We start from the raw sequence: 72,089 nt of genomic DNA, 5'->3' as shown, positions 1-72,089 counted from the left end.
TACCTATAATTGTCGGTGCAAGCTATTTTTAGAACGGCGGAGCAGAGCTGCGAGCTCTGTCTCGTAATGTTATGAAAACATTACACAACCAAGAAATTCCAAGAGCCTCCGTAGCATAGCTCTGAGCAGCTCGCGGCTCTGCTCTGCTGTTCTAAAAATAGCTTGCACCGACAATTAAAGGTAACGAACCTACTGCTATGACTATAGGGATTATGGCAATGGGCCAATTAGCCAAAACGTTGAACTGTCCCATTAAGCACATCATTTTTATTTATACACATCTTTGGTGTTTTGTATGGTATAAAATGAAAAAATCAGCCAGGCCTTTTGCCTTACGGAAAACCCCGGCTCCCCAAACTTTCGTACAGTACATGGTGATTGGCCGTTTACTCTGGACGAGGCGTTCCCTTAACCCAGTGCAGGGACTCACAGACTGAGAAATATAATACATTAGGAAACTATTAGAATTCAGTTGCAGGCTGGATTCGCCCCCCCCCCCGGTCTGCCAGTTCATGATCACTGGTCTACTGTCTCAGTTGCAGGAGATACCACATCTCCATCTTCACTTCCTGGTGATCCAAACCTACTAGGTCCCTTCCACGGTGATGTGTGTCCTCCAGGCCACTATTGTCCTAGAGGGAGTGCAACGCCGAGGCTCTGTCCTTCAGGTAGAGAACCAACATACTATCCAGACTAAACTCTGAAAGAAGTAGAAATGATTCCTCATAATAGCCTGTATCATGAAAGTATTGTTCAACAGAAATATATGTATAACTCCCCCGTCATTTCCCTGGATGAGGTATGTGTCTGACCTCTCGCTTTTCACAACACTTTCCAGCAGTAGTGCACAGTGCCATAGAGCCCCCAGAGGTACAGTATAATAGCTTAATGTATCCAGAACTTCGGAGGAGGTTGTAAAACCTAATGGTAGTCTAATAAAACTGCCATAATGGTCAGCTATAGCTACTCAGCCGAGTGAATTATGCCATCTTACAACCTTTCCTCTTTCTCTAGCTCTCTAGTTCTGTGTGTGGTTATGTGTGAGTGTTTGAAGGAGATGAAGAAATGAAGTTATTTTTTTACCCGCATTATAATTTTGTCTCCTCTATACAGGCACTTTCTTGGGGAAGTCTGGGGCTGAGTCTGAGGCTGACTGTGAATCCTGCTACCCGGGTTTTTACTGCCCCTCGTGGGCTCAGATCTCCGCCGACCTCCTCTGCCCTGCAGGGTGGTTCTGTCCACCAGGATCAACGTCTGGACATCAGCCAGGTACAGTGCACAACATCATCAGGGGTCGGCTCAGGGTCAACCGTGGCAGTCTTTGCACTCCATCATTTTCTTTTATTACACAACATCCGAGCCACATACTGTATACTAAGTCTGCTTTCGAGTACTCACGAGACCAATCTTTACTTTTCTGGCCTACTGTACAAAGGCTGTACATTTCACTGAATGCTATTGCAGATTTTCACTTGGAGGGAATGGACAAAATACCAAAAAAAAATGGCCGTCCTTTGAAAACCAAAATAAACAGCCAATTTTCTTATTGTTCCTATTTTTCTTTCTCATTTTCAGAATTATTACTGTTATTATCGTTATTATGAGTTATGTTATGTTTGCTGTCTAGCTAATGCTACTGTATCACAACTGTTATCTTTAATACCATTTATACTGGTATTATTATTATTATTATGACCAATGTTACTATCATTATTCTTTAATTTCCTTCTTTATTACTGCACTATTACGATCACCATCCATATACTACACCTGAATTACACACATACACGCACACCTTGTTCACACTTTGTGTATGCATTGATGTATGTCCGCTATGTTGTTTGTCTTGTATCTCACAATAAAGTATGAAAAAAAAAACCATAAAAGAACCCCCTAACCCTAACCCAAGTGGAGTAAGACATCTAGGCTTACTGAGCCCGGACGGAGGTTTTGCTGCATCGTCTCTTGATATGAATTCATCATTCACTACATGTCAAACCTTGACTCTTTCCACCCATTTCCTGTCTCTTTTCACTCAAGACAATCAAAAAGGCATAAAATAACCTAAAAATAAAAAAGAGCATCTTATTCTTAGAAAAAAAACATTGTCATATTAATATATTATTCCAATGGAAGGCCACATCCTGTTTCATCATAACTAGTTTTGCAGTTGAGCTCCTGCCATCTACATGTAAGCCAGATTGATACTTTAAAGTCTTTTCCATGAGGCGTTTTTGTCCTCCCTCTCAATGTGGTTGTTCTGTAACCAGGGTAGTGACTGCTGCTGTAACATGTGGTAGCTAGCGTGAAGCAAAACTCATCCATTACTTCCCTACCCTAACTCTGCGTGTACCGTGGAGGTGATTTTTTATGCTTGGGGGCGATCTTTCCCCCTCCCACCTGTAATAAAGATGCACACCTTGAGATTCTTTGAAAGGTGTCCTCATCCCTTCGACTTTTATCGAGAAGACATTTTGCTAATCTGAGCATGAAATGACCCAGAACCTATAAATAGTCTTCAGCTCACTGCTGTCAGAGTCAGGGCACCTGCTGCTGAGCCTGCTTCTCTTCTCCTGGCCTCCCTCAGGATTTTCACACAGGAGCTCTGAGTCTTCTTTATTGCTTTGTTTCCATGGTGCCGCACTAGACGTGATGAAACAAACCAGCTATCCCTTATCTCTGTGAATAATGGTGGCCACCTTTGTGTACTTAGGATAAATCATGCTACGACTTTATTTTATAAGTACATTACTGTTGTTTTCATTGTGGAAGCAGATGAAAGTCTGAACTTTTCTTATCCAACTGTGTCACAGGATGTCAGTGCCCACCTGGCCACGCGTGCCCACCTGGTACTGCTCAGCCAGCCATCTGCAGATCTGGCACTTATCAGTATTCATCTGGACAGTCAACTTGTAACACCTGCCCACCAGGTAATGAAAACGACAACAACAACACTTGTATCCACACACATTTGTAGACAATACATTCTACACAAAGCAACAAAAGTGTGGCACTGATCAAGTGTGACTGATATAAAAATGAGACAATTTCAACCCTTTGCCTAGGTTTCTACTGCACCGAGGGTTCATCTGTACCGTCTCCGTGTCCGACGGGCCATGTCAGTCCATCATCTGGCAGGACGTCCCTCAGTGACTGCTCCCCCTGCCCTCCTGGCACCTTCTGCAACAGCAGCGCTCTGACGGAGCCATCTGGACTCTGTGTCCCAGGTTTTGACAGTCTAGTAATTCACCCTGTCAGAGTTGAGCTACAGTATACGAGTGTTGTATGAATGAATGGATGAATTTATATTTATTTACGTGTCATGCACCAATTAAGGCGCCCAGCCTATAAGGGCTTACAAGACACATTATCATCATATTTAGACACCAAACTAAATCATCAGAGCACAGACAAAACCAAACAAAAACAAAAACCACATGGAATTCACATAGATAATTCACTTTTTCTTTTTGACCAGGCACTTTTTTATGAAAGTAGCTATAGTAAAGACTTCTTTTCTGAAGAACCATTCCAACTTGACCATATCATCATCAACCCAAAAGAACTCAGGTTTCACATTTTGCATTTTCTGAAACAAAAACTGCCTGTTCTTGCTTCGTCATATAACGGACAATGAAACACAAAATGCAGTTCATCCTCAATTACATTTAAGTTACATAATGTGCTTAGTCTTCCCTCCTCAGGTACTGAGTTAAACCGACCTACTTCTACTGCCAGAGGGAGAATCCAGCCCTCAACTGGGCACATAAAGATCTCTTGGATCTATCCAATGGCAAAGTCACATAGGGTTCTGAACAATACACATTTTTCAATTGTTGTATGTCTTCTTCTTTACACAGTTCCTCCTGAATCACACAGCTCGTTTGCCCTACATTGTGAATACCCAAGTGTTTCTCTGTGAGATGTCTAACTGTATTGTCTACCACAGGACATTTCTGTTCCCCGGGGTCCACCGAGCCCTCTCCTGTCTCCCGGCCTTATGGAGATGTTTGTCCCTCAGGACACTATTGTCCTCAGGGCAGTGGGTCACCAAAGCCCTGTCCAGTCGGCAGCTTCCTCCCAGAGCCCGGGGCTTCTTCCCCCTCTCGCTGTTACCCCTGCCCTCCGGGGAAATACTGCCTCAGTCCTGGAGCTTCACAGCCGACAGGTGGGAGATTTCACCAGATTTCCATTAGTCGATAACAGTCGCACTCATTAAGGTGGTCAGCTGTGTAAAATCCACGACATTTTATGTTCTAACTGCAAGACGGAGTCAGATCCAATCAGAGCAGATCACACCTTTGAATCAATGCTCAAATTTGTGATTTTCTCTGTTCGCAGGATTCAAATATAAGACGATGTAGTGAAACTGAATGACAATTGAGTCTGGTTATCAGGCTAAGCTCACACATAATGAAGTATTGATCCATGCATGCCTTTTCTATGGCAGGTCCATGCTCTGCAGGTTTCTTCTGCTCTGGAGGTGCAGAGACCCCCACGCCTCGCGCCAACTCCTCTTTGTTTCGCTGTCTTGCTGACATACTGGAGGTTTATACGGGGAAGAAAGACACGGCCCTCTGGAAGCACAATCTGTCCTGCTTCAGTAACTCCACTAATTCTGGTAAAGCGTGGCTTTCTCCAGTTTGCACTCACGCAGTATAAATACTTTTCAATGGAACCAACAGTACATCAATTTCCCCAGAGTGCTCAACTAGAATACAGAGCCTTATGTGTCGGGATGAATTTCCTTCAAAGCAGCGGCTTTTCAGTTAGCCCTTCCCCTGAAGCATTCTGCAATTAATCATTGCCATACAGTGTTACATCGTACAAAGATGTTTATCCTTTGACAGTCAAAACTGTTAAATCGGCATGCTGAGAGAGAAGAGTGGCTCCTCCTCGGTTTCCTGTCTGCCAGACAAAGATATTAACTCAGACATCCTTCATGCTTTTATCTGCCATGTTCTATTACAGGGAAGGACGCCGGGAGGATCGAAGTGGCAACGGCGCCACGGGCAGATCAAGACCACACTGTGACTCACTCACTGCCATGTCTCAAGAGTCCACATTATGCATGTTCCACCTACAGAGGAGATATATGCCCTAGGGGTGGGTACTGTACCTCCTCACAGCCAACTTGCACACTCGATGTGATACTTTGTTCCTCCCCCGCCCCCGCGGGCATACACGTTATCTTTCTTGCTCATGACATGGTAGTCCCACTTACTGTAATTGCCGTGACGTATGGCTGATTATATCTGAGGCGTGTGTCTCCTGTGTGTGTGACATATTGCAGCTTTGATACCACTTCATCTCGGTTTTATTGGAACACTCTTTTGGTTCGGCGCCGAGTTTCATTTCTTTCATGGTTATAAACAAATCAAGCACCAGAGACAAGGCTTTGTCAATTACACTCCGTCAAAGGAAATGATCTTAATGGTTCGGTAACTCGGTGGAGGCAGCGCAGCATAGATGCTAATGGTTATGCAAATGGCCTTCCTCCTTGCTGCGGATAGACCTCGCTCTTGAAGGTTCATATTCCACTGTAAACTGAAAGCCTGAATGCTGGAGGTAGAGATAGTCGTGTGGTGAAGCGCATAAAACGGCAACAGTGAAATAAAAAAAGCCGATGTCAGACCACCAGGGCACGGTTTAAAATTCTCTCAAGAAAGTAATTACTGCCCCCTGGAAGAAAGAAAAAAAAATCTGTTAAATGAAGTGTAAATAGAAGCAGAATATAAGCTTGTGGGAATAAAAAAGTTCAGGCTGTGAGAAAATCCTCTATCTCTAGAGAGAGTGTGGGAATAAGAAGCTATTGGAATATTGGTCTCGCTGAAGTTGATTTATTTGTGATGTTTTGGGGTTTTTTTGTGGCCGTTTTACAGGTTTCTATTGTCCCTTGGGCTCTGCCTACCCGCAGCCCTGCGAGGCTGGCTCTTACTGTAACCAGACAGGCCTCGACGTCCCAGGAGGAGCGTGTGCAGCAGGGTATTACTGCCCAAAAGGCTCTGTAGACCCCCATGCCACATCTTGCCCCACAGGACACTACTGCCCCCTTGGAACTCCTCTGCCTCTTCCCTGCCCTCATGGAACCATTAAAAGTAAGATATTTGTCTTTTTTCATTGTTAGATTGATCTTAAAATCAAATGTGTTGTTGGGTTTTTAATTAATCTTAAGAAGAACCCATCTGTTACTATATTCTTTAAAAGACAGGCATGCCATTCCCTAACTCTTTTCACTCCTGAATTAAGGATGAATGAGTAATCAGACACAAACGCTAAACTGAGAAATACCACGCTTACTGTAATCTCCCTTGTCGCACACACTGTCAGTTTTTCCTGCTAATATCCTGACGTGAACTGGTGTCTGTCTTTGGAGTTTAGTGATGTGTGGAAACGTGAAATTCCATTGAAGCCATTTTTCTTTCCCTTTGGGTGCGCATGAATAATTTCAGTCACAAAGTGGTTTAATCGTGTAATTGTATTCTTGTCTCGCGGCAGACAACTAGAATCCTATTAGAATGAGCAGTAGCGCCTTTGTGTGGTTTTGAATTAGAAACTGATGAGGGAGTAGGTATGTACTTTGCAACAAATGAATATTGTTATCTGTTTTAATCCTTTCATTAACTCATCTTACTGTTAGTTTTTTTAATCGTATTTGTATGTCCTCAAATGCTATGTTTCTGCTGATTAAACCACACACAGTCCATTCATTTTTATGAATTGAATTAGTCTCTAGTTGAGATGTTAGTTCATTCATTCACCTTCAGGGAGGGCCAATTGAGAGCAAGCTCTCTTTTCGATACATATAAAATATACATGCAAAGCGTAAACCATAAAACAATGATACAAAAACTAATTTCTAAAAGTACATGCACATTCAGAGCGCATGAAGTCAGTGAGAATATGTTTGAAATAATTGAAAGGAGTCAAGTCATCCAACTGAAGCTGAAGATTATTCCATTTAAACGGAGCAAAGTACTCAAAAGCAATTTCCCACCTCAGTCGTAACAGTTGGGATATTAAGAGCCAATGAATTATGAGCACGAGTGGAAGAGCTGAATAATCTAAAAGTCAGCAAATTGTTAAGTAAACCGTATAAATATACAGTAAACAGTAAACAGTGTTGCTCTCTGCAGACTCCAGGAAGTCCAGCCTATATTCTGGTAAAGTTGATGGTCATGAACCCATCACTAATAATAAATCTAATTGCAGAGAGATTAACTGTATCAAGTGGTTTTAGTATAGATGGAGAAGCATGCGTAGGAATGACATCTCCATATATCTAAAAACTGATAAAAATGTAGCTGTGTGCTGCCCATCAGGTTCCCTCGGCGGATCTACAGTCGAGACTTGCCAGCTGTGTCCTCCAGGTCACTACTGCCACCAGAGAGGCCGAGCTGAGCCAAGTGGCCGATGTGCAGAAGGCTATTACTGTCCTGGGGGACAGAGCTCAGAGAGACCACAACAACATGTCTGCTCGGTGGGACATTACTGTGAGAAGGTCAGCCATCCAGCATTAGTCTTCAAGCTACTGTCAGTCATCGTCCGTGAATATCAAATGTGATGTCCCTGCATGAGCACCCCCCCCCCCCCCCCCCTCCACTCAGATGTAGATGTTATTGAATCAGGACAAGTGCATCACTGCAGGAACACTGGATGAATCAACATTTTCTTTCTATTTTTCTTGACTGTGGCAGTCTTAATGCTCACTCTATCTATCTATCTATCTATCTATCTATCTATCTATCTATCTATCTATCTATCTATCTATCTATCTATCTATCTATCTATCTATCTATCTATCTATCTATCTATCTATCTATCTATCTATCTATCTATCTATCTATCTATCTATCTATCTATCTATCTATCTATCTATCTATCTATCTATCTATCTATCTATCCATCCTTTCTGCCTGAGGCCATCAGACTTTATAACACATAGTCTCCAGACCTGGGCAGTCTAGCTGACCATATTTTTAATGAATGATTGTTGTGTGTGTGCTGGGAGTATTTATCTGTCTATTTTTATATTGTGTATTTTGTTTTTATTGTTGTGTGCTGCTGGGACAAACAAATTTCCCTCATTCGGGATTACAGTTTTTCTCAGTCGCTTTGGTGCTTTTCTCACATCACTCTTAACATTTGCACAACAGTTAGTGCATTTCACAGACCAATTATTACAAACTGCAAAACCTAGTGGATGACCTGCAAAAGTGCGTCACTTGCTCAAAATGGATTGTCCATCCCTCAAAAGCAAGTACTCATGTCAATGAAACTGTCAGTGTCGTCAAAATGAGAAGTCCTGACACCATCGTTTATGAACAAGATGGTCAAATGGCTTTGTCATGTTTTCATTAGGACACTTTATTCTCTAAGTGTTTTCCAATGCAAAAAAGTGATGATACTACCTGAAAATGCTCAAGACAGCACTATACACTACTTGTACAGCCATGTGAAAACTACAGTAAAGTTGCACATTACTGTATTTAGTGGAGATACTGAATATGTATGTTTCACATTTCTACTGCATATGCTCTTTGCAATTCTGATTTGTTCACAGCATTGTGCAAAGGAAAAATACACTACAGTCATCTACAACAAACATAAGAAACGCTCTTTGGGTACAACTTTACGTAAACAATGTTGCAGTACATATAGTAACTGAACCTACAGAGTACTGTAAATCATTCCTGCACATCCAGACGTTCCAGTCACATTTTCATCTACATCACTCTGTCAACTGTAGCGATTGAAACAGATTCAATATTCCCAAAGATACAGTAATGTCATCCTTACATTGTATCTCTTTCAACCTTATGCCATTGTTTGTAATCACCATCGCACAAATGTCTTGTTCTTGTAGCAGAGTAAAAATGGCTCAGTCTCTTCCAGCTCTGTGAGCTTGTCTTGTAATCCTATGTGATGCAGAGTAAAATTACAGTAATGTACAGTACATGTACTGCATCAACCATTATTACTGTAGTGTACAATACTGTCAAAGTGCTTCCTACTTGTAAAATGCTGTAGTACAGTACCGTACTGTAAAGATGGGAAATCTTTACTGTGGTTGCTGTAATACATTACAATACAGTAAATCTGTTCTCTAGTGAAGCTGTAAGTCTAAATGTAAATGTAAAAAGTTCTTGTCCCACTGTATCTTACAGTAATGCCTGACACAATGACAGCAGTGCAGATTGTTTAGTGCTGAATTACTGTCCAATACCATACATACCTGTTGTTCCTTACTGTAAATGTTTGAATAATTGAATTCACAGTGCTTCTCCCAACATTTAAAACTAGTTTGACAGATTTTGAAAACTAGTTCAAGAATTTTGTATGTAATGACTCAAGCAATGAAATGAGGACTATTAGTTTTATAGGGAAAGACTATTCAGCGTTCAAAAGTATAGTTCATTTTGACTGACATGACATAAACAAATGATAATGTTGTAAAACAGCAGAGAATTGTATGAGAGCAACTGATACATGTCCAAAAGCATTTGCAATTTGTTCAGAGGAAGGAGAAACTGCTACTATGATGTGGACAAATGACTACATGTTGTGGAGGTTGAACTAATAGTTATGAGAACTTTCATTCTGATCTGAGAATAGCACCAAAGCGACTGAGAAAAACTGTAATAAAGTTAATTCAATTCAATTCAATTAATCTATCTATCTATCTATCTATCTATCTATCTATCTATCTATCTATCTATCTATCTATCTATCTATCTATCTATCTATCTATCTATCTATCTATCTATCTATCTATCTATCTATCTATCTATCTATCTATCTATCTATCTATCTATCTATCTATCTATCTATCTATCTATCGTTCTATCTATCGTTCTATCTATCGTTCTATCTATCTATCTATCTATCTATCTATCGTTCTATCTATCTATCGTTCTCTCTATCGTTCTCTCTATCGTTCTATCTATCTATCTATCTATCTATCTATCTATCTATCTATCTATCTATCTATCTATCTATCTATCTATCTATCTATCTATCTATCTATCTATCTATCTATCTATCTATCTATCTATCTATCTATCTATCTATCCATCCATCCATCCATCCATCTATCCATCTCTAAAATCTAATGAAAGAAATGTATGAAATGTTTCCTCCAGGGAAGCATCAGACAGGAAGCCTGCCCTCCAGGCAGCCACCAGCTCAAACAAGGCCGGGGCAGCTGTGAGCCGTGCCCTGCTGGTTACTATTGTCAAGATCAAGGTAAAGACTAATGGGTGGTCACATTGTTGGATGACTTCAGCAGTGTTGAACTTTGCAGCTGGAGACATAAACATCTATCAACCTTTAAATCATGGTCAGTTTTCAAAGACATTGATATTTCTTTTTGAATTCTTACATCTGCACATCAGGTATGACCCATCCACTTCTCTGTGAGAGAGGATTTTATTGTCCCAGTGGATCAGCAAATCACTATCCGTGTCCACCGGGGACCTATGGAAACACGTCAGGGCTGGTTGAGAAGCAGCAGTGTTCACCGTGTGACCCTGGGATGTACTGTAAAGGAACAGGTATGATGTATAAACTTTATCGGTTGTGCATTACTGCTCACAGACTTCTTCTCTCTTGCACAGCTGCAGTTTATTCCAGAAAAACCTTTAAAAACCTTGCTTGATGAATGTTTAAAGGGAGGACTTCTCCCAGCGGACCGTGTGCCGCAGGGTTCGTTTGTGTTGGAGGAGCCTCTGAACCTTCTCCATCAGATACTCTGACTGGATTCCCGTGCCCGTCTGGATTCTACTGCGCTGTGGGGACTTCTGTACCAACACCGTGCCCGAAAGGATCATTCAGGTTCACACTCTGCAATGTCTACATATTCTTCTACTGTATATAAACTCACAGAGCACTTTATCAGGAACACTACAGTATATATCACTCCTGCTTTCAAAACATCCCCCAGTGCTTCTGGTTGTGGATTCAAGCAGATTCTTGAACCCATGATGACATGACTGCATCACATCATTTCATCACATCTGTCAGCTTGCACATCCAATGCAGTCGACCTCTGGTTTCTGTCACGTCCCAAAGGGTTTCTGTTGGATTCAGACCTGATAACCTGCGAGGCTGCTGAGGTTCACTCGGCTCATGATGATGAAACTTTGAGTTGCCTTGTGATTTGATGCGCTGGATGTTCACCATGCGCTCAGGCAACATACCACTTTTTGGCCTGTCACATCTCCACAATTCATCCCATTTAATGCTGTAATACTTTAAAAAAGAGAGGAGACCTTAGAGAATAACAATGCTTTAATTTATCACATGACTTTCAAGAAGTCATACTGTGTTGTTTCAAAAGTGTTGGAGCTTCTTAAAAACTGACGATCACTGCCGTTTCTCATTCAAGCCGATCATATTTACTGATTTAAACACGGAAACACAGTTACAAGCGAGGAAAACAAACAACGGCGACATAAAAGTACGAGGAGGAAATTGCAGATTCGTTACTTAGCAACAGTAACATTCTTAACTAACGTCTAAACGCTACACTGGCGGAAGACAACATAACACATTCTTATTTCAAAATAAAAGCATTTGTTATTGTAACCTATTATCCTAATGTCATAGAAAATATTTACAACATACTGAAACCCTTTTTGCAGAATTTTTCAAAGGAAACAGGTTTGCCATTTTGCTCCACTAAAACGATCTGAAAACATAACTTCCTGGCCCTTTTTCATCTGGAAAAAATATATTTACACTAATAGATTAATAAAGTTTAATTTTTAATAGTTCCATGCAATTTATTTACTTATTAAATAATGGAAACTTGTTAAAATGCACCTGTTGCCAGAAAGCAACAACGTACCATTATAGAAAATTGCAACGTTGCCTTGAGGCAACAGTGGACCATTATGGAATCAAAATTGCATTAGGAGGCTATGGTAGTGTGTGTTTAGGTGTAAATATAATGTTCAAAAACATATACATAATTCATCATAATTTTGTTTTTTATCCTTAATAAATTTGATTTTGGATGCAGTAAAGTAAACATCAGGCTATTATGATGATGATGAGGAAGATGAGAATGAGAATTTGGATGAGGATGAGGCCAGTGAAGGTGAAAGTCTACAGAGACTGGTGTTTCTAATACAGTATATGATGAACCGTAATGGTACAATGTTGCCTACAGTCAACAAATCCCAAAAACTTCCAAAAATAAATAATTTTTAAAAATGTCCTTAGATTATGTTTATTTAGTCTATTTTGAGACATAAAAACACTCCAAACATTTTTTTCCCCCACTGGCATCATAATGCGTACCATAGAGGGTACGAAAACTCCTGACCTGTGTAGGCAGGATTGTGTGAATTGCACCGCTGCCTAATAAGGATTAGTTGCATGGACTGTTTGAATTACAGTTTTTCTCAGTCGCTTTGGTGCTTTTCTCACATCACTCTTAACATTTGCACAACAGTTAGTGCATTTCTCAGAACAATTATCACAAACTGCAAAACCTAGTGGATGACCTGCAAAAGCGCGTCACTTGCTCAAAATGGATTGTCCATCCCTCAAAAGCAAGTACTCACGTCAATGAAACTGTCAGTGTCGTCAAAATGAGAAGTCCTGACACCATCGTTTATGAACTAGATGGTCAAATGGCTTTGTCATGTTTTCATTAGGACACTTTATTCTCTAAGTGTTTTCCAATGCAAAAAGTGATGATACCTGAAAATGCTCCAGACAGCACTATACACTACTAGTACAGCCATGTGAAAACTACAGTAAAGTTACACATTACTGTATTTAGTGGAGATACTGAATATGTATGTTTCACATTTCTACTGCATATGCTCTTTGCAATTCTGATTTGTTCACAGCATTGTGCAAAGGAAAAATACACTACAGTCATCTACAACAAACATAAGAAACACTCTTTAGGTACAACTTTACGTAAACAATGCTACAGTACATATAGTAACTGAACCTACAGAGTACTGTAAATCATTCCTGCACATCCAGACGTTCCAGTCACATTTTCATCTACATCACTCTGAAACAGATTCAATATTCCCAAAGATACAGTAATGTCATCCTTACATTGTATCTCTTTCAACCTTATGCCATTGTTTGTAATCACCATTGCACAAATGTCTTGTTGTTGTAGCAGAGTAAAAAGGGCTCAGTCTCTTCCAGCTCTGTGAGCTTGTCTTGTAATCCTATGTGATGCAGAGTAAAATTACAGTAATGTATAGTACATGTACTGCATCAACCATTATTACTGTAGTGTACAATACTGTCAAAGTGCTTCCTACTTGTAAAATGCTGTAGTACAGTACCGTACTGTAAAGATGGGAAATCTGTAATACATTACAATACAGTAAATCTGTTCTCTAGTGAAGCTGTAAGTCTAAATGTAAATGTCCCACTGTATCTTACAGTAATGCCTGACACAATGACAGCAGTGCAGATTGTTTAGTGCTGAATTACTGTCCAATACCACACATACCTGTTGTTCCTTACTGTAAATGTTTGAATCATTGAATTCACAGCTTCTCCCAACATTTAAAATTAGTTTGACAGATTTTGAAAACTAGTTCAACAATTTTGTATGTAATGACTCAAGCAATGAAATGAGGACTATTAGTTTTATAGGGAAAGACTATTCAGCGTTCAAAAGTATAGTTCATTTTGACTGACATGACATAAACAAATGATAATGTTGTAAAACAGCAGAGAATTGTATGAAAGCAACTGATACATGTCCAAAAGCATTTGCAATTTGTTCAGAGGAAGGAGAAACTGCTACTATGATGTGCACAAATGACTGCATGTTGTGGAGGTTGAACTAATAGTTATGAGAACTTTCATTCTGATCTGAGAATAGCACCAAAGCGACTGAGAAAAACTGTAAAAGCTGTTCCTTGTAAAGTGCTCAGTGACTATTTAAGATGTATTATTTAGTCAATAAACTCCACATTAACATTGGGCTCTCTGTAGCTAAAGGTAAAATAGATCATTTAAGATGTAAATGTATGCAAGTAAAGATCCATTTTACTTAAATGCTTTATTTATATAAAACAGCAGTGCAATGATATACTGTAGTACAGGGGGTAATGTACTTTGAATTGATTCAAGGAAGCGACGTGGAAATCTCTCTGTGATGTAATACTCAGCAATTATTATCCAAATGATGTGAAATTACTTGACTTCTGCTGTGCTGTGTGTTGCAGTTAGTAAAATGAATATGCTCACATGTTTTGACAGCCAGCAGAGCGGCCTCACACATGAGTCCCAGTGTCGGAGCTGCAGCCCAGGCTCCTACTGTTCAGAGACGGGCCTCGCTGCGGTCTCTGGACCCTGCCTGCCAGGTAACAGATAAAAGCAATTCAGTTTTTGTGGTGAGTTATGCTGCTTGTGGATAATACTGACAGTTAGTCTGTCTACCAGGTTTCTACTGTCTAGAAGGATCCCAGACTGCTACCCCAATGTCAAGCGTATCTGGAAGCGTTTGTCCGACGGGCCATTTCTGTGCAGAAGGCAGCAGCGTGCCCTCACCCTGCTCAGCTGGCTCCTACCGAAACCAGACCGGAGGAAAAGGCAAAGACGACTGCAAACCATGCCCTCTAGGTAAACGGGAAATTATACAGATGTGACTTTTGTTTGTGCAAAAAAATCCCTCTGTCTCTCTGAAGATATGCGCACTGTTTGAATGTCTTTGCCAGGCTGGTTCCAGGATTTATCAGGCCAGACGGAGTGTAATCCCTGTCCTCCGGGCTTCCAATGCCAGATCCACGGTCCCAGTCCCACCAGGGGGAGCTCCATCGGAGTCTCCAGCCCTCTGCCTTGCCCAGCTGGCTATGTCTGTCCTGGGGAGGATCCAGACAGTCAACCTCTCCCTTGCCCTAAAGGCGCCTACAGCCACAGCCACGGTCTCACCACCATAGGTAGAAACCAAGAGCCTTTGAGGAAAAAGAAACAAATCAAATCATTTGAAATATCGGCTGGATAAGTTCTTAATAAAATATAGGTATCAAGGCAGTAGATTTGACTTGTAAAGGGATAGCTCAACATTTTGGCAAAGTGGCCCATTGCCATAATCTCTAAAGTTTTAGGAGTAGGTTTGTTACCTTTAATTGTCGGTGCAAGCTATTTTTAGAACGGCAGTGCAGAGCCGCGAGCTGCTCAGAGCTACTCTACGGAGGCTAATGGAATTTCTTGGTTTCCCTCATCAAACTCATCAAATACACAATCCAACAACTCCAAAACGCTCTGGTGGACAAGTTGTGACCTGCACATTCACCACGCTATGAGATAATAACACAACGTTACGAGACAGAGTTGTTTTCTAGGTAAATTCATGCAAAACCGCTGATGTGTGTTCCCATGGGGGGCATTTTTTTGGCAAGCAGTCTCTGCATTTGCCTCAAAAATATTATCTTCTCATAGCGTGATGAATGTGCAGGTCACAACTTGTCCACCAGAGCGTTGTGGAGTTGTTGAATTGTGTATTTGTTGATGAGTTTGATGAGGGAAACCAAGAAATCCCATTAGCCTCCGTAGCATAGCTCTGAGCAGCTCACGGCTCTGCTCCACCGTTCTAAAAACAGCTTGCACCGACAAATAAAGGTAACAAACCTACTCCTAAAACTATAGGGATTATGGCAATGGGCCAAAATGTTGAACCATCCCTTTAAGGCATCTTCTTTGAGTTGTGAATCTTGAGGGTTCCTGTCAACTATAGGTTATTCAGACCTGAATCATTCTTGTGAAATATTTTTATTGAAATGTTGTTAAATTTTTTAGTTTGCTCCGGGACACTGACGCATAGCGATGTGCAGCCTTCTCAGTCCTGCTGATTGATGTCACCTGGCAGGAAGCTTCTTTTCCTCTCAGCGCCGGAGTCAAAGCTGTCAATGTGTGTTTGCAGGAGAGTGCCTGGCGTGTCCGGCCGCTCATTTCTGTGGGTCTGAGGGTTTGGTTGAGCCCTCTGGACCATGTGCTGCCGGGTTTCTTTGTCTGACGGGCGCCGCCGTGCCGAACCCGACTGACAACAGAACCGGATCTCTCTGTCCACCGGGGAGTTTCTGTCAGCAGGGGCAACAAGCAGGTAGATGTAATAAAAACACAACAAAAGCCCTTGGATTGTGAAAGTAATATTTGCGTCCTGCCAATATGATGAATTTTATTTGCAGGTGACTGCTGGGCAGGGTTTTACTGCAGCTGGGGCTCTAGCAGAGCAGATCAGACTCTGTGTCCAACTGGTTTCTTCTGCCCCAGAGGAACACCAGCGCCCATGCCTTGTCCTGCAGGCACATTTAGCTCTGCAACAGGGAACACACACCAGGAGAACTGCACCACGTGCACTGCTGGGTCCTACTGTCCAGGTGGGAAGCATGCATTGTCCTGGAGTGATCTTCAGCAATGAGTTGCAACAGCGACTATAGGGATAAATGAGGGGGTAGACAAGTACAATCCATTAGCAGAGGTGACAATAGATTAGCATGACGTATTGCCACCAGTCATGTTTGTAATGAGTTCATTTTTAATGAGAGACACAGTGATCACAGGCCTGTTGTTGGCCAGCTACTGAATATTTACAAGCCGTCTCTGTTTAATGAAAGTAACAGATTCACATCTATTCCATGGAGACTGTCCAAAGTCATTTTGGGAAGGTTTTTACTAATTGAGCTGATACATCTTGAGACAAAATGGGGTTGTTGATGTCGCACTTCTTTATCTCTGCCAATACGTCTGGCCACTGATGTTGCAGTGTTGGAGAGTTATTGTTTTTAATCATGTTGCGTAAGTTCATTTTTAGCATTTGATCAGATATCACTTGTTCTTATTAAATCCTTCTTGGCTCAGTTGAAGGTACTGTAAGGCCTGCGCTGTGTCCCTTTGGATACTACTGTCCTCAGGGGCTGACACTGGGGCTGGAGTTCCCGTGTCCCCCCGGCACTGTCCAGAGCCGACTCGGAGCCTCCGGTCCTGAAGCCTGTCTGCCTTGCCCTGCTGGTAAGGAAATAAACTGTCTTTTTGTTCTACATCATCACAACCTAACCCCCCAAAAAACCCAATCATTTATCACAATGTCTTTATTCTGTCTGTGTTTCCTGCAGGGATGTTCTGCTCCCAGTCTGGTCTTTCCCAGCCCACTGGACTCTGTGAAGCAGGCTACTACTGTCCTGCTGGATCAACCAGCCCCAACTCCTCTGAGTATCAGGTGTTGTTCTCCGTTGGCTCTTTTGTAAATTACATGTATATCTAATTTATATTTAGGAGCCCTCAACCTTTCATCAAACTTCACCATTGTGTCAAAACCTCTGCATTAAATGTCAAAAACTGATTGGTAGATACATTTTACTCCACAAATGTCTGCTCCACACTATTGTCACACCATAAGGTTTTCTCAATATTCCCCTTAGGGCGTAATGTCAGTGCTATACTGCTGAGAACATTCATGCTCTAATGAGAATATAATGTTTCGATGTAATGACTACATGACCCTTCCACATCACAATTTTTCTAAACCTCCTAAGTGATAAGAAAATCACTGTTTTGCCCTCATGCAGGTGCATTTGTGTTGTAGATTGAAATAAACATCTCAGTCTCTGGAGATCTCAAAGCTTTGAACATTAACAATAATGTTCCCTGATTCTGAATGCCTCAGCTTTATGTCTTCGCCTTTTTCCTTTTTTTTTTTTTTCCAGAGTAATTCTAGTGGAAGCCACCTCTGCCCATCTGGCCACTACTGCCCCTCCGGTGCTGGCCACCCACTCCCCTGCCCCCCAGGCTCTCTGTCAGCCTCCCTAGGGCTGAGGGGAGTCGGTGAATGCTCACTCTGCCCTCCTGGACTGGTTTGTGACAAGCCAGCAATAGCTGAGCTCTCAGATGCTCTGCCATGTCATGCTGGGTAAACACCTCTGTTCTTCTGCCTTTTCACTCGACTGTTTTCATTTTGCTTGAAGCGAGAGTGTTCGAGAAATTAAACCAGTCACTCTCTCTCCCTCTCTGCGGTATTTCTGTATGGAGAATCAATATGTGTAATGCAAAGTATGCTCATTCTGTTCCCCGAGAGTATTTTTGGATGTACGTGTAGGATTTATGCTTGAGTTTAAAGGACCATAACAATACGTCCAATACTTCAAAATCAGACAGATGCTTTTTATACAGTATGTGTTTGAGTTTCAACATGAGAGGGAGCAGGTGTTTCTTCAATAGCACAAAATCAACACTCTGCTAAGTGTTGCGTTTGGCTGCAAATATTCTCTGCCTTAAAACCCACTTGAAAGCACCTGTGACACTTCAGGTTTCTCGCCAAACATTTTTTTTTCTTTTCCAATTATAGGCTGTGAGATCTGAGAAAAAAATTCACTTCAGGGGGAATTAGAACCAAAATTCAGTGCAATTGAAAGACGTTTACCCAACAACCATTAGTTCTGCTCTCTGTCTGTCATGAATTACTGATTGTGATTAATTTTGAATGAGTAGAAATGATTATGTATGATGGGAACTGCATTATCACTGAAAGTGAGTGCTGAGTGTTAGACCTCTACTACCACTACTGCATGACAGTGTAGGTTGTTTACATGCAGTCAAATGAACCTCTAACCCCATACTTCAATGCTAATTCTAAAAATCTTCCTTATATAAGTATTTGATGTTCCATTTATGGAGACTGATTCCTTATTGCCTTTACCGACAGCTATTTTCAAAAGTTTCACATCAGACTTTTTCCAAAATTCAGAAATTAAATTCCCTCAATGAGAGTTTGTTGCATCTCGCTAATGAGAGCTTATGGCAATATTTGTGATATGAAGTCTGTTTTCCCTGTTTATGCCTACAGGTATGTCTGCCTGGGTGGTAGCTCCAGTCCCACCCCATCAGATGGTTCCCATGGCTACCTCTGCCCCGCTGGCCATAGCTGTCCTGTTGGCTCAGCGAGTGAGGTGCCCTGTAAGCCTGGCACTTACAGCCCTGCCCCTGGAGCAGCCCACTGCCTAATATGTCCCAAAGGGACAATGTGTTCCTCCTCAGCCACTCCAGAGCCCTCCATCTGCCCCACTGGTGAGGATGGTGAAAATAAGCCTTCACCGTTCAGTATCAATCATATCATTAGTCTTTTTAGCCACACAACAGTGACACAGTCTGTTGATGGAATTTGCTTTTTGTAGGTCATTTTTGTCCAGCTGGGACAGATCTGCCTCAACCCTGTCCTTTGGGGACTTTCAATAACCAAACAGGAGCCCACTCTCTTTCTGCCTGCACACCCTGTCCCTCTGGAGTGTACTGTGACTCCTCTGGAGCCTCAATGCCACAAGGTGACCAGACACAAAAACATAACGGTTGCATTAATTTAACCTTTTGGCTAAGTGATGAGTAAGCGAGCTGATGGTGTTGCTGTTTTATTTTTGTCTAGGGTCTTGTTTGCAGGGTTATTTTTGCCAGGGTGGGGCCATGGGTCCAACACCACAGAGCTCTGACAGCTTCCCCAGGAATGGCCCTTGCCCTGTGGGTCACTACTGCCCGGCGGGGTGCCTCTCTCCGCTGCCATGCCCTTCCGGCAGTACACGCAACACCACCGGTACACCGACTGTTTATCCTAATCACGGAATGGCAGTCTCCTGCGTTAGAGTTGCGCCATTGTCTGACAAATTGAATAATTTGTCATCCATTTCATATCTTCAGTTAGAAGCTCATATTTGCATTTGAAAGAAATCCCCCTAATGGGATCTCTGCTTGTCTGATCTGCAGCGCTGGTATCTGTATCTGTTGTTACTCCTGTTGTAGGAGGTGCGTCCATGGAGAGCTGCTCTGCTTGTCCTGCAGGGCACTTCTGTTCCACTGAGGGTCTGGCTGACCCCAGTGGCCCCTGCGCTGCTGGTTTTTACTGCCCTTTCGACTTTTCTTCAACCACTCCATATGCTTTCCTCTGTCCCAAGGTAAAGGTTATTCATACACATAGCCTCTTTCTCTCTTTGCTGTCTCTACCACTAAACTCCCTTCGCTGTCCTTCCCTGAGTCATTGTTCTCATTGTTTTACCCTCACCATCCCTCAGAGAAAAAGCTTGTACCACATTGCTTAATATTAATATACTGCTGCGTTGAATGCCAACCCTTTAGATACACCTTTGTCATTTTAATTCTTTTTCAGGGCCACTACTGTCCAGAAGGCTCTGCCCTGGCTTTGCCTTGTCCCACAGGAGCGTACCAGCCAAACCCAGGCTCAGAGAAGTGCATCCCCTGTCGACCTGGATTCTACTGTGAGGAGGCCATAGTGGGGGAACCGTGGCCCTGCCCGCCACACTCATTCTGTCCTGCAGGTATTACACTTAGAAGATACATTTGATCAAGGAGGATGGCAGCTTTCATTTATATCTCACACATACTACTGTATCTCATTTGTTTAATCCACACAAAATGATGAACTCTTCCTTGCACTGCTGTTAAACATTCGATCCATCCTGGAGAGAAGAAATTTATTTTTTGTTTGTTTGTTTTAGAATTAGAAATATTAGATTTTTAGTTCACAGTGTTACTTGACATGTGCAATGTATCCAGTTAAAGAGATAGTTCACCCAAAATTGAAATTTCACTCATTATCTACTCACCCTCATGTCGACTAAGGGCTGGGAGAAGTTTCAGAGTCCTCCGTGGCTTCTCTGAGTTACAGGGGGTCTCGGCGTAGCAGTGCATGTCCATATAACGGTTGCAAATGGATACCAACTGTCTTCGTGACACACCAAAAAACATCCAAATACCTCCATGCTGCTCGTATGTAATGTCCGTCTTGTATTGAAGCCCCGAAATGAGAAATTGTTCCGAAAAAAATGCAGAGACCCCCTGTAACTCAGAGAAGCCACGGAGGACTCTGAAACTTCTCCCAGCCCTTAGTCCACATGAGGGTGAGTAGATAATGAGTGAAATTTAAATTTTGGGTGAACTATCCCTTTAAAGGTTGAAAATGGAGAATAGTTATAAAAAGCTTTATTTTTTCAAAAATAATACATCCACAGGGTGTTTAGAAGGGTGCAGAATACAACTATTGCTTTTCATAAAAAAATATATTTAGTCTGAATTAAATTATTTAAGAAATTTTGACAGGTTTGACAATGACTTCCTGTTTGCCTCGTACCAACCAGTAGCTGGCATTGGGGGTCACTTCTCCACTGTTTCGCTAAGCCTCCTCCTGGTCGTGTGCATTTGTTTTCAACAAAGCCGTTTTATAATCAATCGGTGCATCGATGGATTATCATATACATGGTACGATGTGTGTATTTGTGTGGTTTTATCTGTCATAAACGAAATTACGGTTTACGGGGCAGGTTTGTGTTTGCTTGTGTGGTTTGGTTTTCAGCCACGATGTGGAATGCGAGCCTCCACTCTCCCTGTAACAACAAGTAACAAGTCATGTATCTACCATCACAATTAGTCCGAAGCTGTTTGATGAGGGTAAAAATTAAACATTAAGTTAAATATCCTGCAGCAATGGTGTGTTATACTTAGCAATGGTCTGGCTCTGGATCCTAGCTCTGATCAATAGATGGTGGCATTCTGGTAATTCTACAGATTCAACCTTTAATCTTACTGACAGGTAGTTGTGTTTGTCTTACACAGTGTGTGTTGAAAATGACTACAACCGCAACATAAGCCAGAACAGCTTCTAAGAACAACTGTAGGCTAGAACCATAATTACCCATCATCCCTTCCCACCCACTCTTAAGAGAAAAAGAAAAAGAAATCAAGAAGAAATGTTTTTAAAGTTTCCAAATAAAGCAAAGCAAAACAATACCAGATCTTGTCTCTTGTCTCATCTTGTGTTTTTTTTCTTCTTCAGGTACCATGGTGCCTCAGCCCTGCCCCAACGGGACACACACTCTTCCAAACCAGGGAGGTTTGCAGGAGGAGAGCGAGTGTTTACCCTGTCCGTCAGGGAGGTTCTGCAGGTACACTGGATGCATCAAACCCTCAGAGCGTGCATGCATACAGGAGGAGCGCTCAAACACGGCCTTGCCTCACACTCGCACAACATGTGTACAATGAAGCACATGTACTGTAGGTGCTGTGCTCATGCATAAACATCTAGACACACACACACTCGCCTCCACTTTGATTATCCTCACAATTATCAGAATGCGGTATACCATGTTCAGGAGTCACGGTTCACCGAACAGCCAAATTAACACCTTAATATGCATGAATATAATGAATAGAGATATGAGTAACAGAGGTCACAATGTCAGAAATGATGTAATTACGTTTGCGTTAATCTAATGAAGTAGATGTTTTAGTGCCATGTAAATGTTCTTGTGTTTAGGCCTGTGCTGTATCTGCTTTTTTTGAGTCTGCAGTGATTCGTGTAGTTTTGTGCCTGAACTAACCTCTGTGTGTGTTTATCTTCAGGGCTGGAAGGATCCAGGGTGTGTGTTCTGCAGGATACCTTTGTGTGTCTGGCAGTGCAGACTTTGCCCCTCAAGGACCTATATCTAACCTGACACAGTGTCAGTGGGGCATGCACTGCGCTGGACTGTGTCCACCAGGTATTACACATACAAAAAACAATTGAAAATCAAAATACAAGCATGAATTGTCATGTTTTATTCTCTGATTCTTTGACTTCTGAGGTGAACTTTTTTTTTACCATCTTACTCACAAACAGTTTAGCCATATCAAATAAATTGACTGACCACATTCTTTCCTCTAGGTTTCTATTGTCCAGAGGGCACAGAGGAGGCTCTGATGTGTCCTGCAAATACTGTTAGACGCTTCCCCGGAGGTACGAGGCTACAGGACTGCTTACCCTGCCCACCACAGCACTGGTGTAAACCTGGTATGAGCCGATAACAGCTTAAACAGAAGTGTTTTTGCTGCTACTGTAATAAAGTTTTCAGGGTAGAGAGTTTAAATTATGTTACGGTCTTTTGGTTTGACAAGTTACAGTAAGAAAAGAAAAAGCTGAGTTTGAGTCTGACAGTAGAAGCAGGCAGGAGTTTCTGTTCTCTGCTCTGACCGTAATAAATTAGATTAGTTTTTCTTCTGTCTAGTTTTCTGTCCTGATACTTGACATCCTCAACATCTGGACTCATTTTTCCTCCCCTGCAATTTTTTTACTATTATGTATGCTTTCAGGAGATCCAGTCCTTCATCTGTGTCCCACTGGTCATTACTGTGATGGACTGTCTGGCCTGGACTTCAGTCGACCCAGGCCCTGTCCTCTGTACACCTATCGTTCTTCCCCCGGAGCAGGCAGCAAGGGTGACTGCTTACCGTGCCCTCCTGGTTCACACTGCAACAGCACAGGTCTGACACTTTGCATCTCAAACAGCAGACAACAACTAATTTACAAATAGAGGCACCAACTCATACTATTATAAGATCTAAAAAAACAGACTCAGTATCTCAGTAACGTCCTGATAGAAATGCAAATTTGGCACAAACATTCACTAGGACTCAGGATTGAACTGATTAGATTTTAGTTTTCAAATGTCAAAGGTTTATTTCACACAAATTGTTCATATTTTGCATGATTCTGGATAAAAGGGGATGTGATCTGAGTGGCCGAGGGAACCAACTGTGAGGTGGTAATTCTAGTCTTTGCTTTTTCATCCTGCTGCATCCTGTGCCAGCTGAATAATGAAGTGTATACGGCTTCTCTCTGGTGGCTTCGAATTTACATTTGCAATAATAGTTCAAAACAAAATTGCCTTTCTAGGTTGTATTAATTTCAGAATGCACGCATGGTGTTATACCTTTGCCAGAGATAAGAGGGGACGTGGTGAAATGTGACTGAATTAAAGTTGTTACCCTGCCGGCTATAGTTATGATTCAGAGGCACGTGTACAAAAAAGTAAACTTCTTCCCAGTCTCCATCATCAAGTTCTTACTGTTTAAAAAACACAACATAACTTTTATATAGTAAACAAGCCTACCTCTGGTTCTTTATATGCATAAATTAAGTTTTATTCTTCACTGGTGTATATACAGTAGCATTTTGATAATGTTAATTTAATTTGATGTCCTGGATGGTGATGCTGCATGAATGAATGATGAATAGCTTCCTCAGCGTATTGTTATTTTCCAGGCCTTACAGACGTCTCCAACAGCCCCTGCCCACCTGGTTACTGGTGCAGTGGGTCTGGAGCCCCCAGTTTCTGCCCCGCAGGCACCAGGAGGCCCCTTCCAGGAGCAGCCACACCCACACAGTGTGAGCCCTGTGCAGGGGGAACCTTTTGCCCGGACCCTCACACCACAGGGAAGCCCAATGTGGAGGGAATACCTTGCAGGGCCTCTTATGAATGTCCCATGGGTAGGTTTACCAACACTGCTTATAATGTTAGCATACAGTACAGTAGCATACAGAAGTTTGGGCACCCCTGGTCCAAATGTCTGTTAATGTGAACAGTCAAGCATGTTAAGCAGTTAAGCAAGCATAAACATGCACTCTTCTAAATGTAACTGCTTCAAATAATAATCCTGAAATTGTTGAAAATGTATGATTGTGCTCTATGTGACTACTGTTTTGATTTGATGTGCTCTTGACATAATTGGAAACAAGGGAAACAATGGCCCTCGAGATCTAAATAAAGGTTAAAGAAAGAAAGAAAGAAAGAAAGAAAGAAAGAAAGAAAGAAAGAAAGAAAGAAAGAAAGAAAGAATCTCCAAAAGGCATAAAGTTAACCATGAAAAACTCTTTTGCAATATTTTAAGCAATATCAGTGTACTACTTTAGTTTTCTACAGTTTTAGAGTGAAAAGGGGAAGCAAAGCAGCAGCCTGCAAAATAATGGGAAACCCAGGAGACTGGAGCTCTCACATAACTTTGACCAAGGTATCAGACAAGATATCTACTATTTACACACTGTGATAGTTTCCAAAGGGGGGGCTACTAGCTACTAACTATGCAGGGTGGCCAAACCTTTGCTGCAGGCCCTTTTCCCTTTCTGTCATTGTGAAAATGTAAAAGATGAAAATGAAGAAAGAAAAAAAAGTAAATGTTAAGGGAATGTATCATCTGTAACTTTATGCCTTTTGGAGATCAGTTCATCTTCCACTTGCTGAACTGTTCACATTAACAGAAAGTTTAACCAGGGGTGCCCAAACCTTTGCATGACACTGCGTATTAGCTTCTGTATGTCAGTTTCCTTCTCCCCAAAGAAAGTAATGAGGCTCTGCAGTAACGGGTCTTTGGTCGTAACCCAGGTTCGGTCTCAGAGAGGCCGTGCAGAGCCGGCTCATACTGTGGAGCACGGACCGGCCACCCTCGAGTCTGTCCTGAAGGTTATTTCTGTCCTGAGGGATCCCAGTCCTACAACAGCCCCAAACAGCTGTGAGTGCATGAAATGGCTAAAATCCTCAAACACAATTGTGAGCTTAACGTGGAAATGAGGGTCTTTAACTGTTGATGAATGATGAAAGCTTAATGTTTGGGACTGGTTCTAACAGGGTGTGTTGTTGTGTGTGTGTGGTTATAAAGCTTTATAAATAACCACAGTTGCCATGCTCCACAGCTGTCCGTTTCCCTACTACTGCCCGGCCAACAGCTCTGCCATGAAGTTGTGCGAAGGCGGTTCCATGCCTGTCAACACCAGCGGGCTCAGGGGATCCAAAAGCAGCTGCTGTAGTGTGTGTGATGGGGGCACCTATCGTCCCTTTCTCTCCCCCACACCGCAGTGCCTCCCATGTCCACCGGGACACTTCTGTCCCCCAGGTACAGTACAGTACTTTACTCTCCACCGCAAATCGCTCCACATCTCAGTTCAGCGTTTATTTTATTTATTGATTAATTCACAACAGGTACTGACAACTACAAGAGGAGCCCCTGCCCTCTCGGGTATGTCTGTCCCACGGCGTCCAACCAAGCGATACCCTGTCCCCCTGGCACCTTTGGTAATCTCACTCACGCTGAGATAACGGATGACTGTCATCCATGTCCAGCTGGCACCTTCAACCATCTGTCTGCCCAGAAGGCCTGCTTTCCCTGTGGCAGCTCCTCTACCTCATCAGCTGGTTAGACCTGATCAGATGTCCCTAGATGAAATAAATAGCTACTTTAATCAAGATTTTAAAAATGTATATTTTATTTTGTAAGGCTCTGATTGTCCTGTTGTGTCACTTCGGTGTCGTCAGGTTCCTCCTCTTGCACCTGTATTGGTAAGAACCGAGCCTTCCAGCAGTCGGACGGTTCATGTTTGTGTAGAACCGGTTTTATCTTCTACAACGAGCTGGATTTCAGAAGCTCCACGTCTGATAGCGAAATGGACTGCCAGCCTGAGGTCAGTGGCTAAAAACAGTTTCTTCAAATTTCCTCAGTGTTTCCCTCTATGAAAAATTCATTCAGACCAACTCCTGTCCAAAATAAGTTCCTTTTTATGTTTGGATTTGTGATTTCTTCCTTTCAAAAAAGTTTTTCCTGGTAGTTCAGTCAGAGTCGTGATTGTCAGCCACAGACTGATGTGGTTTTTTATTTTTGTGCATCTGTGTAAACCAGAAAAATTACTTTTCTTCAAAGTCAAATTGTGAATGATGAAATCAAAGATGTTTTTTGAAGTCAGCTCAGTTTTCCAGTCGCATTGGAACAACCCCCACACACCTCAGGGTCGACCATCGCAAATATATTCCAAAAAAAAAAAAAAAAAAAAAAGCTCTGCATTGATTTTTACCTCGTGATTTCAGAAACACTGCGAGATGAGGAAACACTTTTGTGCTGTAGTTCAGTTATGAATGATGTAATGACCAGCAAAGTCTGTGTGTTTGGAGGGAGTCGTTTTACTGTAGATGCACTTGTGTGTGTGTGTGTGTGTGTGTGTGTGTGTGTGTGTGTGTGTGTGTGTGTGTGTGTGTGTGTGTGTGTGTGTGTGTGTGTGTGTGTGTGTGTGTGTGTGTGTGTGTGTGTGTGTGTGTGTGTCTCTGTGTGTGTGTGTGTTTGTATTTCAGGTGAACAGACGGTGTGCCACGGGGCAGGTGCGACTGGCAGCATCCAGAGAGTGTGTGTCCCCCTCCCTCCACTCCTGCAATGTCACCTGTGGGCCGCATGGAGGAACTCTGGATGTGGAGATGGGAATGTGAGTCTCTCTCCTATAACTTTCAGCTTTAGCACTTCACACTAGTAGAGTTAAGTGAGGTTCAAAAAGTCTCCTTGTTAAAACTTCTAAAACTACATGCAGAACAGTGTGATAACTTCTAACAGTCCAATGTTCTCTCTTGCTTTTTGTCTCATCTACCTGATCGTGACGCCCCAGCTGCCAGTGCGAGCTGTACGTGTCCGCCGAGGAGCTCTGCAACACTTCCTGCCTCTCCCGACTGCCTCAGCTCTCGGCTCAGCTCTCGCCTGATGGACACCTGCTGCTCAGCCTGAAAGAAAGAAACAGCCCCGTCTGGGCAAGGGTGAGGGAGAGGCAGCTCTGCCTTTCACAAACTGATCGTCAGCTACATATATCTTGCAAGCAGATGCAGTTTTTATCCACCCTATAGTTACAGATTAATTACATTAAGTCTAAGTGTGAATGAGAGGGAGGATTTTTGGAGGCTGCTACCGCCCGATAAGAGAGCAGCACAAACACAACATCAGTATTGTACTGATGCAATGAGTTTTTGGGGAAATTGAATAGTTGGTGGAAAGTTGGGAATAGCATTTATCAGTGTCTGAGGCCAGTCTGAGTTTAAGCAGGACACCTGGAAAAAATGTTGCAGCTGCAGATTTTGCGATATCATTGCATTACCCTCAAGGGAACCTGATACTAATAATGAACTTCTCTCTCCGTGCAAGGAGAGGAAGTATTTAGAAGTTCTGCAAGGTGGCTGCTTGGTCTCGTTTTCCACTAGTTTCATCATCTATGAATGTGCGTGTTTTCTCTGAACAGCTGTGACTTTGCCATAAACTAAATATGTCTTTAGCCATGGAAAATAAATGAATCATCATTTTAGAAACCCATTATATGCCACATACACTTATTAGTGAACATGGTAGAAAGTCCTCAGTAGTAATCATCTCTGATGCTGTGCCATCATGAAGCAGTCAGCTGAGAAGGCAATTATAATTAGTCATCGAAAATAATTATGATTTATGATCATTTACATATATTGAGCATTTTCTTCATTATGGCAACCATTTTTACCATTGGTGTTTACTGATTTTTACCCTTATTTGCAACATTAACATTAAACGTTTACATCAATGAACACTGCAGCCGCATCAAAAGACCTCCATTCTCTTTTATTCTGTTTTATTACTATATCAGCAGTTGCAACTTCAGATCACTAAGATGAAAACTCAAAAGAAATGTACCCAGAGTGAACTAATCTGACACTTCTGAGTTTATCAAAGAAACAACGCAACTTCCTTTTCCCAAAGGACGTATAGACTCACCACCACCAGTCTTGATTACACTAAAATAAGCAGTTTTTCAGCCACTTCAGAGCATCTTCCCTAGAGTACAACCTCACCGTATCAATGGAAACCCCTAAAACATTCATGCGTTCAGTGGTGCTCTGATCTCTTAATTGACCAGTAACTGGCAGAAATGTTTAATTTAACACAGTTTAATTGCATATAATCTGCATAAGATTAAATACAACGTTAGCTCACTTGCCTTCCCCTCTGATTTCTTCTTAATTCAAACAAATTAAATCTGATAGACTGGGAGTCTTAGATCACAGCCAATGTTCAGAAAATATATTTTCTTTATGATCTTTTTAAGTGCGACATGGCAACACAGAAGCAAAGAAAACTTTCAACTGACCAGTCTTGTTGTGCTTAGATCATGCTGCTTTTGGTTGTAAGATGTCCTACCCTGAAGCATTTATTGAAAAATGATGCATCAAGGAGAAAAGTAATGAGCAAACATTTGTTTGCTCATTAACCAGTTTAATGCCACCCAGCTGTCCTTGGCAGGGTGTATTTATATGTAAATAGACTCTCAGGGCAATAAACTATTGATTCAAAACTGATTATTATTCATTGGATCGCATCAGCTACTTATGTGTGAAGGTTATATATTATATTATTATTATTATTATAGATTATCAGATATAAATACCAAAACACACTCTGCATATTACATAACGTGGACTGTTAACGTAGGTCATGAGAAATGAAGGCGGTGTTAATGTTGTTTATCTTGGTTGTTTACCTCCCCCACCAGACCTGTCTTATCTCTAGGGCCTCTCTACTGTATGGTTGCTACGGTTACTGCTGAGGGAATGAGCAGATGTATCTAAACAGCTGCACTGGAGATAGGCAATGAGCTATTGTGTAAAGTAAAGTAAATGTCGACGTGACCTTTGTTACGTCACATGGCCTTAATGCCAAGACACCTAAAGACCCATTCCCTTCATTGTGCCTGTAATGAACAGCATCAACTCTCATCAGGCTCCTTTGTGTTTGCTTCCAGACTGTAGTGGATGTCCTCGGACCAGATATCCACGCAAAGAAATTTGGAAAGATCCATTTGGTCCAGTTCGACTGTGATGGAGTGTTTGGTTTGATTCCCACACAGAGAGCGCTTATTGATCAGTTTCTATCAGGTGACAGTAAAATAACTTGTCATATTTTATTGATGCATTGATTTTTTTTTTATTGCATAAGAAGAGAAATGAAAACAAAAATGTATTCTGCTCAGAACCAATAGAACTCCTAAACACAAGGCCCAGAGAGAAGAGAGACACTGAGGACAGGGATGGTGACGGCGACCTGGCTGTTCTTCCTCGGATCCCAAACCCCATTGCCTGTCTCTCCACCGGCGACATGCTCATTTTCCGTCTCACCATCAACCACACTGGTATCGCTTTCTTTTTACTTTGTTCATGGCTAATGGATAGTTTAATCACGACATTATGGTGATGTAATATTGTTCTATATTTATTCACACCCCTAAGACCGCCATTTGAGTCACTTCCCCGTGTACCAAAAGGACCACCTGTTTAACAGTAACCCCGGCTGGGACTTCGGTGCCTTTCGACATCTGCAGATACTCATGAAGCAGACGTCTTTCAACTCCACCAGGTGCAGTTTGATCCTTACCGCTCATCTGAATTCACATTTTGCAGCCATGTCCCCTGTTTAAGGGATAGTTCAACATTTTGGCAAATTGGCCCATTGCCATAATCCCTATAGGTTCGTTACCTTTAATTGTCGGTGCAAGCTATTTTTAGAACGGCAGAGCAGAGCCGTGAGCTGCTCAGAGCTACGCTACGGAGGCTCTAGGATTTCTTGGTTTCCCTCATCAGACTCATCAAATACACAATCCAACAACTCCAAAACGCTCTGGTGGACAAGTTGTGACCTGCACATTCACCACGCTATGAGATAATAACTGAACGTTACTAGACAGAGTTGTTTTCGAGGCAAAACTGCTGATGCGTGTTCCCGTCGGGGCATTTTTCGGCAAGTAGTCTCTGCATTTGCCTTGAAAACAACTCTGTCTCATAATGTTCCATTATTATCTCATAGCGTGGTGAATGTGCAGGTCACAACTTGTCCACGAGAGCGTTTTGGAGTTGTTGGATTGTGTATTTGATGAGTTTGATGAGGGAAACCAAGAAATCCCATTAGCCTCCGTAGCGTAGCTCTGAGCAGCTCGCGGCTCTGCTCCGCCGTTCTAAAAACAGCTTGCACCGACGATTAAAGGTAAAACGAACCGACTGCTATGACTATAGGGATTATGGCAATGGGCCAATTTGCTCAAATGGTGAACTATCCCTTTAACATAAATTCCTCTCCTTTTTCTTAGGTTTGCCCATGTGTTTTCAGAAACTGGCAAGTATGTATTTGTGGACAGTGCAGTCCCAGAGTGGAGCATGGTGGTGGTGGTCAGTGAGGAGGGGACACAGTGCGACTCCAGGGCATCTGTGTTCCAGCCCATGACCCCGGCACAGCTGGTGAGATATGGGATTGTCAAGCAGCACAGGCTCAACCTCCTGCCTGACTGGGGAGTGATTACTGGTGTGTACCCTTTCTGTGCGTGACTAATGTGAATCATTTAGACTTATGGGGATGACTTTGATGGATTAGCTCTTCATATTTTGTCTTGTGTACGGCGTACAGGGATCCTGAGTGTGCTGTTGGTCGTAGTCGTGGTCCTGACCACCACAGTTCTCGTTCTGCGGCCCAGCAAAGCAAAGCTGATCTCCCAGAGGAGGATGAAGCCAAGGTGGCGCAGCCTCGGGGAGCCCTTCTGTCCAATGGAGTGTGTTTGTAATGGAGACAGGTCTGTTTCCGTGACAGCAGGGAGAATAATGTTTAATAGCCATGTCTCGGGATGTTGATTTTTGTGTGTCCTGGAGGCACATGCTGTACAAAGCCTCCTTTATGACATAATCAAAGCTAAAAGCACCGTAGCAACCTCATCTCACTCTCATTTCAAACTACATTTTAAAAAAATCACATCACGATCACCAAATATAAATGTGACAAAAAGCTAAATGTAACCATGGAGTGGTATGTGTTTTTATTTCAGCATAACTGGCTCAAGCGTAGCTGGTGTCCTAGGCAGTAGGGGTGTAGGAGAAGGAGCAGAGGCAGAGGAACCTGCTGTCTCCAAGGGAGGTAAAGTCACTGTTATTTTATATTGTACATAATTATATCAAGTAACAATTAGATACTGTACATGTTAAAAGACCATAGTCATCCATAGCCATGTTACTGTACTACAGATGTCACTTGATGAAAAGTAGCAAGTAGAGTGATCCAGTAGTTATAAAGATATTGCAGTCTGCCATGCATAAAGCTTAAAATATGAAACCATAATACAATATATGGATCGTTAAATATTAAAGAAATGTTTAGGTTAAATTTAATAGCACCATCTGTCTCTATACTCAGTGAACCATTTAAATATCCTAGTAATAAACTAAAGATTGGGAACATTCCCAGAAAACTTTCACTAAAAACATTTTGACAACACTTTTCCATCCGACTGCTTTTCAATATTGGACCTCAATGGTGTGTGATAATGTTTGAAAATGACCATAAGGTGGAGTTGGATTTAATGTTCCTCACTTTCTGCGTATTGCATTATTCATGCAGCTTGATAAGGCATTTAAATGTCCATTGGTCTAATCGTAATGGAGACCATCACGCATGACCAGGTAGCAGTTAGGCAGCTTTTCCCCGGTTGATTGATGATAAGGGAAATAATAGTCGTATCGCACACTAATGACTCGTGTTGTTATCTCTTGCTCGCAAGTTAGCCTGTGTAATTGTAATTCAAGTGCTGAGCATCCATTGCATACTCGTTAGTGGGCAGTCTGGGCTGATAGAGACTCTGCTGAATTATGTGCCATCGTGAGAGCATCAGTTCTATAGGGTGATGGGACCTCCCCCTCCCCTTATGTCAGCTCATTTCTAATTTACATATTTCGACATTCTCTTCTCCCCTTAAGGAATTGTGTCAGGGCGCCACGATTTGGAGGAGTTTAATGTGAAAACTCTGTACGACAAACTGGAGGATCAGAACCTCCACATAGCCTCGCAACTGGCTCGACACCGCAAAGACACACAGGAATTCTACAGGAACATCTGTCAACAGACTGAAACACTCAAGGTGAGTTTTACTGTAGTGAAAAGGTGGCAATGCAGACAAAAGACAACAACATTAAACTGTATTCTTTTGTTTTTTTCATATATATATTTTTTAGAATGTCTTCGAGAATATGGATCATAAAAAGCTGAGTCTTCTTAAAGAGCTGATAGTTCATAAAGCGATGAGGGATAAACCATCTAACGGCAGTGCAGGAGAGAGAGATGCACAAGGTAAAGTGGGATGATGATGTGGATGATGATGATGGGTGACTTGATTAGGGAATCTGATGTCCGATCATAAAAGTTTGTCATTTAGAGAATTCAGCATGTTCACTTTCTTTGTGACAGATGAGCGGGTATTTTCATTATTTGAACCATCAGTTTGAAGCCACTTCCTGTTAGCTTAGCTTAGCATAAACACTGGGAACAGATAGTAGGGTTTCTGTCCAAATGTAAATCTATGGCTGCTGTGTTCGAAATCACTCACTACTCACTATAAACTGGACTATATAGTGACCTTGCCAAATTTTTGTAGTGCTGTCCGAATGTTTAGTGAGAATATAGGCTACACTTTATAGTGGACTCATAGTATCCCACAATGCAGCATGAAAAGCAGTGCACAACAGATGGTCACTAATGCATTGCAGTCACACACTGCGGTCATGATTGGCACTGATCTGTAATGGCTTAATTATGCAACAGTAATAACGTAATTAACTGTGCAGTGGAGTAGTGTCCGAAAGTGTTTTTTTCATTTTACCAGTGAGCTCACTATATAGTTTCTATATAGAATTCCCTATATAGTGATTACGGAGTAGTGAATGAATGAGTGATTTTCAGACACAGCCCATCTGTCAGCACCGCAAAAGATAAAACAAATTAACACTTCATGCTCTGTTTGCTTAATCTGCACATCACTGTGCCACAAATTATCATGTTCAATTTATAGGCGCCATAGGCTAAGGCAGTAGCTAGTTACCTATGTACAGTATATTGGACACATGGAAATGAGTGATACATTGTCCTTTCTGACTCACTGCAACAAAGCAAATTAGTATATTTTACTAAATGTCATGTCTATTCCTGTAACATGGTTACACTGTGTCCTTTATGAAAGGGTAACAGAAAATGTACCTGAGATCTTTCTATTTAATGGCTTAAAGACTCGCATCCACCCACCTGTTGTTGGGCTCTGAGAGGCTGAAAGTTATGTCACATCCTTTAACAAATGCTTTTCTCTCTTCTCTGTTTCATACGTGGGACTGAACATTCCCACCACCCCCAGCTGCGGCCTGTGTAGCGTTACTGGGAACTGTTCTCAGGTCTGTGGAAGCTCTCTCGGGCAGACTGACAGTAGAAGCCTGGCAGAACCAGGATATGCCTGGTCTTCCATACGGTCACACTGGCCCTCCTGATGCCAGGGACACCACCATGTGTTATACACAGGTACTCCTCAGTGGTGGCATTTGTCCTGCTTGGAGCATATCTTGGAATAATCAAATGGAGCAATTGTATTTCTTGCTAATTCTATCCACAGTTTTCATCAATGAACATGACCAAAACAGATTTGCCTGCCAATGAGCCAGGTACTAATCCATCCAATTTTTTTTTGCTGAATTTCCAAATCATCAGGACATTGTGTCTCATCACTGAGATGATTCTGTCTTCCACAGCCCATCTCCAGAGTATGGCCCCCTGTCTGAGTGACCATGACCTGTCCAAGCTGGTCTGCATATCTCCTCTATATAAGACCCTGCAGGAGATCCTGCAGTCTCTACAGAGCCTCACCACAGTTGAACCCAGTCAGCATCTCCACAATGGTACAGATGTATGATAAAAAAAAAGGAGAAACACAAAGGAATGTGGTGACAAATATTAATGGAATAGTTCAACATTTTGGCAAATTAGCCCAGTGTCATAATCCCTATAGTTTTAGGAGTAGGTTCCAAGGTTATAATCGTTAACGAAAACGAACGAAATGACGAAAACTAGAATTGAAAAAACATTTTCGTTAACTGAAATAAATAAAAACTATAATCAAATGAAAAAACGATAACTAACTGAAACTGTATTGTGTGTTTACAAAACTAACTAAAACGTACTGAAATTATAGATAAAATTCCCTTAGTTTTCGTCTTTGTTAATTTCGGATTGATATGAAATCGATTCAGGCATAGGCGCCGATTCCGTGGCTGCTCCGGTGCACCCACTGACCAGGTTGAGCCAGATGCGCATTTCTCTGTGCCGCGCATCGGCCCCTCAGCTGTGTGTCTGTGGGTATTTGTATCCTGTGTAGCCTGTATGTTTGTGTAGCCTGTGTGAATGTGTGTGATAATCTCTCACGCGCTCATGAATAAACACACAAGCCTGGCACAGAGGCGCGCGCTCTGGCGCATCTGGCACAATCGGTTAACAGCACTGAAAGGAAACTGGCTCCGCTCCGCGGCTATTTCACGTCCGACGTCGATGTTAAGCACACGTTGTTATTGATATTGTAGCGTCCGACCCGATGTAACTACAACAGCATAACGCAAATTTATATCTGACAGCTCTCACTTCTTCCTCTGCTCCTCCTCACTCACTCACCTACACGCACACAGACACACACACACAGCTGTCTACCTCACCCCAGCCCCTCAGCTTCTCATCCCACCTGCCCGGCCCGTACCATACACATTGACAGTCAGTCAGAAATCCCACAATTTAAACATCATAACAAGAACATTACTGTGGGGTCGCTACAATATTATCAGCTGTGCAGTAAGCTATTGAGTCCCATTGCTACGTAGCATGATATGCGCAGCAGTGTTTGTAGAGCCCGGTTCAGGTGTGCTGTGTTCACTTTATGCTACTTTATGTTAAATACAATACAACATGTGAGGTAGGCTACTGTAAGCCTATTGTTACTTTACTGTACTGGTATGTAAAAAAAACTGCAGTAACTGAACACATTTGTTAAATGGTATCTTTTGAATTTTATTACACAATACTTGCTCTGATCTTTTTGAATCCTTCAACTAACAAATAACCCAAAGTGTGAAAAAACTAAAACTAATAAAAACTAAACTAAAACTAAGCGTTTTGAAAAAAATAAAAACTAACTAAAACTAGCAACCCCCCTCTAAAAACTAATTAAAACTAACTGAATTAGAAAAAAATAAGTCAAAACTAAATAAAACTAAACTATAATTAAAAATCCAAAACTATTATAACCTTGGTAGGTTCGTTACCTTTATTTGTTGGTGCAAGCTGTTTTTAGAACGGCGGAGCAAACTCCAAAACGCTCTGGTGGACAAGTTGTGACCTGCACATTCACCACGCTATGAGATAATAATGGAACCTTACGAGACAGAGTTGTTTTAGAGGAAAATGCAGACTGCTTGCCGAAAAACTGCCCCTGACGGGAACGCACATCAGCGGTTTTGCATGAATTTACCTCTAAAACAACTCTGTCTGGTAACATTCTGTTATTATCTCATAGCGTGGTGAATGTGCAGGTCACAACTTGTCCACCAGAGCGTTTTGGAGTTGTTGGATTGTGTATTTGATGAGTTTGATGAGGGAAACCAAGAAATCCCATGAGCCTCCGTAGCGTAGCTCTGAGCAGCTCACGGCTCTGCTCCGCCGTTCTAAAAATAGCTTGCACCGACAATTAAAGGTAATGAACCTACTCCTAAAACTATAGGGATTATGGCAATGGGCCAATTTGCCAAAATGTTGAACTATCCCTTCAAATATCAAGACTGTAATACAGTATTTATCATGTTTCAGCAGCTCCAGAACGTTCTGTCCAGGAGAACCACGACGGCCAACTCATCCCGACTGCACTGGAGAACCTCTCACCTCAGCACTCTGCGGTTTTCCTGTTTGGTTGCCAGGTGATGCGGTTGCTTGAAACCTGCCCCCCGTTCCCCTCTGTGCTTCTGCTGGTAGCTAAGTCACTCCCCGTTTCTGAGTCCCCCTCTAATGATGCTGCGCTGGCACATTGCTCAGGGGACTTCTATTTTGATGCAACCAATCAAATCCTTTATCTGTCAGAGGCAAAGCTTCAGCACGTGGGACATTTTATCGCCATCATCCTGCAGTCCATGGCCCATATCGTGTCAGGTAATTGAAAAGTGGTCAGTAGTAGAGCATAATAGCCCGGGAAGGCATCTTTGAAACAGCAATGTTGATAATCTCCTTTGAAAACAATACATTTATTTATCCAGCATCCAATCCCCTGAGCTTTATGCAAGCTCTCCATGAGGCCATTTCAGCTCTAAGCCTTCAGCTGTTCAACTTCTCTTTCAAATGGAGCACAGCAGTGGTGAGTAAGTGCTATACAGTATAAGCTTCACATATCAACCTCATACTGCACGAGTGTGGGCAGATATCTTGTTATGCCTATGCTTTTTCAACAGTCCAATTGCAATGCTTCAGAGAGGCAGCATGGTGCACTGGCTAAAGAGTTTCTCAACATTAGAGTTCCCACTGAAGCCCATTTCACAGAGCACCTCTTAGCTAGCAGGTTAGTGTGAAACATGCATGCAAAGGATACAGCAAAGTATGATGTGCCCTTTAAGCAAAGTCACGCTTTTAAAACCATTTTTGTACCTCTCCTCCAATCTAGACTGAAGAAATATAAATATTTCAAGTTAGAGCAGCTCATCTCTAACCTCAAACAGAGTCCAGCTGAGGACACAGGTAAGAAAATGAGAAGCACTTATCTTATAGCTGCAATGCAAACGGTTCCGTCTCACCAAAACTGATCATTGTAAAACACAGAATAACATTATAGAAAAAAAAAAATCTGAATTCAGCACCACTGACAATCTGGATAGATTAAAGATTCACATATTTTCAGTTATGTTAGGATAATGACAGCTTTCGTCGTCAATACATAGATTCAGCGTAAACGTTTGACCCTCGATCAATGATCATTGTCTGACTAGGACTCTTCTATATTTTCCCTCTATGTGGTGGTGGCCTTAATGTTTTCAGAGCACAATCTTCAGCTGTGGAGCCATTGATCCATAATGGCTTCGACAAGCTATCTTGTGAAACCCACAAACTTCCATTATTTCACAACAACAATACACCCATGCAAACTAACCACTGAAGCTGTTTTTCAGTTTCTGAACAACATCATTATACGAAGCGCTGGGGAAAAAAGGCTGATATTCTGCTTTGTCACCTTAAGAGCTTTTTTGTTCTGAGATAATGGAGCAATATCCCGGAACGCACAGTTCATGACTTTAATGACAGCATGCCAATTACCAGAAAAAGCTATTATAAAGTCAATAGATGATTTTGTTTCTGCTGGATAAACAGTGTTATTACCATCATGTTCCACTGCATGACTTTACCATCGACACGGATGCCATTAAGACTTTTATTCAATCTGCTTTTTTCATTATGAGGAATTAAAGTCTAGTTTAATTTCTGCAGGTTTACCACCAAAAGGGACACCGATGCAGGTAGAGCTCCCTGTTACAGCTCATAAATGATCTTCAAGAGAATAGTCACTGTTCTCATGTTACTTCAACATTTCCTCTGTTCTAGATATCCTGTATGGAGGAAGAGATTGACCGCTTGAACGAGTCCTTCTTGCAGCTCAGTGGGCAGCTGCAGAAGAGAGTGCAGATGAGCGCATGGCAAAAGGAGCGGGAGAACAGTGCTGGAAACGATTCTGCGGTAATTTGCTGGATATAAGATTGCATAATCCTAAAGTGACAGGTTTAAAAATTATTTTTTTTGTATATTCTGTCCCACAATTTCAGCATGCTGCTCATTAGCTCAGCATTTTATACATAAAAATGATATATAACGTTTAGTTGATTGGTGATAAATCATTCAATCATCTATGCTTCAAGCCATTCGCTCCTATTCAGCCTTGACTTCAGAGGAGAATGTATGAATAGGATGCATGAGTGTGATCCGTGCCTGCATTTACATATCTGCAATGCATATGAATTAATTTCTATCTTTTAACCAACACATCATCCACAGTACACATTCTGTAATCTAACCTTTTGCAGAGAGCGACACCAACAAGCATGCCAAGCCTGAGTCGTAATGGAACAATCCTACTGGAACTGAAGAGGCGCTATGTATCACAGCGCCTCAATGAGCTCCAAATCACATTAGGGCAGATCAGGCAGTGCCAGCAGCACGACAGCAAGTCAAAACACGGGACAAGAGGCCGTGCGCTCCCAGACAGCAGCAGCACCACTCAGCAGGAGCAGGGGGAGCGGTATCGTGGCGTAGATGGCTGCAGTCCGCCTCACGGCCAACGGCGGGACAGTATTCCAGCTAGCCCAAGTCCCGGCCAACAAACCGTAGACAGAAGAGTTCTTAGTAACAATAAACTGGAGAGTCATATTTCTGTCCAGCAGAGGAGCCAGAACCCCGAAACATTACTGGACTGCCAGATGCAAGAGAGCCAAGGTCGACTGCATCATAATGCCCCTGGAAAACAGGTGCTAAACAGTGAGATCACAATAGAAAACACAAGGGGACACACAGATACTGATGACATGTGATCAAAAAATTAGGTCTGAATATGGATAACTGTGAGAAAATGTGTTGTTTTTGTAGTTTTTCTCATCATTCCTAATGTCTCCTGCCTGTTTTGTGCTGTTTCATGCTCTGCCTAGAATAGCTTTCACTACAATATTCTGTTCTCTCTTGTTTGTCTGAGAGGACCCAAGTCACCTCTGTCTTAATTTGCACCAGCTTAAGAACAATTCAGGTGCGATCTCATCTCTGACCCCCCAGACAGAAATAATATCTGGCAACAAGCAGCTGTGTGACACATTCTGTCATCTTGTCCAAATAGTTTTCCCAGGCAGGAGCTAACACCGGCCTCAAAGACAGGACGTGTTCATTACCATACTCTAATTAAGGCAATAAAACTCAACTGAATGAACACAAGGTGACACTTTCCTCCCTCTGCCTCTTTGTTGCTTCCCTGCCCGCTACAACCTCTGCATCTTGTAGAGGTGATGACCCACGTCTTCATGAATGTTTAATATTAAACTACAATAATTCTCTCCCTGTTTTCTCCGTCAGCCGGACACGTACTGTAGGCCCTCTAACCTTTTGTTCTCCGAGCCCTTTTCATTTAGTGAGATTTCTCTACAGCCCGACCGAGTGAAAACTAAAAAGTAGCAACAAAACTTGAAAGCCTGTTGGATCTGCTCCAGATGAGAAGTCTACGCTGCATGACTGCTGCCTTCTTCTGGTCCGATGGCTTTTCTGACGCACAGGGTTCTGGGTCTTATAATAGAAAGTGAGTATTCCTACAGGGGGCTGTGAGCCAAATCAGAAGGTCAGATGGAACAAGTCTTCACTTACTATCAGTGTTAGCTTAGAGGTCGGTGCCAAGTCTCCCGGGCTGAATCCAGCATTGCCCTGTAGCTCTGTAGCTCTGTAGCTCTGTGTGTGTGTGTGTGTGTGTGTGTGCATATTAGGGGTGTGGTTCAGTGGCTTCCTGAGATTATATGCCTTATCAATTAGACTAGTTGCAATGTGCCACTGATCTGGCCCGTGTGTGCATGCCTCAGAGTGGGACATGGCGAAATATAACTTCATGCTGAGCTGCTGCCTTGTTGTGTGTTTGTGTGCGAATGTTTGTGTGACGATTTGCAGCCGCACAACATTATGCTTGCTCTAGTTGTTTACATCGACACATGGGTTATTTTTAGGGCTTGTGTGATGTTTGTGTCAGAATATAGTTAGTATATGCATATGCTTAGGCCTGTGTGATTACAAACTGTATACAAAGAGCTGTGGCACTTTTGCGTGTGTGATTTATAAGTTTTTTAATTCCAGTGTAAATTTCATCAGCACAGATGAGTGTGCGACCTAGAGTACAGATGCAATCAACCTACAGATGGGCTGAGAATGAATATAGATGGTAGATCTTTGGAGTGATGAGTCCTGCTTACACTTTCCAAATGGCAGCTTTAAGAGGTTTTTCTAGCAGAGCTTGCACATGAGCTTTACATCTCAGTTTCCAGCAGGTTTGAGCCATGGCTGTCTGCTGTAATCATGTTATAATCTTGAAATCCTTCCAAATCCCTAGAAATCTGCTCTCTGCTGTACATCCTCGAGGGCCCCTGCACACACACAGACACACACACACATGCACAAATAATCTATATATAAACAAACACATGCTGTCTCTTAACTCACTTAAACAGTATCTACACCCAGTCATTTAATTTACTGATTACCTAACAGATACTCATGGTTAAAGCAGCATTTTGACTCAAAGTCACCAGAGAAAATTGTCCCCACGCTCCACTTCTTTAGACTTGACATGGTCTTGTGGATAGATTTACCCTCATGTATTCAAAATGTGCTATAATTGCCACATGTACGCATCCTCAGAGCGACACTTTGAAGTGTGGAAAAACACATTATTCATTCAACCGCTTTCTTTGAAATGCTTTGCTCTTTGTAGAAAACAAGTCACTGGATACCTGTGAAAATAGAGAGCAGCGCTCGAGGCTTCCTGTTGTTCTCCTGAGTCTGCGGGCTGTCGCTAAGCAGACCTCCTGTACGTAGTCACCATGGCACTGCATTACTGTTGCTATGGTTCCCTTATCTCCAAGATGTGGTTCAACCAAGCCTGCCATATTTAGTCTGCTTCCTCAGAGTGCCAGCCCACTGCTGATGCGGACAGCAACAGAGGAGTGCACTTAGCTGTCTCTTTGCCCCCCCACCCCACCCACATTTAAATGCATCATTAACTCTAAACAGCGCTGCACACACCTGTTGATGCACACAGTTTCAGCATTTCACAGCTCTGATGCACTGTATCCTAAAGGCATACTGTTTATGTTTGATATTGAAAGTCTTTCATCTTTTTTTTGACATGTAGATTTAAAAGAAAATAATAATGGTGAACATATCAAACCCTTGATTCCCTCCGGATTAATCCTCTTGTTACTTCAGATGCAACAGCAGCAAGGTCGGGCTTTCTGATGGTACTGTATGAACAGATTATGTATTGTGGCTCTGCCTGGCCCGAGGATGTCATGTCACAGGTTCATCTTAACCTACTTTTTCTTCAAACACTACAGTAATCCTTATTGCTGTGAAACATTTGGGATTGACAAAAACAACTGGGATGAATGAATGAAAGACTCAAGTTTGTGACATGCAGAGAAGACCAAAGCATAGAAACAGTATCTCTTGTTATTATCTCTGTGGGCCTATAATAATACTGAATGAATGAATATTGGCTATAGCTACGAAGATCGATAATGGAGTTGTTTTTTTTTCCTCTCCAAATCCAATTGTTTAGCATGCAATCATAACCTGTACAAATATTTTCTTTGTAAAGAAGCACACCACTTTCTCTTTTAATACAGAAGCCAATGCACACAGATTAGAAGAGGAATAGATTCCCGATAGGAGAGCACATGCCAAAACGTGTCTATTAATATCCATGCAGGACACACTGAAGGTCTACAGAACTGAAAAAACTGGAAAAAGGCAAAATATACCCTGTGGATTCAGTCCTCATCACATCTTTCAGCCTCCATGAAAGAGTCGAATCATTGCTCTTTTCAGTGAGAGAAAAAAAGACGGACGTAATTAGACTGTTTAGCAGCCATTTCAGTCCTGTTGGCGCTGGTCGTCTTGCTGTGTTAAGAGGTTTTAGGTTTTTTTCTCCTATAGCTGAATCAGTGAATCACTTTAACACAATTCAAATACTTCTTTAGCCTTTGCATTTAACATTAATTGACTGAATGATTTTAGATAAAAGAAAATGAAAAGGGCGGTGGTGGGGTTAATGGAGCACAGTCCTGCAGTATGGAAGAGTTTATGCCCAAATATAGACGGAATATAAGAGAAAAGGTCAGACCCTTTTAAAGCTAAACTGCAGAGGATGGACGATCATTAGATTAGTGGGCTGTGTCCTGTACAGTGTTTTATCATCCTCAATGCTGCAGTTAAGACCTCTATGTACTTTACATTCATGTGTTTCTAAAAATACAGATTCCCAGTAGGCTACTTCATGCTTTAATGTCCACATCCACGGTTGATGCACATCAGTATTGTGTACATTTGTGTACAATTAATAAACCTGCATGTCTCCAGCGTGTGCGCCAGGAGCCAGACTGTTGACTGAACCACTCCATCCTCTCCACACAGAGCCTGTGTTTGTTTTTGGACTGGAGAGGACACCACAAAGACTTTGCAAGTAGGAATAACATAAGTACTGATGTGTAACAAATGAACTGTCATGAGACAGAGCTGTGCTAGCAGCTGCTGAACGAGGTTATATAACACATGACAAAGACGCTGTTGGGTCGTTATTCTTTTTCTTCTTTTTTATATCAGGATGAGCTTTAATAAATCTGATTTGCATGCTGTTCCTATAGGCTGTGTGCATGTAAGGCGATGACGTGATGTGTTCAGTGTGTTTAGGTCATCACATCAGCCTGCAGTCAGAAGAAAAGCAAACGCAGACGCACAGTAGTCTTCCACGATGAGTTGGTTAGGCCTACCCCTAATGACAGTAATATGGTCGTGCACATTGTAGTGTTGAAGGGGAGTGACCCACGCATGCGTATCAAAGCCGCTGCCTCTGCCAGCGCCAAGTGACTGCTGAAAAACAAAGCCAGGGAGCCGCGGCTGGGAAATGTCATCAGTCATCCTTGATGGAGGAAATAGACTTGAGACAATCAATAGTGTTATTCTTTGAGGGGTGAAACAGGAGTCACTCTTATCATTTTTTCCCCCCCCGTGGGTGTGTGAGCAGGACTTCAGATCTCGCAGCAGTAAGTCAGCGAATCGGCTTTTGAGAATCCACAGGTCCCTCGCTTTTTCTTTTTTTTTTTTCTTTTTCTCATATCCTCTCCTCTACTCCTCCTCCTCCTTTCTTTTCTCTGAGCTTCTGGATGGATCTGGACTGAATGACAGCATCTGTGGGCGAAGGAGCTGTTGCATCACCTCTGTAATCTGTCACACATCACGGACTTGCTTTTGTTTTCACCGAGTGGAGTGGAGTGGAGTGGAGTGGAGTGGAGGGGACTAAATGAAGTTAGTTCTTTCCAGATAGATGATGAATTGGGAGGCAGGGCTTGGCGGAAGGCGGAAGGTGAGCACCTAAACGTCTCTCACAGCGATTTTCGATTCTGCAAAAGTCCTTTTTTTTTTTTTTAAGTTTTGAAATCCAGACAGTTTTGGTGGGGTGGGGGTTTGGGATCCTGTCTCGTGGAGTGGGAGAAGTTACCTGCGCGCTCGTGCCGAGGAGAGGCGCTGTCCGTGGTTCTGAAGTCACCTCAACTACTCCTCTTATCTCACTCCTGGACTTTTGGGGGCTTCTCCAAAAAGAGCAGAAGTTAGAAGGGACACTGTCCACCATCAGCTCCAGGGGGGGACAAAAAAAAAACTTAATATGGTAACTCAAACCAGAGTTCTCCTGCACACTTGGGTACTTTTGAATTTTCTCGGTAAGTATAAAAATGCTGAAGAGAGTTTGTGAATGCCAGCATGTCTTATTCCTGCCTAAGGCTAGGCAACACATAGAGGAGCAGATGAGAAGTCATGGGACATTATTATGTTTAATGGATTGTGAACTTCCAATTTGCAGTGAACTCAAAACCCAGTTTCAGAGCAGTCCCAGAGGGCAACGCTGGTCAGTGGTGTCAGCACTGAAGTGAAATCCATTATTAAAAGTCCACAGGACACTAGGGTTTAATTTTTTTTTTTACCCTTTCTCCTTGAATCTCTCTCCCTCTGTTCTTCTTTATTTCCCCCCCCCCTTCCATGTGTTTGTATGAACCCTCAGTGAAAAATAAATAAAATAAAAGACAAGATGGAATCAATGTTGTCACTGTCTGCCCAGGGCGACTCTGGGTTATATAAGTGCACAGGACCCAACATGGCCACAGTCGCACAAAGACATCCGCGTGGCAAGCTCACTGAGATTACTGCCCGCTCTTTGTGCTAACCCCTGCCCCCTCCTCTCCTCTGTCTTCTTAACACATTTACGCTACATCCCAACCAGTTCCTCCTCTTCTTGCCCACAATTCTTTGCTGCCTTCCTCCCACGCACAGTTCCTCCCTCTGCCAGCTGATACTAACGGGCGGAGGCCATCATTAGCGCTCACTGACCTGGATGATCTTGGATCTGCTATCAGTGTTGTGACTCAAGTCTCTCCCAGCGCTCACGCAGCTGTATAATTGAATTTGACTTTTGGCGTCTGGCTCAACATTGTATACAATGCACACAGTGCAAGAGCTGCTGACCTCAATAAGACAGACCGGGCCGGTTTATTATCACAGATAAAGGCTGTGTCTGTCACAGCAGGGTTTGTGGTTGTACGCGTCGCTTGCTGAATAAAGAGTAAAAATCATGTCAGTGACTGTGTGGTTTTAAAGGGTTATAGACCAAACAAAGATGTAAAACTCGTGTTGAATTCGAACATGATGAATTATAGCTACACAAAGGCACAGATAAACTCAGGCAGATTGATGATGCCTCGTGTGGTGCAGTTATAAGGCCAAACATCCAAGTGTGGCCGCAGTAAGTCTGGAGTGGATGTCAACTTTGAGCTTGTTGTTTAAGCTTTTATCATGTTGCCTGCTGAGCTAAAATGTGTGTAACATTTCCACGCTCCTCTAGTCCACCTAGGCCAGCCGGTATGTGTGGATCTCCAGTCGGAGACAGAGGCCGTCCTGGGGAAACCCATGGTATTGACCTGCATCTCCTGTATGAAAAGGGAAGAGGTCAAAGCAACGACAACCGTGGATTGGTACTACTTCCCAAAAGAGGAAACAAACTCCGAGCCAATTCTTGTAGGTTGTTTTGGTGCAATTTTCTGTGATATAACAAGCATATGTGTGTTCATAATGGTATTGTATTGTGCATATTTTTTATGCATGACTGCTTGTTTCTCCTCCATCCTAGATGCTGAAGTACAAAAAAGACCGACTGGAAGAAATGGATAGACGATATAAGGACCGCCTGGCCTGGATCGGGAGCCAAGACCTGCAGGATGTCTCAATTAAAATCCTCAACGTCACGAATGAGGACGGCGGCCTGTACGAGTGCCACGTGCTACGCGAGTTAGAGTTTATCTCCTTCATTCACCCTGTCACCATCGTGAAGAACATCACCCTGAAGGTGAACGAGAAAGGTGCGGCCGATTATTTTCCACCATCTTCCTTGTTGCTCCACCCTGGTCTGTGCTGAGGTTTAGCCAAATGCTCATGGTCTCTACATCAATAAAGCTCAGTCACTGTTGACGATATAAATCACTTTAGCAGGGATCGCCAGGAGCTGCATACAAGGTTATTCAGGCATCAGACTTGTGTTTGCTCCAACGGCAGCGGCATGCTTCCATGACGTTACCAAAAATAGACACCGGTCCCAAGAGATCCACAACTCAAATCTGACATATAAGCTGTCTTTTGAAAGCTGTTTTGGCAGCCAACGTAATTTACTACATCACAAAGTCATTTCATTTAAACACCGTGAAAGTTAAAAATGCAAGCAATGTTTCTCACAGCCCCAGAGCACATGTTTTATTTATTTTTGGCCTTGATATAAATCTAAACTCTTTTAAAGCCAGTAGTGTCTCAACAGGAGAGTTTGAACTGGAAAGTATTTACTCAGCGTGATACTGTACAATCACTTTTTCCTCTTTTACAATAGCAGAAGAGTTGATCAATATGATTAATCACATGTTCAACTGCAGCAGCTATCTGCAGGGTCACTGCTGATTGTTGCAGTACAGGCCAGTTTAGCACAGAGTGACCCAGCTGTAAAATCAAAAGTGAGGCTGATGCAGATGATGGTGACGCTACACCTGCACACAGTACGCTTGAGAGGTTCGGCACAGATGTGTTAATGTAATTCAGCATCCCATAAACCTGGTAGAAACACTGGTCTGTGCTCAGTGTTCACTTCTGTGTACCCAGTGTTTCTCTTTGTGCCGTATACACCCTCCCCCTCCCCCTCCTCCCCCTTTGACGTTGCCTTAAGTGTTTATCAGAGTGCTTTCATCGGGTTCCGCTGTTTATTGCACATTTCCGACTTGCTGTTTTCACAAAGTGTGAAGGCAGTCTGCCACTAACAACACCACTCCTCCCCCCTCCCTTTTTTTGTGACTGTACTGATGAGGAATAATCGTGTGTTTTGTTTTGTCTGCCTTTATTGTCCATCAAAGCTTTCTTCTGTTGTCAGTGAAGGGGTTAATTCAATCCAACCACTTTGCTATCTCTTATAAGGGGTAACGTATTCTGCTTCCTGAATGCTTGGCTTGCTGAATGTATCATTTTCCACCTTGATCGAATATACAGCACAACATGTACAGTATATTTGGAACAGCATTTCTTTAACTTAACATTTTCTATACCTGCTTGCACGTGGTATATAATTCACTATCAGAGGCATATAAATATGCTTAGCATATCCCAAGGTTTGGCTTTATTCCAGTTTGGATGCTTTTATACTCTAAAAAGTGCCATTTTATATATATAAAAAAAATACTATATGAATTTTTTTGTGCATAACTAAAAGCCTCCTTTACACATGTCATACAACAATGGTATCAAATTTCACAAAGCCTACAGCCAGTGCACTGTACATTACAGCTTGGGAATCATGTTACAGTAATGTTGTCCATACTCGCAGAATGGATTTACCCACAACAAACGTATCTGTGCTTTCCCATCGAAGGGATTATATTACACTAACAGGCTCTATTTGCAGAGGGCTGCAGAATCAAATCAGTGAAAGCTGTCAACTGTCTGGTCAGCAGGCTCTCTGGAATTTGGTACACAGTACACTCACTGGCGGAGTGGTTCTCAGCGGTTCATAACGACCCAGGGGTGAATGATTAAGGTGGTGATAAAGTGAAGGACAGTCCCAGATTTTCTCAAGTCTGCTGTATACCAGCAGTTTTTACTTGCTATAATCAATTTTCCTGTTCATACTGGTCATTTAGAGATCCCCTCCCAATGCAGTTCCAGAAAATACACAATCTTCTGTCATTGCAAAAACATATTCCTTTTTTCCCCTGTTTCTGTTAATACTCTTCCGCCATAGCTCAGCAAAGAAACTATATTAAAAAAGTTGAAACTATGGTTGATACCCACTTAATTTGATGGAGAGGTCTACACTTTATCTCTGTGTTTTTACCGCTTCATCACTAACCAAAAGCATGATGGGAAATTATCTTTAAATGAAAATTATGTACAGGGCGAAGGATTACAGCAAGGAAAAACAGCTTCAGTAGACATTGGCTAGTTCTGATTTATGACAGACTTGGAGAAAAACGAGAGAACTTGATTAAAGTCTTGTGCTGGTGCACATAAAAAACGAAACATGACGTTTAAAATCTGTGTTATGCCCTGAGAACCACTGTGACCTTGCATATCCATCGTATTTCATTTTTAAAGGTACCTTGTGGAGTGTTTGACCACTAGTAGGACTATGGAGTGATGTTGGTCACTGTTGTTTTTGTATTGTGCGCTGGCCCACGGGCGGTACGGCTTATATCCCGCTATCAGCTACATGCTAGTTTGCTGATGAACTGCTGTTTGCACATCAACAAATGTAACAAATACAGCAGGAAAGGCAGTGACAAACACATCTGCAATTCTGCACATGAGCAAAGATGGATGTAAAGAAAATATTTTTAGAAGTTCACCCTGCAAATGTTTCATGAGGAAGGAAATGTATCTGTCAGTGTTGTTTGATCTGGAGACACATGCTCTGCATTCTGGTTAGAAAACAATGAATATAAATGACAAGAAAACTCCACAGGGCACCTTTAACTCCCTATAGGCTCAACTATCGTTGTGCCACAGGTATGGTCATGATGTTCTGTATGCAACATAGTTTGGACATCATCTTTGAAGTGTGTCTACAAACAGGATGCTCACCAGTAAACATGACTCTGCTTGAAGTTTAGCTGCACAGTGATAACTGGTTGTGTCGTAGAAATGTTGGCTCTTCTATTATGAATGAGCTGATTGTGGGTCAGCAATGTTGCACGTACACGAACAAGCTTAGTCTACTTTCATAAGCCTGTGAATAAATAAGTCTCCCCCACTTTATTCAAGAGAAGAAAACAACAAAAGCCTAGAAACAAACATTCAGAGGAAGGATGCATATTGAATTAAAGCCGCAAGCGGCGATGGCGGCCCTCGCTGCCCATGCCACCGCGGGGCCTGAGGCACGCTGTGGCGCGGAGCAGAAATGGAGAAAAAACCTGGAAGGAGGCCAAAAACGCAATGTTTCGTTCGTCCACCAGGGGGCAGTCACCGCACGTGGTCTGGTGCGTTCAGGGGCCGCCCCTCATCACTCGTGTGAAGTTTGGAGTGAATCGGACAAAGCATGAGGGAGTTATGAGCAGTTAAAGGTTCGTCCACTAGGGGGCAGTAATGGGATGCGTGCAGGTGCGTTCAGGGTCAGTCCCTCATCACACATGTGAAGTTTCTTGGAAATCGGACATAGCATGAGGGAGTTATGAGCAGTTAAAGGTTCGTCCACTAGGGGGCAGTAATGGGATGCATGCAGGTGTGTTCAGGGTCAGCCCCTCATCACACATGTGAAGTTTCGTGGAAATCGGACATAGCATGAGGGAGTTATGATCAGTTAAAGGTTCGTCCACTAGGGGGCAGTAATGAGATGCGTGCAGGTGTGTTCAGGGTCAGCCCCTGATCACACATGTGAATTTTCGTGGAAATCGGACAAAGCATGAGGGAGTTATGAGCAGTTAAAGGTTCGTCCACTAGGGGCAGTAATGAGATGCGTGCAGGTGTGTTCAGGGTCAGCCCCTGATCACACATGTGAAGTTTGGTGGAAATCGGACAAAGCATGAGGGAGTTATGAGCAGTTAAAGGTTCGTCCACTAGGGGCAGTAATGAGATGCGTGCAGGTGTGTTCAGGGTCAGTCCCTCATCACACATGTGAAGTTTGGTGGAAATCGGACAATGTTGATGCAAAAAATGGCACTTCCTGCTACCACCGGGGGGCGCTATGAGTTACGTGGGAAGTTAATATATCGGGACGTTCAGGGCGGAGCCATCATCATGTCCAGCAAGTTTGAAGTTGATTGGATGAAGTATGTGGGCGTGAGAGCCACTCGTATGTACATGGCGAGCACGCCATAGTGTATTGAGCGCTGGCAGCCACGCCCTTTGACCTACGGACTCACGGAGCACAAGATAAGCTCAGCTAGGTCTGACGATGTTGTGTACCTAATTTCAACTTGATCGGGCGAACGCTGTGGGAGGGGTTAATTTTAGGCGGGAAAAATCAAAACCAAAATGGCCGACTTCCTGTTGGGTTGAGGTCATGAGGTCAAGAGGATTTTTTGTATATCTGGGTATAATACATATGTGTACCGAATTTTGTGTGTGTACGACAAAGTAAGACGAATGGCGATGCCATTGACACGGGTTTGTAGGGGGCGCTATTCGGTAATTTAGCGCCGCCCATGTGCGACCACCCAAAAATGTCGAATTTCGGATCAGGCCGGACGTCCGGGCAAAAGTTGGCGCATTTTCGAAGTCGGGAAAGGGGCCAAATTGGGGCATGAAGGCGACGGAATAATAATAATAAGAATTAAAGCCGCAAGCGGCGATGGACGGCCCTCGCTCGCCCATGCCACCGCGGGGCCTGAGGCACGCCGGGGCCGTGGCGCGGAGCAGAAATGGAGAAAAAACCCGGAAGGAGGCCAAAAATGCAATGTTTCGTTCATCCACCAGGGGGCAGTCACCGCATGTGGTCTGGTGCGTTCAGGGGCCGCCCCTCATCACTCGTGTGAAGTTTGGAGTGAATCGGACAAAGCATGAGGGAGTTATGAGCTGTTAAAGGTTCTTCCACTAGGGGGCAGTAATGGGATGCGTGCAGGTGTGTTCAGGGTCAGCCCCTCATCACACATGTGAAGTTTGGAGTGAATCGGACAAAGCATGAGGGAGTTATGAGCTGTTAAAGGTTCGTCCACTAGGGGGCAGTAATGGGATGCGTGCAGGTGTGTTCAGGGTCAGCCCCTCATCACACATGTGAAGTTTCGTGGAAATCGGACAATGTTGATGTAAAAAAATGGCACTTCCGGTTTCCACTAGGGGGCCAAATGAGCGACACCCCTATCAGATGGAAGAGGTCTCCACCCTGGACCTGTGTATCAATTTTCATGATGATACGAGTTCATTAAAGCCATCAAAAAGCCAAACGTATTTTCATGGCGAGGAATTGATGGTAGCCACGCCCCTACAGGGACGCCATTACTCGTATCTTCACAGTCTTCATAATGTAGCTTCACCAACTGGTTCTGCATGTTTTAGAAGTGGAATGAAGTTGATGGGGTCAACTATGTATTTTTAATGAATTTTTGCGTACTTCCTGTTACCACCGGGGGGCGCTATGAGCCAGGCAGGAAGTCGATACATCAAAACGTTCAGGGCGGAGCCAACGTCATGTCCTTTGAATTTCAAGTGGCTACAACGAAGTATGTGCGCGTGAAAGGCAAACGTAATTTAAATTGGGAAGATACACATTCGCCGCGGCGGCACACGGACGCGGTTGCTCGTAGGGTCAAAGCGTTGATGATGTAGCTTCACCATCCGGGTCTGCATGTACTAGAAGTGGAACGAAGTCGATTTGGTCAACTATGTATTTTTAATGAATTTTAGTTCACTTCCTGTTACCACCGGGGGGCGCTATGAGCGACGTAGGCAAATAATATGTCGGATCGTTCAGGGTCTCGCCATAGATTTTTGCACCAAGTTTGAAGCGTCTACGATCAAGTATGTGGGCGTGAGAGCCGTTCGTATTTACATGGCGAGCACTGAAACAGTCGCCAAACTTCGGGGCACGCCAGAGGCCAAGCGCTTTGAGCTACAGACCTGCGGAGCACAAGTTAAGCTCAGCTAGGTCTGACGATGTTCTCTACCGAATTTGGAGCCGATCGGGCGAATGCTCTGGGAGGAGTTAATTTTAGGCGGGAAAAATCTACACCAAAATGGCCGACTTCCTGTTGGGTTGAGGTCATGAGGTCAAGAGGCTTTTTTGCATATCTGGGTATAATACATATGTGTACCAAATTTTGTATGCGTGGGACAAAGTGACCCGACTTCCCTATGGGGATTTTGAAAGTTTGTAGGGGGCGCTATTTCGCCATTTCGCGTCGACCGTGTGCGAGCAGCCCAAAATATCGAATGTCGGATCCGGACGGACGTCCGGCAAAAAGTTCACGCATTTTCGAGTTGGGGAAAGGGGCGAAATTGGGGCATGTTGTCGCGGAAGAATAATAATAATAATTAAAGCCGCAAGCGGCTGTGACGGGCCCTCGTTCCACGCCACTCGGCGTCTCGCTATCCCCGGGCCGCTCTTCGAAACCCCCGTGCGCCACCGGATGCGGGCGGCTGCGTCGAGGGCGGTCCCCTCGTCGAATACGTGAAGTTTCGAGCAAATCGGACAATGTACGATGGAGTTACGGCAAGTTTACGGTTTGTCCACCAGGGGGCGGTAACGGGATGTGGGCCGTTGCGTTCGGGGTCGTTACCTCATCACACATGTGAAGTTTTGAGCTGATCGGACAATGTCGATGCAAAATATGGCATTTCCTGTTACCACCAGGGGGCGCTATGAGTGACGAATTAAATTAATATGTCAAATCGTTCAGGGTCACGCCATTATCATATCCAGCAATTTTGAAGCTGCTGCGATCAAATCTGTGGGCGCGATAGCATTTAAACCTTTTTAGCTGAATTCGGGAACTTGGCCGTGCCCTAGCAGCCACGCCCTTTGACCTACACACCTGCGGAGCACAAGCCGTAATCAGCTTAGTCTGGAGATGTTCTCTACCCAATTTGAAGTCGATCGGACGAACTCCATCGGAGGAGTTCGTTTTACGTCAAAAAAATGCTAACCAAAATGGCCGACTTCCTGTTGGGTTTAGGGCGTGGCTCCAATTCAACTTTTTGTATGTTTGGGTATGATACAGGTGTGTGTCGAGTTTCGTATGTGTACGACAAAGTAAGTGAAATTTGTCTATGGAGAATTTCGGAAAAACTTCAAGGGGGCGCTATAGAGGCATTTTTCCACGCCCATGGGAAACGACTCTATCCGCTGAAAGAGCTCGCCATTCTTGACCTGTGGATGAAATTTCGTGAGGACACGAGTTCGTTAAAGCCACGAAAAAGGCAAACGTAATTGTACGATAAAAAATCGTCAGTCGCCGCGGCGGCACACGGACGCCGTTCGTCGTATCTTCACAGCGTTCATAATGTAGCTTCAGCAACTGGTTCTGCATGTATTAGAAGTGGAATGAAGTTGATCGGGTGAAGTATGGATTTTTAATGAATTTTTGCGTACTTCCTGTTACCACCGGGGGGCGCTATGAGCCAGGCAGGAAGTCGATACATCAAAACGTTCAGGGAGGAGCCAACGTCATGTCCTTTGAATTTCAAGTGGCTACGACGAAGTATGTGCGCGTAATTGGCAAACGTAATTTAAATTGGGAAGATACACATTCGCCGCGGCGGCACACGGACGCCGTTGCTCGTAGGGTCAAAGCGTTCATGATGTAGCTTAACCATCCGGGTCTTCATGTATTAGAAGTGGAACGAAGTCGATTTGGTCAACTACGTATTTTTAACGAATTTTTGTACGTTTCCTGTTACCACCGGGGGGCGCTATGAGCGACGTAGGCAAATAATATGTCGGATCGTTCAGGGTCTCTCCATAGATTTTTGCACCAAGTTTGAATCGTCTACGATAAAGTATGTGGGCATGAGAGCCAATCGTATTTACATGGCGAGCACCGAAACAGTCGCCAAACTTTGGGGCACGCCAGAGGCCAAGCGCTTTGAGCTACAGACCTGCGGAGCACAAGTTAAGCTCAGCTAGGTCTGACGATGTTCTCTACCCAATTTGGAGCCGATCGGGCGTAACCCCTCGGAGGAGTTCGTTTTGCGTAAACCAACTTTGAAGCAAAATGGCCGACTTCCTGTTGGTTTTCGGGTATGTCGATACTGAGATTTTTTGAAGATCTCGGGTTGATGAATATGTTTACCAAGTTTCGGACAAATCGGTGACGCAGACCCTCATTCCCTATGCGCGGTCTAGGGGGCGCTGTGGTGCCATTTGGCCACGCCCACATGCGAGACCACCACTCAACGCTAAGTTGCCACAGGCCCCACGTGCGTGCAAAATGTCGTCCGTTTCTCGGCTTCGGAAAGGGGTCCAAATGGCGTTCGAAGTGGACAAAAAAGAATAATAATAATAATAATAATAATAAACTTTACAATATCTGGGGTTTTTGCTGCCAGGTCTATGCAGTACTTGGTTACTTGCTTGCTTACTTGTTGTTACTCGTCGGCTGGCACGTTGATTTATGTGCATGTCGAATTACAATAGGGTCCTCCCTGGGACGTTGTCACAGGCTCGGGCCCTAATAATAATAATAAACAGCGCGATTTCAATAGTCCCTCCGGCGAGTGCTACTCGCCGCTCGGGCCTAATAATAAACAGTACGATTTCAATAGTCCCTCCGGCGAGTGCTACTCGCCGCTCGGGCCTAATAATACATATTCCTTGCTGTTTGTGCTCCACAGCCGCTGCTGACCCCGCAGCGCTCTACTCTGAGATCATGATGTATGTGCTGCTGGTGTTCTTGACCCTCTGGCTGCTGGTAGAAATGGTCTACTGCTACAGGAAGATCTCCAAGTCTGATGAGCAGGCACAGGACACGGCGTGAGTGTCAGCGAGATAAATGTACAAATGTGCGTTGCGAAAACAAACTTGTTTTCAGCCAGTTCAGATAAGTATCTGTCCCAACTTTCTTTTTTAATCAGACTCAAAAGACAGAGTGAGTGCGCCACATAATTGAAAGTGTTACCTAGGCGTGTGAATTTTCGGATGTTGCGTAATAGTAATTTAAAATCTCAGAAGTGTGTCAGCAGAAAGAGATTTAGGAGGCAATCGAGAAAAGAGCAGGGCAGAGAGAGGATGAGAAAGAGTGAGGCTTGCAAACAGACAGACACACAGACAGAAAGGTAATTGAGTCTACACTGCGTCACTCCGTAACCCTTCTGCAACAGTAATCTGTCTTTTCACTTCGGCTGCCTGACAGGCCTGAATAATTCTAAGCGCTGCTGACTGCTCTTTTTTCCCCCCAAACAAGCTTTTTTACATCCGCGGTGGATTTGCAACTCCATCAGAAACAGACATTTTGCGTCACCTTGTCAGTGCTGACAAAGGCCTGAGAGCACCTGTATAGTCAGCTCCCACCGGATTGTCACAGTGTTGACAAGGCCACTCGATCCACGCTGACAACTTTTGAAAGGGCAATTTGTGTCCCAGACAGAACAATCACAGATTAACACGCAGCACATGTGCCGATTGAGTTATTGCAGTTCTGCAGACAATAAATTGTGGCTCCAAATCTGAGTCCCACAATGACACGTAAAGCTCTGGACAAGTCCTGAACTGGACGAGGCATTTCCTAACTCTGTGTTCTCTGAAGAAGTGTAGTTTCACAAGAGGTGGTGTCACAGTACAACATAACACAATGGAATAAGAAATATTCAGCAGTGCAATGGCGAGGATTATGGTTAAAACTGTTAACCAGGGACATTTCCCTACAAAGATTCATGGAAGGAAATTAAATGTGCCATTATTTGGATAATATACTGTGTATATATATATATATTTTCTTTTTCTTTTTTCTTTTTGCTAGATATTTTGTAGTATTCTATTTTACATACATTGTCTCGCCATGGTGCAACAGTGTCCAAACCTTTTAGTGCAGACTTTGCAGGATCTTCTTGTGTCTTTACAGGTTCTCTGGCTTAAGTCCAAAGACATCATGTTAATTGATGATTTTAAAGTGCCCGTATGTGCCAGTGTGAGTGATTATATGTCTGTATGTCAGCCCTGATAGACTGGTGCTCTATCCAGGGTGTAGGCGGCCATCACCCAATGTCAGCTGGGATTGGGAATTGACGGATGGCTGTTAAAAATCTGCAGTTTGGTGGATAAAGCTTTGTTAGAACTCACCAAGAAAGTCTACATCAAATACCCCTGTAATTTACTGAGTTTGGAAACTGAAGTAAAGTCACTCGTGTTGTTTTTAGGTTTGTCTATGTACTATTATCTAGTATCAGTAACACTTTATTATAAATACACACTAATAAGCATTAGTTAAGCATTAATAAACCCTGAATTCTATATAACACATGAATACTCATTGGTATGTAGTTAATAAATGATGAATAAAACATTACTGTGTTTATAAACGATATACTAATGAGTATTCATGTGTTATAAGTGAAGAATTCAGTATTTATTAATGCTTAACTAATGCGTAATAGTGTGTACTTATTACAGTGTTACCCTAGTATCTACCACTGAGTGCAATGTACAGTGAGATGCAACATATAGACATTTAAGCAGTGAGGCTGTTCATGACTAATTGGTTTTTGTTAGGTAGAAATTACAAAGCGCTTTTCCCTCAGCATTAAGCCAAAGTTTATTGATCCATGTCCAGATCGGGAGAGAACATTAAGTAGTTATGCATCAAGTAATCGAATGTGTACAGCTCTGTGAACTTCATCAGTTCCTGTAGCTGAAAGAGTTAATGGGTTGGAGCCGCCTCACAGCCATTATTGACCTGTTTGACACCACATCCCACAGTGAGAAGCTGCACCCACTCACAGAGGCTGCGCTCTGTCCGGCTTCTTAGCTACCTGGGCTTAACGGAAATGCACCACAGCTAGAACTTTTTAAAGTTACATTTTTAGCAGCTCAGATCATATTAGTCGTGTTCCTGAGGGAAACGATGCATCGCGGCTGCAGAAACGATAATTTGTCAAAGAGAACAGAGAAATTTGCTGACAGAGTCCAGCAGCTCTTTTTGCTAGAAAGAATTTTGCTTCGTCCACAGAGTTTCTGTGCAGCTCTGCTGTAGTGAATATTTAGTGAGGGAAATGAAAGCTTGCTCTTGAATACAACCTGTTCAACACCTCAGGCGTTCAAATTACAACCAGCGCTAGACTGTGGGGTGAGGTGGTGGTAGAGGAGAGACCCCTACTACCAGTTCTTAGACGCTCCTCTGTTTTGTTTTCTCTACCAATCTGCCTGCAGGACAAACTACCTAGCCGTTCCCTCTGAGCAGAAAGACAATCCTGCCGCTCCTGTTACCGAATAAAAGCAGTTGTCAGTGACACGGTATTTTACATGTGACTCTCCCAACCAGTGAAATCATCCCTGTCTCTTTCAACTCATTGTTTGTAACCTTTGTTAGTGCAGCTCTCTCTGTAACGGAGCCCTGTTGCTTCAGCACCGTATGTGTGTCCTCCTTTGCTTGTTCCCTTCAAAGGGGGCTTTCATTCCTGCCATTTCTAGTCCTCCATTTGTTCTCACACTCCATTCGGTATAACATTTCTCTCACTACCAATAATTTGCCATGGGAGTTGTTCGATTCTGTATAGACAATGTTGTATTGACTTTTTTAATTATAGTGTGTAAGATAGGCTTGTTGTCTCATGTGAAAACTGCAATAATTTGAGAAGTATAAAGAGACAGTAAACACAGTCTCCTGTGGCACAGCCCTGCAGAGTGAAGACAGTAAATTATAGCAATTTAAATGTATTGCATTTGCATGTATATGAGGTGGGACTCCCGAGTTATTAGAATCCTGAAGGGCACAGCTGTTTATATGAAAGAGATGATGTGGAATTTATATATTGTTTATGACACTAGTTATTTAGCATATAAATCGTTCCGTGTTGAATAAGAGGGCACATGTTCCCTGCTCCTTTCAGGTACTGACCAATCACGATGGGGCTTTGGTGGCGTGTGACAGAAACGGGCTTAGATTCATCCGTGGCACTATGAAGGTATCGTCACTCCCAGGCAGCCATGGGAACCCCTGCCAGCTGACCTCCCCTGTGTATCGACTGCGTTGTGTGAAGAGCCAGTCAAACGTGTCAAAGTGTTCAGTTTCTCTCCGTCTGTTCCTCACATCTCTTTTTTTATTAATGTCAGGCATCTGAAATCAAGTGCTTTCATATATACAGCAGGTTAAAGCATACAAATGTCAGTGTATTCACACCTTTTTATCAGACTTAAAACAGTACCGGCCATGCTTCTCTTGGACCTGTCAGTGCGTAGAGTTGCTAATAGATTTCTTTCCTGTAGTTAGTAGTGCCTATGTGGTTTACAATGTGTATAAAAACATCTATTTAAACCTCTGATCCAAGGAAAGAACCTGTCCCACCACTGTCGAAGCTGTTTTACTGACTCTGTAGTGCTGTGTTTTAGTTCATTTTGTTTTATTACAAATTTTATATGCCACGCTGACTCTTTGGGTCACAGTTTTATTTGTACAGGCCAATATCTTTTCAATGTCTTTTTCAGGAAAATGGATTGCATAGCTTTTATACTGTATGGATGTCTCCCTTTTTTTGCTGTATGCGTATTATACTGTATAAAACATTCAAGACCATATATGAAGTCATGCTATCTCTGCTAATATGAGCTCATCTGGAAGTCTTTCCTATACTCTTCTTGGTGTAAATCTTTAATCCATGTTCAGCACTAACAGCAAAGTACATGCAGTGGGTTAAATCTTACTGCTGACCCTTACGCTAAAATGTATACATATAGGCTTTGACTGTTGCCGATGTTCTGCAGTAGCATTGCTATTGAGACTAAATGTGTGCCTATTTCTACAGTCCAACAGTGTAGAAATGTATATATTTTGCGTTTCAATCACACCACAATGTTCCTTATCTTTGTGACTACTACAGTATGGCGTCCCCTGTGTGAGTGAGCTGCTTTTGAACTATTAAATACAATGCATTCCTCAGTCCCCGCTGTAGCTCTTCTGTTCGCTTGAAACTTCTTGGTACAGTGTAATTGTGCAGATGCAAATGAAACTGCACGAGTCCACTTTTAGACTCTTTAGAGGTTAGAAGGGAAGTGCAGTATCGACTCCTGAGCTGCTTCTCTCCTACAGTATGTTCCTCCTTATTATTCGTCACTTTGATGGTGTTGAAAGGAAAGGAGGAGGCTGCGAATCAACCACAATAAGTACCCTTGGTGTTTCCAGCTCTCATTAACACAGCAGAGTATAGGGGTGAGCAAAAAAGGAGTTTTTGATTTGTTTCTGCTTGATATAAACGCTGTGTATTTTAATTGTCAGTCTTCACAGAGCTCAGGCACAGCGCTGTAAAACCGGGGAAGTTTTATCCAGCGAGAGCAGAGCTGGTCCAGATAAGCAAGGCCAGAGGGACTGTGAAACACAAAAGACAGACAGCAATAGGTACCAGCAAGAGAGGATGTGCAAAAGACAGGCAGTTAGAGAGAGAAGTGATGTATGTTGCTCTTTTAGCTAGCCGTGACCCGCAGCAGTGACAGATATAGCAGCAGCTGTTGTTATAGCAACCCAGGCATGCCTGTAGCAAGACAGACCTGGCAAAGATATTACCATGACACATTCATTTATGCACGGCCATAAAACATATAGAGTGTTTTATCACTTGATATGCACAAAATAAAAAGAAGCCGCAAATCACCCAGCATGCTTTGCTCCAAGAGGAGCAGGAGATGGAGGCTGCTGGACATCCCGTTACAGAAGAAATGCCTCCACCAGCCTATCAAGGTCAGGTATCGCCTACTATCTGAATGGCAAACAGGTAATGTAACAAATGCACCCTTTATCCAGTCATCCATCAAGTTCACATAAATTGGTTATTGATTGTGCAACACATCCCATAAACTCTCCAACAATATGGTATTATGGCTTTGAGATGCATTGTGAAAGAGCAATTCTGAACCATCCCCCCCCCCCCCCCCCCTCTCTCCCTCCCCTCTCTCTCTCCCTCCCTCCCCTCCCTTCTCCCTCTCTATTGTTACAGTGCTCCTCCCTGAGGATACAACCCAGTAATATGGCCCACATCCTACTTAAATACGTTTCAATTAAACCACCAGGCTGCGACTGCCTCAGTGCTCTGGTAAGCATTTTACGTCACGTCACACTAAGAACACAGACGAGCTGTGACTAGTGAAAAAACACTCTTAATTTGAAGTTAATAGTCTTTGCTCGTAAATGCAAATGGCAAATCGCATCAAGTCTCATGAGCGATAGAGGGGGATTTAGTGGCTCGATATCCCACTGACAAACTGTTCTGCAAATGGAGCGTTGCTGTTTTTCCCCCTGTGCTGGCCTGCAGTCAGTTAATTAGATTTTTTTTACAGTGACTCCTAAAGGCTGACCACAAGACTTATAGTTGTTTTTCCATCATAAAATATCACTTCAAATCATTACTGATAATCTGCAGGATATAAAACTTGTCCATCTATGAAGGGTCTTTGTCTCCCCCTAGTGTAAAGGATATTATGTCATCAAATGTTGACATGTAATCACTGACCCATCATGAATGTCAAGCTCTGTCTCTAGAGGAAGACTCTCACACATTAAAAAACAGTGGTTGTACTGTATGGATCTTGGTTGATGAGGAGAGCCATTTCTTCGTTCAAAATTGCTGATGACAGCAATATTTATATCATATCATCGTTTTTGAATTATTGATCCTATGTGTTTGGAAGGTGGGTTGATCAGAAATTCTTGGCTGTGGCCGGAGCATTGGAGCAGCATGCTGTATATGGCAGATATTGCGGTCACCCAGAAAACACTGTTTATTGATTGCTGATCAATAGTCGCTTTGTTGCAGCTGCGTTCTGTCTGTTTTAGAATTAAAGAGTTATGAACATATTGATAAGGAGCAAAGTGACTCATTATTATGCTTTGGTGTGTTGCTTTATAACCAGGTTTCCATGTAACCTATTAACCATGAAATCTGTTTTTTTCCGCCCCTTCTGCGGGGGCGAGGTCTCTAAAGGGATTTTCATAGCACTGTACCAGACCATACTGGGGCTAAAAGGGTATTTCCACTATATTTCCATTTCTCCTGCCTGCCCATTTCCATTTCTCTTTAGCAGCTGAAGATGAGTGCACACATTTCAAATGGAGGCACACAAAATTGAATCATTTCGTCCAAAGAAGCCTTCTCTGAGATAACCGTGGGCAGCCCACTCATAATTATAAATCTTCACACATTTCATGTCATATATACTTCAAGACAGGGACCAGCTGTTGACATTACCATGCAAAAAAAGAAGAAGAAGAAGAAGAAGAAAACCCACATCTTCTTCATTAATTTCTGGAATGTGCAAGCTTCAGCTTGATTACAGACTTCCAGCCAAGGAGAGATGAGAGATATTTTTGGATTGCAAACAATCTCTCTTTCAGATGACATAAATCAAACCAGAATCCAGATTCCCCGACCAAAGATAGAGATGAAGGCAGAATGTTTTCTCCTGATCAGGCTGTGTTGACAATAAATCAGCAATAATTAGACTCACCTTTTGAAAACAAATGATGTGAAAGAGGAAACAATATGGTTTATTGGAAAGGTGAGCCAATTTAGAAGCGCAACAGATCACTGCACAGTGTTGTCGTGTTGATTAGGGACAAATCTGTCTGCGGATTCTTCACATTAAACATCAATAATGAGACGACAGTCACACTGGGATTTTTTCTTTCTTTCATCTGAACACCTGCTTACCTTGTGTTTCAGTGCAAAAAACAACAACAACTAACTAACCATAATGTCAGGGGTATTTTTCTTCTTTCATTTTTTTGTTTGATGTGTATCATATTTCTCAACAAGGCAGCTCATGACATCTGTCCACTGCTTTTGCTTTTAAACCAGTCAGCACAATTATATTAACTCCTGCTATGATCCTAATTGGTAACATTAGCGCACTGTTATGTGGTCAATATTTGATAAGGCATTTGCCGTGCCCCTGTGACATACATTCTTCCAAGTCAGCGCTACTGTATATCACACAAACAGAAACCTGCTGGCACAACACATCACTCACCTGTTTACAGCATCTTCGTCGGCCGTTAAATTTGCACCCGAGCAACTTTGAAGTGCCTCTGGAGAACCTCTCCACTTAGGTTTTTGCATAATCTGACTTTGGACAATGTACGGCACACGGTGCCCGTGAATTATTCCTGAGTGTGTGTATAATTATATTAACCTTTCTGTTACACAGTTGTTGTCAAGTCCCCATGGTGTCATTGGCATAAAGGAGAGCAAAGAGGTAGAGGTGTTTGACGAATAGAGAGCTGCTCCTGACTACTGAATGAGAACACCTTCATCTCAGGAATATTCATTTACTGCCTTGTAATCCATCAAAGCTCCTTTTTTAACAGAAGTGGCCTGTTGGGTATTTCAGGCTTCTTCTCTTCCTGTTTCGAGCAGTAGTTTTTCTACCGCATACATCTTAAGTCTTTGTGTCATTACACACAGATGTGAGATATTTGTAGAGGAAACATCCTCACTCCTGCCATGCCTTTTCCCATTTTTTTTTCTCATCATGTAGGCCTACACAAAACCCTTTTTTATTAATGTTTATTCAAACAGCGACAGATGCAACAGACCTGTAAGTACATGTAGAATTAACAGTAAACCATATGTAAGCCTTATAGTAATCTCCATCTCTACATACAAGTGGATTAAGCACTGCCACAAGTCTGCTCACTCACTGTTTGCATTAGGGAGTGCAGGTATTTGTTACATTTCTCAGGAGCTTTGGTTTAATGTTGTAGCTGATACCATGTGTTCCCAAATAAATCACTGAACCCAAACCTTTGCATTGTGTTTGGTTGTCATCACATGATAAGGTTAGTCACTGAGGACTGGTGATGAAATAAAAGAAAGAGAGCGAGAGAGAGAGAGAGAGAGGCGATCACACATCCAAATCCCCAGCTGCCTCAAACTCATAATCAAAACTGCAACCACGAATTAAACAGGGACCCCTTTCACCGTATACAGTAACCTTTCCTCTTTCCCATCCATCTCTCCTATCCATCATCCCATCCTCCATTTCATTCACTCGCATTTCAAACAAGAGGCATCTTTGATTAGCAAGACAAAGAGGATGCCTTAAATAAAAAGACCATTTACAAGTCAGACTCGGAAGCGAGGCAGTGACTGGGCCATGCTTTCTAATTTGTGATGAGAGGATGGCGCTGGCCCACAGCTCGATGACGTCGCCGCTCTATTGTTAGTGAAATGAACACCTGGCTGCCGGAGAAGTGCTAAATCACTGCTGTGTGTTTAGCCACACCTGAGGCCCTCCACACAAAGTGACACAAAGCAGAACATTACATTGCAGGCTGGCTGATTTCAAAGGTAACTGTGGCCGAGATGCGGCTTTTTCATCTAATCAATCAACAACTGGTTGGTCGATTGGATGAAAATGTATTATGTGTTGCTGTATTAATTGCAACATTTGTTTCCTGCAAAGGGGGAGGCACTGACAATAAAACATCACCAAACCTAATAAACAAAAGTGGAGGAGAGGGGAATTAGCCCTGTGGATATCTGAGGATTTGTAATTATGCTGTGTAGTCAAAAGTTGACGGGTGGGGGGAAAAAAAGGTTTTTAAATACTGCCAGTCCTCTGACGAGCCTGCTGCTTTGGTACTTTTGTGTATAGCAGCCAAAGCAGCAGTTGGCCGATCTTCTTGACACTATAGTTAGAAGGAGCCTCCGCCACGTCTTATAAAAGCAATTTCACCCCTGCAACCGTACTCTTCACTCTTCACTCTTCAAAGTATGCTCACATGACATGCATGCCTCCATCAAGGTCAATCATCACAAATAAAAAGCCGTGTCTCACAACCTCATACTTACATCACTACTGCTGTGGATCAAAACCCAATTAATTAAAGTCTTCGACGTCCTCTCACGGCCGCGGGTTCAATCTGGGGAAGATGAAGTTATAGATAGGCAGCAAAGACACAACAGCTGCTGCTATCTAGTGGAAGGTGGCAGACCCTTATTTCAACAATAAATCCCAAGTCTGGAAAGTCAAAACTCCTCTCCACAAATCCTCTGGGATCAATTAACACAAGGTGCAAAGGAAAGAGGAGGATTTATCCACATCCTTAATCTCTTTAAAACGGCTCTCTTTTTATTTTTTTGTGTAACGTAGGCTAGTATTATTTACATAATTTGCAGCTTGGTTCTCGGTACTTTGATTAAGCCTTCAAGCTTATCTGGCAGAGATAAATGTGAGCATCCTTTGTGACTTGACTAATAATTTGAAGCAGCAACTAATGAACACATTGGATCAATAGCGAAACCCACACAGCATAGCCAGTTACTGGAGTATGCCTTTCACATCCCTGCAGCACTTGACTACCAGTGGGAACGGCTGACCTGATCCGCCTCGACTCAAGTCAAAGGCCTGGAAACAGGAGGAAACATTAGTGAAGTTATATCAGCGGAAAGAAGGTAATGTTGGACCACAAGTCTATCACCATATCACTAAAACAAAAATGAATCACTTTGGGATTGAGTGAAGTAAAACACGAGACATTTTTGTGTTGGATGGTTTTGGAATTTGGTTAATTACAAACCCCATTTAGGAGCCAAGTGGACTGTTTATTACATTGTGCTGTAGCTTTCCTCCAGAGACATGACTCAAGCCCCTTTTCTTTTTCTTTTCAAAATTCAATAACTGTAGTAATGCAAGGAATCATGCTGTTTCCATTGGATGTGGGGGAGTAGTCTGTGGTTAGTCATGATATCTGAAGAAAATTTTGTGACTGATTTTTATTATATGCATAAATTTCACTGGTGTGTGAGGATGTGGGGGCCCAATGACACATACTCCTAAGTCAGTCATACAGTAGCCTATCAGTGGGATTCATTAAGCAATATCTACTTCCATAAGGCAGTGACATTTCATTAGACTTCCACATATTTTGTAATCTAATCAATTACAGATATGTGTCAACTTGATGGATGATAGGCTACAAGTAGTTAATGTGCAATGGGGCCCTGCAACTGTCAGGGGCCCCTCACATACAATAGGGATTGGGGACATAAACTGTAGGCTCTCAATTTGAATACTTTCATGTACTTGTAGTTTGTATAGCCTACTATGTGCACTATTCTGTAGCAAGGATGTGCAGTTAGGGGAGGCAGGTGAGGCAGTGCCTCACCTAGGCTGTCAGGAATAATTAGATTATTTAGTTAAAGCAGAAGTAAGTGATATATTTGTGTTAATATAAGTCTTAAATAGTTATATCTTCCGACAGCAATCACTTACATAGAGTGTTTGGACTGAAACACGGGTCTCTCAGTCCCTCTGCTCTGCTCTGAGCCGAGGAGAAAACATTTATCGTATCCTACAGTTTTTATCCAATGAGGAGAGAGAACGGCATGCAGGGCTGTGTGTGCAGCCAAGGGACGCCGTGAATGTGGTGACGTAGGGACGAGGACTGTTATGGTGCGTTCAAGGAAACTCGTAATTCGTGTTTTTCCGACCTGTGAAGTCATACCAGTTCAATCTGGTACGAGTTCACGGGTCGGAAGTTACGAGTGGCCGTTATAGTGACTTTCACCGGTAAAACAGGTCGGAAAAACACGAGTGGGTTGCCTGAAACGCTACAAAGTCGTAAGTTGTGACTTGAAGCTGTAATTTACGGTTTCAAAAGCCTGCCTGGAACGCAGCATTAGCCAAAACGACCGGATCGCTTACTTCTGCTTTAATCTAAAGTTTATTTATTTTTTTTTTTTCCAGATAACTTTACCACAGGTTTAAATGTGTCAACTAAGTTTACCTCCGGCCAGGCAGCGGCTGTAGAAGCCACTCGCCCTCTTGTTGTATTTCAGAGGTGAGGCACAGAGCTGCTCTGCCTTTTTTGTCCCCCCCAAAGTGAGGCTGAGGCTACGCTGCCTCATTGCGTAACTCTACTAGTGTGAGCGGCACGTACGTTCATGTTGCTTTCGTGAATTGTAAACAAACAGACGGCCCCCTCGGTTTTAGCGTCCAGCAGTTTAGTGGCTAATTCAACTATTCTAACAGCAGTGATGGATAACTGTACCGGAGAGGATCAACAACGTAATGAGCTTCATTTGAGGAATAAACGGCAGCTTTTACCTGATGGGGGGAGACCGACGCCTGAGCTACGGTAGCTAACAGCTAACAGGTTTGACCTACTCTCTATCTCTCTCTTTCTTACACACACACACACACACACACACACACACACACACACACACACACACACACACACACACACACACACACACACACACACACACACGGCTGGTTGTCTGTCTTATCTGTTGTAAACCCTGTAAACCTTGTAATACTAGCTTGTTGAGTACAGTTAACATTATTGTTGCTTCGGTTTGAGTGTGGATTTATTGTTAATGGTTTGTTGTGTAATGTTAGCGGTGGTCCAATGTCGCAATCCTGTTGGCGTGGATTGGTCAGTTCCATAGGGTTAGTACAGGTTTTTGTCTGTTCAAAACTATTGCAAAATATCTGTCAACTCTTATACCATATTATGTTGTAAAATGTGCAGCTATTATAAGAACTGTGTGTGTGATAACATGTGGCCGCTGTCACACTGTGTAGACCTGTAGTGAGTTGTTGTGTTGTCTTAATGTTTATTTGCTCTGTGCTTACTGACAAACTGTGCAATTTGTTTGGGATGGCTGGCTGAAGCTATTTCAGATGTTTGATAGTTGCTGTGGTGGTTCGAGTCCAGGGCAGGCTGATGGAGTTAGAGATCGTGAAATTGACAATAAGGCTGCTGTCAGGCCTGCTGATCAAAGGTTTTCAGGATGGGAGAAAGTTGAACATCTCCATGGTGACATATAGTGTCTGCTTTTAGGGCACAATCACAATGACATTATGTTACACCTTTCACTAAACCATCAGATTGGCCTTTGTGGATTAACTGTGGGTAGAAAGATGAACAATCCTTCATTTGAGGTTGTGCGCGTAATAGAGCTGAAGGATACGAGTGAATTAATTGCACCGCCCTAGGCCCAGGGATGGTTAGCTATATTTGGCTGGTATATTTATTATGTTAACTGTCTGAGGTAACATTTCCTAGTTTATTATCATTGAACCTTTATCTGACCTGTGAGTCCCATTGAGATTGAGCACTAATAGCCAAGATAGCAGCAATTAAGTCTTTCATTTGGTGATTTATCATTTTCGAAGTGATACAAAAGATGAACACATGTTTGTAGCTTGTTTCTTTTTTTTTTTTTTTACTCCGCACCTCCTTCTGTCTTGTTTTTGTTTGGTTAATTTGTGTAGCTCTAATAAAAGGAGGAGGAAAAAGAAAAGAAAAAAAGACCAATTAGCTCATTTCAGAAAAAAGAAAGAGAGAGAAAAAGGCAACAAACAACATAATTACCCCAGTCTCTCCACCCAACCTGCCTTGTTTTCCCTAACAGCACCTTTCTGCAGCGTAGATCAAATTTACTTCCCCCAGTGAATTTGACCTACACCGCACCATAAAAATCACTTAACCAAGTGAATTTGATCTAGGCTGAATTGGATCGAGTTACGTGCTGTGGAAACCAGCAAAGAAAAGGTGTGATTGAATACTACAACAGACCTTGACTGAGGCGAGGCTTTTCTGATAAGAGTGGACAAATTGCTTCTCAGCAGCTGTCCCAAACCAATTAACCTGTGGACGCTTGCAAATATACATTTTTACACTTTGACTGGACATAAAAGGAAAGGCATGCATGTGTGTAGGCCTATAACTGATTACTTATACGGGTTGATGAGAAGAAATAATGACAGAAATCCATCTTTTGAGAAATGTGAGCACTGAGGATATCTTATTACAGAGCTAACTGTGGATTCTTAGATCAGGGATTTCAAATTACAACTAATGACACAATTTACAGTCTCAGGTCTCCGTTGCTTCTCTTGACTTTGAGAAGAATGGGCTCATATTGATTATTATTATTTGCATCAAGGTGATGAATATGAAAATAATTGAACTGATTATGCAGCCCACACTCAAGGTGAAATCATTACAAAAGCCACCCACGTCTTAGGTTTTGTCTTTAAAGAACAATTCATTCCACAAAGGTCTTCTAATGGTACAGATGAGTCTGTCTCTGTTCAGTGACTGTGACTGATCTATACAAGAATAGGAGAACAGGGGCCAAGAGTAAATAAACAGGGGGCGGTTGAGTTGTATGGTAGTATTTCTGGTTTGCTCATAAAGGGCTACCATAATTAAAAGTGACAGAAAAATAGACAAACACATACTACACAGACACGCACACACTCCTGGACACAAATTTGTTCTGCAGTAATTAATTTCCTCAGAAAAACCGAGTTATGCAGGAGCTTTTCTTGTTTCAGTCTTGTCACAACCGTCAGACTGAATATATTAGTCTCCCTAGTCACATAATGAATTATTCTGTGTACTTTTCCCTCTTCACTGGTTAAGCCAGAGGATAAACTAAAAAAAATGAAAAGCAAAAATGAAACATAGGCCAAACTGTGTCACTGAACTTAATGCATGCAACCCCTGTAGCAGCACCACAATGGCTTGCTAGGGATTTTTTTTTTTTTTTTTTGCACTTGCTGTCTGCTAATACTGTGTATGTTTGTTTACATCTTTGTCCTCATATTATCACCATCCTTGATCCAAAGGGAACTACTGTACTACCTGGCCCAATGGCAATTTTTTATACAGTTCTACAGTGCGTGTAAAAAACAAACAAACCTCTCACTGTGACTCCTGACATCTATTTTTCAGTGACACACTTAAAACATCTTCACACTGACTGGATTCTCTTAATTTTTTTAATTTGCGCTGACAATGAGCTGCTTCAAAGGGTATTTATCATTGACTTTTTTGTCCAAATATACTGTATATAATGTCAAATTGAAAATGGAGGAACACTGTGGAAGCTTGAAATCAATAAATGTCAAAAAAAAAAGATATAAAGATGAATATACAGTAGATTCAGATCTATAGGCCTGAGGTTTTCAGGCACATAAAGAGGACTGGCTGGAATGAACCTGGCTTAGAGAGAGATTGCAAAAGACTGGTTGGCTGTGCTCTTAATAGACTGTGTGATTGCTATAGGAGCTCTGCAGAATCAAGCGTGGGGGTCAGTGGATGCCTTAATGCTGGAGAACAAAATTGAGCAGCAGAGAAGCTGTGGATAACCTCAAAATCCCTGATGTTCGAGAGGAGTCAGAGGGGACCAATGTAAGATGATACTTATTTTCTCTGGTCTCCAAACAACAAATGTCCATGTGCCCATGAGCAAAGCATCTGACATCTTACTCTGGTTAAGGGGAACCATTCACCTGTTAGCATTATGATGAAAACATGCATGATCAATACAAGATAACATCTGGATTGACCAAGGGAGCAATATAATGTTGATTTTGCATTGTAAGTTTACGGTAAACATATTTTGCTGCAGTATTTGCATATTTTCATGATTTCATTGGAGGCATCTACATTGTGATAGGAATTTGGATGTGAATGTCTAACATTGTCAGTTTTTTTTTGTGTGTAGTCTCCTTGGCACATGGGCTTTGGATCGGCTGTCAGTGAACTTCAGACAATGCGGTGTAAGAACATGATTTGTGATTTTATCAAGCTTCTATTAGTCTGACAAACCTTTGTCTACTACAGACTAGAATCACACAGTGTAAAGGAGCCTTTACACTTCAGTATCTTTACTGATGTGCATGGAGGAACATAAGGACTCTGTTCTTCTTTGATTCCCCATCATGAAACACATCACAAGACACTGTCAAAAGAGGCAAGAGATGCAGCAAGAAAAAAACCAAAACATTCAGGTCTGGATTCGTGTGTCCAGCTCTGTTGTTACACTATGAGAGACCCTTGACAGGATCAGCAATTGTTGCACCTAAATGCTTTGTTTATTCCACATACCCAACACTTGACGTCACCCAGTCGGATTCCGGAATAAATTGTTTTATTCCTGCTCATTATATCAGTGATTCTCAAAGTCTCCGCTGGTGGGGGTGTTTCTGAAGCCTACAACTTATTAAAATGAAACACACTCGATTTCTGAGCATGTATTTCTTGGACCACCACAGCGGTCATATAGACAGCTTTGTGTAGACTGTGGCCAACTGTGGCCACTGGACACAGGAATTTAATGTTTCCATTTCACGGTTTTTCACCTGTGTGTGTTTTTTTCTCACTAGTTATTGTTTTTTTTTATAACATTAATTTATATGAGAGCGAGCGAGCTAGAGAGAGAAAGATTGATAGATAGAGAAAGAGCACATGAGCACGAGAGAAAAGACACTGGAACTATAGGGCTGGGACGAAATGCTTTTCTCCCGATTCGATTCTTCTACGATTTTTTGGATGCCGATTCTATTTAAATTGCGATTCTACGATATTGCCGATTCTCTCGATTTTTAGTCTGCATTTTTAACACCAATGAAACAGTTGAATGATTATGATTGTCTACAGACTACAGTATTCCAGGAACCATATTTCCCCCAAAAATACACATCACATGTACAGTAAGTCAGTTTTTAAGATTTATTCAGCAGCAATATATATGTTTACTCTCTTTTCAAAAGCCTGGACTGCATAAAAGAGGCAAAAATAAAAGAGTGTAGAAAAAACAGGCTTCTGAAACCTTTCTGACAAAATGAGATATAGACTGCGGTAAACTGCTACATTTTAATATTTATCTGCACACAAATACTGTAGGAGCCTATAAAGCAGTGGTTCTCAAACTTTTTTCGTCATTCCCCACTTTTAACAAGTGGGGATTTTCAAGCCCCACTTCCCCCCGTAGCAACAAACAAAAATGTATTGAACTTACTAGCACCAAGTATATCAGTCATATTTCATGAGTCAAAATCAAAAACATGAAATAACACAAAGTTCAAAAAGAGAAAATAAAAGTGCAGATCAAAAACGAAAAGTAAAAGTAGGCTACAGTAGTCAAATAATGAAACAGTGTTTCATTTGCAATCTGTGCAAAAAACAAAAACATGAACAAGTAAACTTTCCCTGCATTAGTGGCTGCAATGTGCCTGTTTTGCACTGCACATCCTCGGGGTTGCAGGCTTGAAACTGCCTCAAGTCATGCTCAATGTTGAGCTGAGAAGTGTGTGTGTGCGTGTGCACGCACGCACGCGTCTGGCGTGTGTGTATGTGTGTGTTTTCATCTCTCTCGAGTCTGGCATAAGCTAACGCACACAAATATGATCGCATTTGTCAATCGCTGTGTTTTATTTTGAAAAGTGCTTTATTTTGACAATTGACCGGATTCTCTCGTTGTTTCATGTGTGACTTCCTGCCAAGATTGACGCGATCACTTGCGGCTCGCGCACAAAATTGACCAGATCCTGAACCGATTACTGCAGGGCGCGACTTCCACCACTGGTCTGAACTACACAACCGGTACTTGAGCACTGAAGGGAAGCGGTCTCTGTTCCGCGCTATTCGCGGTGCTTCGGCGTCCGGTGTGAACCCAGCAGCCTGCTACCAGAGCCAGTCTCTATTAGAAATGATCTGCTGCTGCTGCTGCTGCTGCTACCTTGTTGTCCGGCTGCAAATGTTGGCCCGCTGCAATTAACATCCCGACGTCAATCATTGTTTTTGCACTTTAGTTCCAGGTTACATTTTTTCTCCCGGTCTCCTAATGATTTTTAATAATTTTAGCTATTCATTATTACTTTGTTTGTGTGTGGCTGTTTTGTGTAGAGTGAATTATCTTTGTTGTCAATAGCATTTACAGTAAGATAGGCATGAAATTGAAAATTTCCTCCCGTTTGTCGCGCCCCACCTGTCATGTCTCCGTTCCCCACCAGTGGGGCGTGCCCCACACTTTGAGAAGCACTGCTATAAAGTAACATACTCCATTATAAAGTAAACTTAAACCCTTTCCAAAACGTGGACTCTCTGTATGTAAAAAAGGCGAACAAATGCACATTGCACAATATTTAGAAAAAAAACAAAAAACGATGAAAACATTTTTTTAATTTAAAAATCGTCAAAAAAATATTGCAATACTTATGTTAATCGATTTTTTTCTCCCACCCCTAACTGGAACGCACCAGATTTCATGTATAGCTACCGGCAAAACACAAAGAATATACATGTATATGTGACCGATGTTGTCTGACCTGCCCTGCGTGAGTTTCGAACCCGGGTCCCCTGCACCGCGAGCGACAATGCAAACCGTTTCACCAAGAGGTCTATGAATGGGAAACGCTGTGTCCAGGAGACTTTGTCCCGTCCTAAAGGTGAGGGGCTTGAGAATTCCACCTCGTCTAAAGTGGGGCATGACGGAAAAAGTTTGAGAACCACTGGTTTTATTAAAAACCTGAGCTAAACCAATTTGACCTAAACTAATCAAGTTCACTCCACTGTAACAGGTGCTTTGACCTTTTTCATATGTTGCCTATCATTTGATTATCTACCTCTGCAAAGTACACTTTGCAGGCAAGTACAGATCCATCCTGGAACTACCTTTCAGTCTTTTACTTATTTCCATTCACACAGGTTTAATACTCGTGCAATGCACAATACACATGTTGGCAGGGATTTTCTTTTTAAATGTGCTGGTGTGGATGTGAATTTTTGGGGGGAAACGGAGGAGGGAAAAACTCTGAATCTAACTTCAAACTTGGCCAGCACCCCCACAACACCTGAGCTCGTTAGCTGGAGAACTTGTGCTATGCAGTTTTGGTGTTAGGA

General features: G+C 42.6%; 1 protein-coding gene across 1 annotated transcript; it reads left to right on the top strand.

Moving 5' to 3' along the window:
• Positions 1-43,888: 43,888 nt before the first annotated feature.
• On the top strand, positions 43,889-56,669 carry scn3b (sodium channel, voltage-gated, type III, beta; the record flags this gene model as incomplete). Its single annotated transcript, XM_083984735.1, has 5 exons — positions 43,889-43,952; positions 45,128-45,300; positions 45,413-45,641; positions 54,076-54,214; positions 56,606-56,669. Exons 1-5 carry the CDS (start codon positions 43,898-43,900, stop codon positions 56,667-56,669), a joined length of 660 nt encoding a protein of 219 aa, XP_083840861.1. The 5' UTR covers positions 43,889-43,897.
• Between the last annotated feature and the right edge of the window lie 15,420 nt (positions 56,670-72,089).

Source organism: Trachurus trachurus, assembly GCF_905171665.1.
Source record: "Trachurus trachurus genome assembly, chromosome: 13".
Lineage (NCBI taxonomy): Eukaryota > Metazoa > Chordata > Actinopteri > Carangiformes > Carangidae > Trachurus > Trachurus trachurus.
Note: the sequence above shows the minus strand (reverse complement) of the source record. Positions and strands in the feature narration are given on the sequence as shown.